Source organism: Pinus tabuliformis, chromosome 4_1, assembly GCF_031772625.1.
Source record: "Pinus tabuliformis cultivar Carrire ecotype Pingquan chromosome 4_1, CPIR1, whole genome shotgun sequence".
In the NCBI taxonomy this organism is placed as follows: Eukaryota; Viridiplantae; Streptophyta; class Pinopsida; order Pinales; family Pinaceae; genus Pinus; species Pinus tabuliformis.
In genome coordinates this window covers 719,294,959-719,367,047 of record NC_142303.1, presented here as the reverse complement: position 1 = coordinate 719,367,047, position 72,089 = coordinate 719,294,959, and the positions used below count along the sequence as shown (strand labels likewise).

Here is a 72,089-nt window from a genome sequence, read left to right as displayed (position 1 = left end):
TCTTTCAATGGCGTGGAAGTTGAGATTGGAGATCTTAAATTTTCAGTCACTGAGGCATCTATCGCAGCAGCAATGGAACTCCCACAGGAGGGGGAATGGTGATTCAAAAACAAAAAATTTGATGAGAGGGCCTGGAGGATTATCTTACGCAATCCAGGTATGGATATAACCATTTTCAAATGTGGAATCCATGTCTCTACTCTAGAGGAAAAGTGGATTAATTTATTATTGATAATCTAGAAGTTTATTACATGTGAAGGATGGTTTGGGTCCATGTACATGTACCACATCCGGTTGCTAATGAATTTTCTAGAAAATCAAACCATCAATTTGCCTTACTTTCTGTTGAATAGCCTGAAAAAGATGTCCATAATTGTACAAAAGAATCTGGATGACATAGAACCCCACCTTTACCATCATGGCCTTGTAAAAATTTTGATTGAAAAACAGTTGAAGGAGAGGAAGGATACTTGGGAATAGTTTTTGATTAGAAATTTCTTTCAGGATCCACCTAAAACACCCGAGAGTAGCTCAGCAAATAAAAGTAGGAGAAGGAAAATGAGTGTGAACATTCAAGATACTCCTACTAACATAGCTAAAGAAACTAATAAGGAAGGAAAGCTATCTCAAAGTAGGAAGGAAAGAATTGAGGTTAGGAAGCAAGGAAAACTAAAGGGGAAAAGAAATATTGAAGTTGTCTATCAAACCCCAGAACCTTCCTCAGAAGAGGATCAAATAATTTCTGAAAGATTAATTTACCTTTAGGAACAATCAACTACAGCAAAGAGAAAAGGGAAAGAAAAATAGAGTGTGGAGAAAGGAGACACTAGCTCACAGAATCTAAGGAGGAGCTCCAGACTTAAAGGAAAACTGAAGAAAGTACAAACTAAAGGGGCACACTTCATTGACTTAGGAGGGGAAACACCAGAGTAGTCTCCAACAATCCCTCCTGGCCGTAGCCCACAACATACTCCTATTTCTCAACCAGATTTTGAGATCATTCCTTCTCAGCCAGACTTTGAGATCAGTCCTTCTCAGCCAGATTTTGGGGACAACCCAAGAAAGGCTATACCTGAGATAGATCCAACCCAACAAGAAATGTATGATTTTATTGAGTCGTTGGAGAAGACTGCCACAGATCAAGACACTTCATCTACCCAGCCTAATACAACCCAGGAAGCTCTAATCCAATCATTAAAACAAGAAGTTTTTGAATTGGAAGTCCTAAATAGACACATCAAAAGAGAAAATGAAACATTGAAAGAACAAAGTAGGTTGGATAAGATTATTCACGACAACACCATGTTGCATCTTGGGCTGTGGCAGAAGAAAAATAGGAAATTGAAGAAAAAGAGCAGGAGGTTGAGCAGAGCTCTTATCAACCTCAAATTTAGATGCCTAATGAGAAAGCCTAGGATGACAGTGGTACCAAGAAAGAAGAAAAGAAGGCTGGATGTGTTAGCAGAGGTCTCAGAACACATGAACTGAAGGGAGGATGGTCACAATTTTGGTTGCATGAGGACATGCAACACCTTCACAGTGGGGGTATGTTGAGCCCTGAAACTACATCTCTTCTACACACTTTTCTAGACTTTTTCCCCTCACCGGTGCCTTATAAGCTATCAAATATCATTACATATTGATTTTGAGAGTGCATTTAAGTGGTTTTCTAACTATATTTTTGTGTTTGCTATTTGACTTAGATTTTTCTCATCAGCTGCGGAATGCAGCCACTTTCCGTAGCTGACTTGAGATTCCGTAGCTGTTTTTATTGATCTCTAGGTTACAGGTGTCGTCAAGCAAAACAAGGCACGTGGGCAATTCAGAAATGATCTGCACATAGACCAGGTCCTATTGGTTCAACCAAATTCGTAGAGGAAAGCCTTGGTCAAACGATGGTCAAACGAGGAATTCTACAGCAAACAGGTCTCTATTTTCAACACGTGAAGGGTCTGAGACCGTTCCTAGATCCATGGATTCATTTTGACAGCTGTAGACTACCTCCATGACGCAAATCCAACAACCATCTTTTGGTAGATTGAATGATCATGGCAACCAACACGCTAAGCTCACGGATGCTGTCTTTTTACGTGTCCTCTGCTAAAGGTGTTCCATAGGAAAAGCAGTTATGTAATTTTCTTTATAAATAACGCATTTGCAAACGCATGTAGTTAGTTCTTTTTTTTGTAATCTTGCTATTAGTTCATGTACTATGCCATGACATTGGTCCTGTTGTTGTAACGAGAGGATCCTTCCTCTGTTTTGCAATATAACAAGACTCTGTTTTATATGATTGTGTGAGTGTAATTTCAGACTGACAACGTGTTAACCAAGGCCGTGCAGAGGGCCCTTGCTGGCTAAGGTTTCGTTTCTTTATTTCTGTAAAGTTTTTATGTGTTGATTGCCTTATTTCCATTGTAGATATTTCATAGTTTGTTCGCCTGCGTATATTTCATATTTTAGTTATGGTGTTAATGTTTCATTCCAATGGTGTACATGATTTTCCAAGCATTGTATATTTTTGCTAACATTGATCAGTGTGTTTTAGGATAGGCTAGGCTCAGGCATTTTCATACAATTTTTGCAATAAAATAGTGACATGAGATTGGCCTCTCTGCTGACTTTGTTTTTCTTAGCTTTCAATTTCGGCTATGCTTTGATTTCAGTCTTATTCATTTGCTGTTGATAATTAGTTTAGATATCAAATTCTTCATGTCATTTAACGTTATCTCTAGAGCCATGGCTTAACCCCGAAAAGCTTCTTGGCGAGCTATCAGATTATGAGTGAGGTGATTTGATTTTACTTTCGTTTCTGCAATTAGATATCATGTTCTTCATGTTATTGACGTTATCTCCAGACCCATGGCTTAACCCCGAAAAGCTACTTGGCGAGCTATCGGACTATAAGTGAAGTGACTTGATTTTATTTTCATTTGCAAGTAGGTAATTTAGATATCAATTCCTCATGTTATTGACATTATCTCCAGAGCCATGGCTTAACCCCGAAAGGCTACTTGGCGATCTATCAGAATATAAGTGAAGTGAATTGGTTTTACTTTTATTAGTTTGCAGTTTTTGATTTGTTTGAGTGCAATAGCTTAACTTTTATTTCTGTATTTAGATGAGCAGCAGAAATAGTGATTTCATGATCAGTAGTTTATCATTTGTTTGATTTGAATAGCTGCACATTTACATTCTTGTTCAAGTACTAATTTCATCACTAGTATGTTTTGAGATCCTCTGAAGTGTTAAGCTCTAGAAGTCATCATAAAGGACATAATTGCCTTAAAATCTATATCCATACTTGCCTTCTAAAGTATTTTTAAAACCTAGGAATAGGATTTGCATTCGCATTAGGAGACAAACCATGATAAAACCCCCCAAAACATAATAAAATTGAAAACAATAAAAAGTAAGAAAGAGATTGTCTTGCACATATAGTGCGCCACACTTCATCAGTTTACGACTCCTGGATTGATAATTAATGTAGCAATTTAGGACATACTAAATTGACTAAACACTATAATTGTATTTTTTTTACTAGACCTGTTTGGTCATAGCGACTGCAATAATTGTTTTGATTTAGTTGTTATAGATGGATATTCTTATAACTATAGTTCATTTGACATTTAATTCTATATTTTCATGTTACTCTTTACACATTATCATTAAATTCGAAAAAGCTACAATAGTTCATCGCTTTGCTTATTGACCCCAATGATCACATTATATTATTTGTGATTAAGCTCATTATGAGCTTAGGACATTGTGTTTTTTTCCTAATCGCTATGTTTACTTGAGAATTATTAAATTTGTATTACTATTCTTGGTTATCATATAAATAGAATGAATGAAATTAATGTCACTTTTAATTGATATATTAGCTATGGAATTAAGTGCATATGATTATATGATTGAAAATGCATCACTTTTGGGATCCATATTAAGTTAGGTCAAATCCTAGGAGTAGCTCAAATGGTATTAAATAATCTTTATGGACTCATACCCTAGGGGAGGGACTCTAGTGCAACTTGGCTAACCTAACTTAAATGCCTTTAGGACTTTGTGAGGAAAAATAAATAGTAATTAATACATCGTTTAGGAAATTATGTGCTCCTAATGTATGCTTAGATTTGTGTCTCAAAAGGGCTAGGATTAGATAAATAAGTACCTATCATATGACTCCTATGAATTTACCCTAAAACTTGAATTTCACTAAAAGACTACTTATGATCTCCAATTACCATTTTGTGAGGGGTTCTCTAATTTGACTAAAATCCTATTTATCATCTCTAATTACCATTTTGTGGGTAGTTAGTTGGATTAAGCTAAGATTCTAGTTGAGAAGGAGTTGTAGATGTTTTTGATATGCTAATGTGAAACAAAGATAATTTGTTGTTAGAGAAAGTCCTAGCTTCTTTGTGGACAAATATGTATGTACTTCGGAAAAGTGACGTTTAATCTTTTGATTGTGGAATTATTGTGACAAAGTAAAGACTATTCAACATCTTTATTTTAGTGGATAGATGTAATTGAGTGTAGTGAAGTTTGCAAGCCATATGTTTCCTATTGTTTCTAACTTGTTATTGAAGAGCTCTAGAACTAGAGTTGTGGTACCATGGTCAGAATGGGTAGAGTTCTTTAGACATTAGGGCTCTATAGGGAAGTGTTATATGTGTCAAAGACATCTCCACCTTACACTAGATTATGGGTAGTTGGAAATTATTGTTGATTTGTTTTAAACATTATGAATACTTTCTTCGTCAGGTTAATCTCTAAGTGAGTGTGACTAGTTGATATTCCCTATTAACCTATGGCCCTTCATAGAGAGGCACTGCCCATGTTCTTAATTTTGTGGAGAAAATGACATCCTTAGAATGTGTTTTCCAAATGGTTACTCCTTGGTATTAAATATTGCTTTACACCGTATTTAAAATATATAAGCAATTCGTTAATCATATGCTTAAACGTTTTTATTTTAAAATATAAATTATAATAAAATATGTTATCATACCATTAGTTAATTCATTAAACTTGTGTTATTTGAATAAAGTTCCTAGGTAACAATCTACCTACCCTCTTGATAATGGGTTGAGTTGTTACCAGATTTATATATTTCATTATTTTTTCATTTTACTAAATTTTAAGAAAGTTACAAAAATAATAAGATAGTATGAGTGCCTCTTATCAAGCTCCTCCGTCTTAATCCTTTTAACACATATGGTTAGTTTTAATGTAAACTAACAATTGTTCTTTCTTGATTAAGGTGATGGTTGGGAAAAGTTTTTTTTCTCATTGGGCATTTGAGTAATGATGTTTGGGAAATTTTGTTTTATTCAAAGTTTTAAAATATTTAATCACACCATTAAGTAAAAATAACAAAGTTTGGAATATTTTTTAATGTATTTTTTAATTTACTTTTTCCATGTAACCTTTAATTCTATTTAAAACTCAACATTAAAACACCAAACACACTGACTTGATAATAAAAAAAACTAATTAAAAATACGATTTAGGTGTCATCTACACGTCCATAGAAATGAGGACAACCCTTATCCATAAGCATCTTTTAACACATCACCCTTATCCAACCCTCAATTCTTTAGAGTTTCATCGAATCATTTGAATATCAAGTCAAAAGAATTCTCTGCGCCTCAATATGAAAAGAATATAAAAGTGCTCTTTATTTTTTAAAGAGTTGTTTAACCAACTCACTTTGACCTTTCAAATTAAAAAAATTTAACAGTCAAGATTCAATAACCTCTTAAAGTTTAAATAAAATATCATGTTAAAAGAGGTGGGTATTTTCCTATGGATATTAAACAAAGTAATTATTTAATATATAAAATTTTAAAGATTCAAGAGATAAATTTGAAACACCTTTAAACTTATTTAAAAAAAATTATTAAGTTAAAAAGATTTGGGTGATTTTCCTCTTCTTTCTTGGATATTTTTTTAATTCATATTTAAATATACAATGTTAAGGATAATGTAAAATTGAGTAAAATCATTTATTTTAACTATTAAATTTTTTTATTATAAAATATAAATCATTTGTATATTATAATTATTGTTTTATTATATTATAATTTTTAACCCCAAGAAATTAAATATTTTTAACTAAATTAGTAAATTTTGTCTATATAAAAAATAATAATTTATAAAAATATAAGTAAAATATTATTTTACAAGTGTTGTGTTTTTATTCATAGTGTTTAATAATTTGCTTTAGTAAAATTAATATATATGCATTGTTATTTTATATTTTTTTTTCCATTAGTAGAAACTTAAATATATACATATGACACAACAATTGTGAAGGCTATTTTGCTATTTTATATCTAGAAAGTAAAATTGGCAAATCAGGAACTAAAAACTAAGTAAATTGTAAGTCTATCTTAAGGGAAATCAGGCTAATAAAAGTTTATCACTATTAGGTTTGGAATTATATAAAATTTGTAGAAAAATAAAGGCAAATGGATCCTTGAATCCACATGCATATATAAAATAACTATGTTATAATACTTAGAAAAGTAAAACCAAATTATCTTCTTAGGCTTGAAGGTTGGAGAGCTAAATATTTGATACTAAATATCTAGAGGAACTAGTTTGGTAGAGTCGTCTACTAAGAGATCGATGGGGTGGTCTTGAGAGTCAACCACTGTTGTTGGGACCAAAACACCACCATGTTTCTTTGTTAACCATGAATAGAGAGTGAGAAGGAGCTTAACCTACTTCTCCGACATATCCAACCTCACTCTAATCTCTAGTTGTTCCTCATCCTAACTTGTGAGTGCATATGATACGAAGGAATATAAGCCCAATATTCTAAAAAAAATTGTGTCCCAAGTGTAACTAAAAGCCACATTTCGGATGAAGTTCTCCATTTGAGCTTTGAACTTCTCAAACTAGAGCAATGCCCTTTCCTTTTGGACCTTAGCTTTCAAAATCCTTAAGCATTTATGACAATATGGTGAGACCTCACAATGGAAGGAGTAGGTAGTGTCGAGAGCAGGAAACTTGACACGAGTATGACACATTGGATAGTGGCCCTAACAACTTGAGTGAGGTGGCATTAAATAATATAAAGACACAATGCTAAGAGTAGTATGGCAATAGGGGAAGGGGAAAACCTGTAGAGTGGAGAACCAAGGAGGCATAGGATAAGCCAATAGTGTGATAAACAAGAATAGAAAAGCTAGATCGTAAACCTAGCAAGCCATGTTCTATGAAGTGAAATTAATGTATTGTAAAGCCTGCATGCTTCCATAATAGTTATTTCCTTTCATAAACATCAATTCCATTGAGAAATGAGGGTTAGCTCAATTGGTCAAGTCCCCGTAGTTAAAGCACCTTTGTTATTGAAAGGTCACAGGTTCAATTCTCTCGACACTCTAAAGGACAAGCTTTGTGGTTAAGTGAATAAGAAGTGATCCCTTTGGGTGGATTTTCTTGGCACAAATATTCTGTGGATATAGAAGTCATTGATCTTCGATTTTTGTGAACCACATAAAAAAAACCATCAATGCCACTAGTATGGGGATCAAACCTCCTCATTAAGTCAAGTGGTAGTGTCTGCATGCAAGAAGGGAGGTTGAGAGTGGCACATGGCCAAGGGGGGAGAGAAAGCCATCTTGTATGCATGTGGACAAACATTTTCATTATTCACCTCATCTAAGGGGTGTGTGTGTGTGTCTATAAGGAGAAAAAAGATACAAATTAACTAAATAAAGGATTTTACTTGAAACCATGGCTCTCTCCTTCATGGTTCGTGATCTTTGAGGCATCTTAGTCTTCTTCCATATTCTAGTGGTTGAACTTTTGAGAGACATCTTTTGAAGAGGAATATTGACATAATGAGTAATATGAATAAGTAGAACTTGAGTGGTTGAGAATCCTGTTGTTTGATTAACAATATTATATTTGAGGATAGCAAGGTAGTTCCAAGATTGTTTCTCCCATTCCTTTAGTATTGAAATTTGGTTTGAAGCTTTCAAGCATAATGATTTCATAGTTTTAATGGTTTTAGAGATTTGACTTAGCTTGAGTCATTCAGAATTTAGTTTGTTCTATAATTCTGAGTAATTTAAACTTCATAACATTGATTTTCATGGAACAACCCTTAACACTATCTCAAATCTCACTAATATTCCCCACCATGGTTAGGTATATTGCACACCTATCCTTGTCAATAACCATAAAATACCAAATCTAAGGGTGATAGAATAAACCCAAAAATCAATCACGAAGAATTCCTCACTTAATCTTTGAAATAAGAAAGATAATGAAGATTCCAAGTTAATTTGAATAGTAAAATTGAACAAGTAACCTAAGCAAAAAGATCGCACTAAATTTGAGAGGCATGCAAAAAGTTGTCTTAGCTGGTTTACAAGACCTTCATACTTACACAATTGGTTTAATTAACTTTTTTTAATTAAAAAATTAATTTTCCAAGGTATATATATATATATATATATATATATATATATATATATATATATATATATATATATATATATATATATATATATATATATATATATATATAATGCTATTTTTTACTGAAAGGTGTGTTATTTAGTGGGGTTACATTAATGAGAAGATTTGGATTCAAAACCTCTAGAGTGAGTGTAGAGGAGGCTATGTAGAAGTATTAGGTGTTTTATATAATAAAAAAATGCCCATCATAATGTAACAACCTAGTAAAAAGAAAATTATAAGTTTTTGTTTTTGTTTGTTTTTTTTTTTTTAAATTAGGTGAAATTTGTAAAATACATCACAACAATATAACCACCTTATTAGAGCTAATGCAAGTGCATTTATTCTATGTAATCTTGCTAGAACAAATGAGTAAGATGAATAAATACACCTTGAGTGGTTGAGAAGCTCATTGTTCGACTAATAATATTATTCCTGAGGATAACAAGTGAGTTCCAAGATTGTTTCTCCCATTTCTATAGTATTGTAATTTGGCTTGAATCTTTCATGCACAATGGTTGCCTAACTTTAGTGTTTTCAAATATTGGACTTATCTTGAATCATCCATAATTTAGTTTGTTCTATAATTTTGAGTAATTTAAACTTCATAACAATGATTTTCATGGAAGAACCCTTGATACGATCTCAAATATCACTAGTATTCCCCACCATGGGTTAGGTATATTGCACACCTATCTTTGTGAATAACAATAAAACACCAAATCCAAGGGTGATGAAATAAACCCAAAAGTCAATCACTCTTTTTATTAGAAGAATTCCTCACTTGATCTTTGAAATAAGAAAGATAATGAAGATTCCAAGTTAATTTGAATGGTAGAAGTGAATGAGTAACCCTAGTGAAAAGCTCGAACTAAAATTTGAGAGGCTTGTAAAAAGTTATCTCAACGGGTTTACATGACCTCAAACTTACACAATTAAATTAATATATATATATATATATATATATATATATATATATATATCTTGATAAAAAATATTTTTTTTGAAAAAAATGTTTAAGAATAGTATTGTTTTTTTACTCAAACGTGTGTTATTTAGTGGGGTTATATTATTGAGAACATTTATATTCAAAACCTCTAAAGTGAGTGTAGATGAGGCTAGGTACAAGTAATAGGTGATTTATATAATACAAAATGGCCATCATAACATAATGGCTTAGTAAAAGGACGATGATAAGTTCCCTTTTTTTCAAAGTAGGTGAAATTTACAAAATGCATCACAACAATATAACCACCTTATTAGACTTTAGTGCAAGTGCATTGATTCTATGTAATTTGTTGGAACAAATGGTAAAGATGTATAAGTAGACCTTGAGTGGTTGTGAAGCTCATTGTTTGATTAATAATATTAGATTTGACGATAATTGATGTTATAAATACAATGATGTTGGTATTATGTTGCTATCATATAAATGCCATGCTATCTCTGTCAAATATAATCATATCATTGCATACTCCACTACGACATCTCCCCCATATTAGGCTGTAGAGCACCTCTCGACTGAATGACATGACATGTAATATGATGTTATATGGTGAATCTAGTGGTACAATTACAATGAAATTATATGGTAAAAATCTAATGATACAATTATGTTGATGTTATGTTGCTATTATCATATCATTGTATAAATGAATTTTCCATACTTATAACTCATTATTCATTCTAGAAAAGAGGGGATGAAGGTTGAAGATGATTAAAGAATAATAACTCTTTAAATATAATAAGGAGCCTTTGGAAATATTAAGGGGATCAAATTTTCCTTTTTAGAATAAATAATTATGGCTAGGCAAGTGACAATTTGTCTCTTTTTCTTCTAACTTAGCAAATTCACATATTCTCCCTTCTCCTTCTAAATCATGATTTGGGATTTGGAATATCCTTTGGTGAAAATCATAAATATTTAAATAGTAGGTTAATGGTGTTTATGTCAAAAATCATTAGGGATTGATGCCCCCATGTTGGAAAGTATGTGAATCATTAGAACTTCAAAGTGTATTGGGATCTACTAGGACTTGAGAATCCAATCACGTATATTAACATATGGGAGAAAGGGATTGAGACTTGAAATAGTTATAAACCAAAAATAGCTCCTCACATCAAATATTATTGTACTTTGGTGTATGGGACATCCTATGCTAGAATGGTTTTACCAAAGTCCCCCATTGAAACTAGGTTTCCATCAAATAATCTTTGTGTAGAATTATTCAAAGAATAAATATTGGTTTATAACGTTGCTAAGCAAGTATTTGGTTTTGAAGAACTATTGGGAGGATTGAAGACCAAGGTTTATGAACAATATGTTGTGAGAGGTTAGATAAATAAGAGAAGGGAATGCATTAGTAAAAGGGTGGGGAGAATAATTGTGATGATTGGTGAAGATCTCCATATGAGTAAAATTAGTTCAATGAAGGAGTTGGATCAAGTGGATAGGTTCTTAAGGTGTTTCGTAAAGGGAAAATCTCTAAAGGAATGGATAAACAAGGTATGCAAAAAATGTCTAAGCTACATTCATACATTTCACATCTTAACACAAGGGTGAATGAAATTTATCTTTAAAAATGCTAATTAGCTTGAGAGGATAATAATTAGAAGTTGTTATTGGGGTAATTATATGCTAATCCTCAAGACACAGACACTATGTTTTGATCCTATGGTAGAGAAATATTAAATCCTTCCTATTTAGGTTAAGCCACTTGTGTTACCACTTTAATTCTAGAATGAATTCAGACTACAAGAGATGGGAAGAAGACTATGAATATTAGGAAATAATGATGTGATTTACTATTGGAATTTATGATGAAAATAATGGTTGAAATGGATATAAGGTTAAGACTTCCCAAGTGCGTTGTGATAGAGGTTGTCTCTTGAGCTTTAACGTAAGCATTAGATTATAAGGGAGTAGCCTTTCTCTATAATCTTTGTCACTAGTATGGACACATCACATATACCTACCTATTTGGAAAATTTCATAATTAGCATTGGAAAAATAAGGTTGCTATAATTAGGAAGAGTGGGTTTCGCCCAAAGAGAGAAAGTCTTCATAAATTTTATGGTGAAAAAATCAGGGCCCAACTACCATGGTAAAGAAGAGAAATTAATGGTTAATTATAGGCCCTCCTTCAACATAATGCAACTTCATTTGGAATCCATCTATGAACTAGAGGTCACTCCATTCAAGATAATAAAATATAAGGAGGAACCAAATTTGAAGAAAGAAAGGGCCACATCTATGGTAAAAAATATGCTAATATAATAGTCTCCCCCTATAACCCCTCTTTCTCCCATAACTTTTAATAGTTATAAAAAATGATAATATAAGAGATTTTGATAAATATATTTAGTAAGGATAAAACTAGAAATGTTTTTAACGAACCTTGCATCATGGCTACCAATTCAATATAAACCCTAAAATTTAATCATAATAGGAAAAAAGAGACTACCACCATTAAACCTTCTTGACTAAGCTGAGTTTAATTATACACCTCTAATATCCATAGAAAATAGGGTGAGGCCTCTGCTATTATTAGAAGGAAATAGGGAAAATGGAAAATAAAAGAAAGAAAAGTATTCCGAGTCCTGAGGTATCTCTAGGTCATTTCCCTTATATCATAAATAACATTTACCTTAGAGGAATCCCAATCATCACAAATATCTTAGCATTTAGAGCTACCTCCAAACCCTTGTACATACTTAGATACCACCTTAGATCCTCTAAATATTGGGAGGTAAGCCTTGGTATATGGGAGATGAAAGGAGGACTAAAATTATATGAAGGGATATAATCACCAAGGGAAGGAAATCCAAGCTTAAATGACTCAAACAAAGGTAAAGTGAAATTAATAGAAAGAAAAAAGCCTATTTTGAGGGCCCTTAGAATGGCCCAAAAGGATTTGGGGAAGGAAAGGTATTTGATGCTATCTCTCCAATAAATATAACTAAGTTGGGTTTCCATCACAAAATCCTATATTTGAAGCACTTATGCAAGCTTCACCAACTAGATCATATTATGATTTAGGAATCACTGTTAGATGTTGTTTGTTTCTAATGTGTTCTTGTTTCTTTCTAAAAGAATTTGTAATTTTTAGGATTAGAATCAAATGATAAATATAGGAGAGTTATTTTTGGATAAAACCCCTCACTCCACTTTATTAACCAATCTATGATCCCTATAGAAATTTGGATAGAGTTAAATTCATTGGAATAGGGTACAAAAAAATTCAATAATCAACATGTATAATTCATATAGTGAGGTGAAAGAATTATGGGGGATTTTTTTCAAAGGATGGTCTTAAAGATGAATACAAAATAACAAAGAGATCAAAGATCTAGGTACAAGTGGCTAGATTGGGCCCTCAATGAGAATAATTTCTTCATAATATCGAGGAAGCAAGATCATGTGATGTTGAATCTATAAGCATAGTGCCAACTTGGAGGAATCAAAGGGCAAGAAGAGGAGTTTCAAGAGGAATAATATATTTTTGGTTTTAGAAAATATAATAGAAGATTCATATATAATCAAAATATGAGTAGGAAATCAATGATTTTTATACCATTGATCTATATTTCAGAAGGTCAAGAAGGATCCACACAAGTTAACTAGTCTCTCTAATGTCAACCTAGAATGGATGGACAATGAATAATTTAAAACAAATAGTCCATTAGGAATTGAGACATATCTTAAACAATATTCAAGATTTAATATTCTTTGGATTTGAAGAGAATCTATAAAATGTGAAAATAGAAATAGTGGCATGGGAAAAAGGGAAAAAATGTTCTTTAATAGCTTAAAGGTTTGACAAAAATAATAGAGGTTTTTTTTTTTTTTTTTTTAACGAAGAAAAATCACAACCCAAGATTTATGAAGATAGGAAAATGAATTATTATTGGAGTGGGAAAGTTGTAAACAAAAACTAAAAATTAAATCATTGTGGTTGGCGTAAGGGGATGAGAACACTAATTTCTTCCAATCCTATGCCAAACAAAGAAAAAATACAAACATGATTTATAAATTACAGTTAGAGAATTGGGAAAAATAAGGTATTCAATGAGATATTATTTATAGGGGTGTCACATTTAAAAATATTGTATAAGGAACACAATAGAGAAAACGTTATAAAGGTAATAAAGCTTACCTCTTTCTTTTCAAGGTTTATAGATGAGGAGACAAACAAGGATTCTCATGGATACAATATCTAAGGAAAAGTTAAAAGTAGTAGTGGACTCTTTCAAAATGAAAAAAAATCCTTGGATGGAATGCCTGGTCAATATATTTTTATCTGGTATTTATGGAATATTAGAGGAATATTTAATCAAACTAGTTGAATAGTCTAAGCTATCAAGATAGGTACTGGGAGTTGTAAACTCTACATTCATTGTTTTGATTTCCAAGAAATAACTCTAAATATTTTGAGGAATTCATAACTATTTCTTTATGTAATGCACTTTAAAAAAATCATTTCAAAAGTCATAAATACAAGGCTACAAGGAATATTATCAAATAATATATTAGAAGAGAAATTTGGCTTTCTAACGAATGAATAGATTCATGATGTTATAGGGATATCTTAGGAAGACTTACACATTGTGAATTGTATGAAATATCAAGCCATCGTGATTAAGTTCAATATTTCCAAAGCCAATGCTAGGGTAAGTTGGTTGCATATAATGTTAATCCTCATTTACATTGGATGTAATATTCCTTTTGTGAATTGGATAACAATCTATCTAAATTTTTTATCCTTGTTAGCGTTGATCAATAAGTTAGTCTTTGGCTTCTTTAAAGCCACCAAAAGCATGAGATAATGTTTCCCTCTCTCTCTTATATTGTTCCTCACAGTAGTAGAAGGCATGAGTAGGATGTATATGAGTAATGACTTAGTTAAAGTCATAACTATTGAAAGTTAGTTGGATTTATCATGACATTGCATATCCATTTCAATGGATGATGTGCCCTTATTAAGAAATGGTACTTCAAGGGAAGCCCTAAAATTCAAGGAAAATTTGGATCTATGTAATAAACCCACTAGAATGAAAATCAATAACTATAAATTTGTTGCCCACTAGAATGAAAATCAATACCTAAAAATTTATTATTTATTTCAATAGAGTCCAGTAGGACAATTTTTTATTTTTATTTTTATTTTTTCAAATAATTGAATGTAATGAAGGGCTCACATATATAAGGTTTATGTTTACACCCAATGATTACAATTATTTAGACTAGATATGGCTAGACTTGAAAGTGGAAAAGTTTTAATGACTTGGTGCAATAATTGAATGTCCATTGGAGGTAGTTTGGCTTTCCTCAAATTGGTCCTTGAAGCTAATCCTCTTTATTGGATCTTGATGGCATATGTCACAATACATATGATCCAAAATTAGTGCTGAAGGACTTATTTTACTAATATAAAAACTAGCATTGAAATAACACAAGTAATATTCAATTAATCGATAACATAATTCACCCACATGGGCTACGTTTCTAAGTTTCATTCAATTAATGAACCCATCCATTCAAAAGGATGCAAAGTAAATATTTTTCATTTCTTGAAATCAAATAATGGAATTCAACATATTTTACCAATAAAAGGGATTCTCTCTAAAAGACATGGTTGATATGAAAGAAATGAATAGTAGTAGGAACCCAACACAAAAAGCAATATTCAACCTATTTTTGTCATGTTTACAACACCATTGCTATGCGTAACACACCCAATGTAGCATAGAAGTTGATTGTCTTATATTTTCTCTCACTCTGCCTTGATAATCATCAACATTGTCCTCACTTTGAGAGTCCATGATGGAATTCCAGATGAGAATGTTGATATTGGACTAGAAATTGTTGCTATAACTCTTAAGAGTAATGGTTTTAATGAAGGGGTTCTCATTTAATGCTAACAAAAGTTAAGAGAACTAGGTAAGGAAGTGAATGTTGATCACATTTCTTAGGATAAGGTGAATGAATATTCTTATATTAGAAAACTCCACATTCAAGCTTTTTATTTCCAACAACATTAGTATAACACTTTCTACTAGTTGGAAGCTTGTTTCTCAACACCCTCCATGTTGGAAAGGTGATAGAAGGCATACAAGCCATGCATCCAATTTGGTAGTTTATTTTTCCATTGATGTCCATGCCAACCTAACATTATGATAAGTAGTGCCAAAATAGATTAACTACAATATTTCGAAATTGATGGCTTATATGAGTTTTGACAACGGATCCTCCATGTAACCTATGAAGTCATCATTTGGTTAAATGGTTAGTGAGGGATTCAGTCCCTTGAGTTTTATTTTGTTGGAAATCAAGTCTCATGTGGAGGATAGAGGAATGGTGTTGTTGAGTGGAAAACTTTTACAATATTGCCAAATTTAGCTAAGGAATGATATATTCCAAACATTGAAGTAGCGGGGGACTTAAATTTAGTTATTGAGTGGGTAAAAGGATCCATTGGGATACAATTTTTTCTACCATGTCCTTTATTCAATGAATTCATAAATGGAATTTTATCACACTTGCTTCACCAACACACATTATATGTGGAATTTAACTTTTCGACTTTGTTTGAAGTCTTATATAGAGAGATTTATATTTAGACAAGGTACTAGGACTCTGTCCTCTTCTTGTACAAGGATCTCTATTCATCTCCTAGCTGCAAGGCCATGTATGCAAATAACCAATTGCAAACCCTACCGTGCTATATCCTTTAATGAACATGTGATGATGGAATTATTGTTGGCTTAAAAGATCTGTTTTGTTGCTAAGGTTCCAAGGCCAATGCTTAAGGATAAATTCAAATGGACTATGCTTAAATTTCCATCAATAAAATATGTGCATTGTGATTGCTTTCATAGCTTATCTTTAGAAGATTTAAATTATGATCTTGAATTTTAGTCCAATCCTAGAGATTAACTACATTTCGTAAGAAACTGAATAATCGAAATATAGATTATCCCTAAAACTAGGTAGACAAGAAAACTAATTATCTTGTCTACTTGTCATACAAAACCACATTAGAAGGATATTAAAGTTTAACCTACATTTTCTTGGTGTGCAATTTTGTTCTTGTCATTGAAATGAGAAATAAACTCAACTTACTTGATCAGGGTTCTTTATGAGCTTTCATGCTAATGACATGGACTCCAACGTCAACCATGTCTATAAAATATATACATTGAAAAATGTTGTGTCTCTGTTGGCCCAAGTGTTGTTACAAACCCAACATCTTTAGTGACAAGAAATTTTAAAAACTTCATAGCAAGTTTGTGTGTTAAGGATAAAGAAGAAGACATTGGTATATGGTGGCTATTTTTTTTGAACTAATGATTTCATTTGATGAGGTTCTTCTTGACCATGGACACGAATGGAAATATTAATGATCACATTTGAAGGATAGTATAAGTTGTTGATACCAAATTTGTTGATTGAGACATTGTCAATGAGATTTACAAGCTATGTTAATCATATTGATGTTGTAGTTAGGCAATCCATGTTTAGAATAATGGCTTCGATTGGAGGTACATCAAAGTATTAAATCATCTACAATATTCCATGTCAATGCAAATAACATTTACGAGAATAAAGAATGAAATGATGCATCTCTAGTAGGAAATATCCCACTGTTAAATATGCCTTAAGTTCATGTTCATGTAGCTTGGCAGAATTGGAAACACATGTCGATTTTTGAAACATTTATTGGTTATCTACTTAAAGGGACAATGTTGCTATTTGTTATTTTTTATGGATCAAAATACCCATGTGATGGAATGAAGAATTTTATCATCATCTTTTCTCATTGTTAGTTGAAATGATGACAGGTGTACAATTGGAGGTCACCAAGATAATTAATTGGCCTAAGTGCTCTCATTTTTTATCAACCTAAAAAGGAAAACTGTGTCCACATATTTCTCACAACACCCAACGCCTTCAAAATAGGTGATTTACTAAATTTCAAGGTTGAGAGTGGAAACTAGAGAAACAACTCTTTCATTATGGCCCTCGATCTCCAAAATTAGAGAAAATCATACAATGGACAATACATAGTTGTTAGTGTTCTTTAATTGCACATAGAGGATGAAATTATAAAGGAAATCCACTAAAAACTAAAATAGAGATTGAATTCTTACACCCATAAAATAACCATAAAGTAATTTAGTATAAATAAGAATAGTACCAAAAACTACTGCTATATTCTTGGAACAATAAACACAACAATAATTCACAATAAAATCATAAATTTAACCCTAAATACTCCTATGAGAAACTCTTAAATCTTAATGCATCTTTCACTCTTAGCCAAAGCATCTTTTGAAAGTGATATCTCAAAAAAAAAAAATAGAGAAAGCAAAGATAATAAGAAAACCAACAAAGTAACCTTTTGTTTTCCATTCCTCATCATATTTATTTTTTTATTTTCTATTTTTTAATAATCATTTTTTATCTTTTTCTTACTCCACTTTTTATATTATCATTTTTCCAATTTCATTTAACATTTATAAATTATCAATTTAACTTATACATAATCTTATAATCTATATTAATTATCAAATTAACTTATACATAATCTTATAAATCTATGTTAATTCGATTTGATTTCAAATCATCAATATAAGGAATCTGGATAATTTCTTTATTTTTAATCTAATTTTTTCATAGAGCTCAATATGAACGTTGACATTCAATCTAGAAAAACATTAGAAATACCGAAGGCACATGGGATATGGCTTCTTACCATTATTTTAGTGGGTTATACATTTGTGGTAACATGATACTTTTGGCTCGTGTTTTTGGATAACTTGGATTGGATTCTTATGCGTGAACATAAACCACCAACCTAGAGTGTATTTCGTTTGTGTTCACACGTAATAGATACAGGTAAAAAATTAAAAATAATCTAGGAAATGAAATGTGTGACTCTAACAATATTAGATTAAGTTAAGCAAGCCATGTTCAGAATAATGGCTTCGATTAGAGGTATATCAAAGTACTAAATCATCTACAATCTTCCATATAACCAAAATATGATAATAAAAGACGAGAACCAAATTTGAAAAACACAAAGGCTACATTTATGGTTAAAAAGTATGCTAGTATAATGGTCTTTCCCTAGTCTTTCTCCCATAGTTATTAATAGTTATAAAAAAGAGAAATATAAGAGGTTTTGATGAATATATTTAGTAAGAATAAAACTATAAAATTTGTTACTAGCCCCAAATCATTGTTATCAATTCAATATAAATCTTAAAATCCCTAAAATTTAACTTTAATAGGAAAAAAAGGAATACCACCCAAAACTTTCTTGACTAAGTTGGGTTTAATTATATGCCTCTAATATCCATAGAAAATAGGGTGAGGTCTCTACTATGATTAGAAGGAAATAAGGAAAATGGAAAATAAAATAAAGAAAAGTATCCGCAACCCTCAGGTCTCTCTAGGTCATTTCCCTTATATCTTAAATAACATTTACCTTAGACGAATCCCAATCTTCACAAATATCCTAGCATTTAGAGGCTAACTCCAAAACCTTGTTGTGGTGAAGTAAAATTATGAGTGCAGACACAAACAAATCCTCTAGCCCGATAATGGGCTATCCACAACTAATACATTCTATGGAAGATTTCCTTAGGTTAGAACCAATTAAGAGGGCCTACCTCTTAGTACGCTTATCCCATTTGATGATGTCCTTGCTTGCTCGTTCTAGTTATCTCTTATTTCCTTCTTCAAACACCTGAAACAAGTAAACAATAGCAAACAACAACTGTGATAATAAACAAATTGTAATTCAACCTACTTAACAAGTCAAGAAACATTAAGCCTTGAACATGTAAGATGACACATCATGTAGGAAATCAATCGATAGTTGCATATATATTGAATCAAGAAGAGATTACAACTATTGTCTTAACATTGCCGTTATCCTCTGACAAAACCAGGTTCCCACACACTTCTGCTAGCATTCCATGATGGCTTCAACAATAATAGTTTTAAGGCTCTTCCCTTTAAGCTTCACACTAAACCAAATTCACACTTCTCCCTCACACAACTGGATAGCTACAACTATGAATAGCTTGTTGTTTACTCCAAACTTAATTAGCACTAGCGCACCAACATTAACGCTACAACACTAGCTTGTGCTTGGGAAAAAGGGAGGTTTATATAACATGAATGGATGGGAGATGGATCCTCTTCTCATGGGAGAAGGTCTTATCTCTTGAGGTAGTTCCATCCTTATAGGGAAAAGGAGCCCAAACTGACATCCTCGACCCCATTCGTCCAAACCATTTACCAGACTCCCGTTACGAAGCTTCTAGAGCTGGAAGCTTCGGCTCTTTATTTAAAAAAATTTCCATAAGAGGACTGGCGTGACTGGAACAAAGCTCAGTCGCTCTAGTCGGTGCTAGGGACAGTGTTAATCCCTACATATTGGCACGAGGAGGACAAGGGCTATTAGCGCCAGTCTTATAAACTGGGAAAAATAGAAGATTTTGGGGAAATGGTGAAAAAGGAAATTGTTCTGCTCATGAAGATGGACACAATGAGAGTTTCTTCATGAAGGTAAAACATGTAAGGTTCACTGTAAAGGTCCTCCAAGATCAAGGAACGGGGAGTATAGGGACAATGACAAAATTTTGTGTAACACTTGTAGATACTTAGATACCACCTTAGATCTTCTAAATATTGGGAGGTAAGCCTTGATATATGGGAGATGAAAGAAGGATTAAAATTATATGAAGGGATATAATCACCAAGGGAAGGAAATCCAAGCTTAAATGACTCAAAAGAAGGTAAAGTGAAATTAATAGAAATAAAAAATCCTATTTTGAGGGTCCTTAGAGTGGCCCAAAAGCCCTTGGTGAAGGAAAGGGTATTTGATGCTAGCTCTGTCAATAAATATAACTAAGATGGGCTTCCATCAAAAAATCCTATACTTGAAGCACTTATGCAAGCTTCACTAAATATATCATATTATGATTTAGGAAACAATGTTAGATGTTGTTTGTTTATAACTTATTCTTATTTCTTTCTAAAAGAATTTGTAATTCTTAGGAGTAGACTCAAATGATAAATATAGGGGAGTTATTTTTAGAGAAGACCCCTCACTCCATTTGATTAACCAATCTATGATCCCTATAGAAATTTTGGATAGACTTAAATTCATTGGAATAGAGTAAAATTTTTCATTAATCAACATGTATAGATTATATAGTGAGGTGAAATAATTATGGGGGGAGTTCTTTTTCAAAGGATGGTCTTAAAGATGAATACACAATAACAAACAGAGCAAAGATCTAGGTAGAAGTGGCTATATTGGACCCTCAATGAGAATACTTTCTTCATAATATTGAGGAAAGACGATCATGTGATGTTGAATCTATAAGCCCAGTGCCAACTTGGAGGAATCAAAGGGAAAGAAGAGGAGTTTCAAGAGGATTAATATATTTTTGGTTTTAGAAAATATAGTAGAATATTCATATAGAATCAGAAGATGAGTAGGAAATTGATGATTTGTAGACCATTGACCTATATTTCAAAAGGTGAAGAAGGATGAGCACAATTTAGCTAGACTCTTCAATGTCAACCTAGTATGGATGGACAATGAATAATTTAAAACAAATAGTCCATGAGGAATCGAGACATATCTTAAACAATATTCAAGAGTCAATATTGTCTGAATTTGAAGAGAATATATAAAAATTGAAAATAGAAATAGTGGCATGGGAAAAAGGAAAGAAATGTTCTTTAATAGCTTAGAGGTTTGACCAAAATAGTAGAGGTTTTTTTAATGAAGAAAAATCAAAACCCAAGATCTATGAAGATAGGAAAATTAATTATTATTGGAATGGGAAAGTTGTAAACAAAGACTAAAATAATTGTGGTTGGCGTAAGGGTATGAGAACATTGATTTCTTTTCTAGGTTTATAGATAAGGAGGCAAACAAGGATTATCATGGCTAAAATATCTAAGGCAAAGTTAAAAGTAGTGGTTGTGTCTTTCAAAATGAAAAAAAAATCCTTGGATGGAATGCGTGGTCAATATATTTTTATATGATATTTATGGAATATTATAGGAATATTTAATCAAACTAGTTGAATAGTCTAAGCTATCAATATATGTACTGGGGGTTGTCAACTTTACATTAATTGTTTTGACATCCAAGAAAGAACTCTAAATCCTTTGAGGAGTTCATAATTATTTATTTATGTAATGCACTTTACAAAATAATTTCAAAAGTCATAAATACAAGTCTACAAATAATATTATAAAATAATACATTAGAAGAGAAATTTGGTTTTCTAAGGAATGAATAGATTCACGATGCTATAGGGATAGCTTAGGAATATTTACACGTGGTGAATTCTATGAAATCCCAAGACATAGTGATTAAGTTCAATCTTTCCAAAGCCAATGCTAGGGTAAGTGGGTTGTATATAATGTTGATTATCATTTACATTGGATGTAATATTCCTTTTGTCAATTGGATAACAGGCTATCTAAATTTTGTATCCTTGTTAGCATTGATCAATAAGTTAGTCTTTAGCTTCTTTAAAGCCACCAAAAGCATGAGATAATTTCCCCCCCTCTCTCTTATATTGTTCCTTATAGTAGTAGAAGGCATAAGTAAGATGTATATGAGTAATGACTTAGTTAAAGTCATAACTATTGAAATTTAGTTGTCTTTAAGGTGGATATTGAATATCCATTGTTCATGGATGATATGCCCTTATTAAGAAATGGTACTTCAAGGGAAGCCCTAAAATTCAAGGAAATTTTGGATTTATGTAATAAATCCACTAGAATGAAAATCAATAACTAGAAAATTTTTTCCCACTAGAATGAAAATCAAAACCTAAAAAAATGATATTTATTTCAATGGAGTCTAGTAGGACAAAAAAAAATAAAATCAAATAATTGAATTTAATGAAGGGCTCACATATATAGGGTTTGTGTTTACACCCAATTATTACAATTATTTAGACTAGATATGGCTAGCCTTGAAAGTGGAAAAATTAGAATGACTTGGTGTAATCATTAAATTCCCATTGGAGGTAGTTTTCTTTCCTCAAATTGGTCCTTGAAGCTAATCATCTTTATTGGATCTTGATGGCATATGTCGTAGTATGTATGATCCAAAATTAGTGCTAAAGGAATTATTTTACTAATTTAAAACCTATCATTGAAATAATGCAAGTAATATTCAATAAATCAATAATAGAGTTCACCCACATGGGCTGTGTCTCTGATTTTCCTTCAATTGATGAACCCATCCATTCAAAAAGATGCAAAGTAAATATTTTTCATTTCTTTAAATCAAATAATGGAATTCAACATATTTTCCTAATAAAAGGGATTCTAGGCTAAAATTCATGGTTGAGATGAAAGAAATTAATAATAGTAGGAACCTAACACACAAAGAAATCTTCAACATATTGTTGTCATGGTAACAACACCACTGCTATGTGTAATGCACCCAATGTGGCATAGAATTTGGTTGTCTTATATTTTCTTTTGCTCTGCATTGATCATCATCAACATGATCCTCAATTTGAGAGTCCTTGATGGAATTCGAGATGGAGAGGTTGATATTGGACTAGAAATTGTTGCTACAACTCTTAAGAGTAATAGTTTTAATGAAGGAGTTATCATTCAATGCTAACAAAAGTTGAGGAAACTAGGTAAGGAAGTGGATGTTGACCGCATTTCTTAGGATAAGGTGAATGACTATTCTTATATTTGGAAATTCCACCTTCAAGGTTTTTATTTCCAACAACATTAGTCTAACACTTTCTACTAGTTGGAAGCTTGTTTCTCAACACCCTCCATGTTGGAAAGGTGATAGAAGGCATACAACCCATGCATCCAATTCAATAGTTTCTTTTTCCATTGATGTCCATGCCAACCTAGCATGATGATATGTAGTGCCGAAATGGATTAACTACAATATTTCCAAATTGATGACTTATATGAGTTTTGAAAACAAATCCTCTATGTAATCTATGAAGTCACCATTAGGTTAAATGGTTAGTAAGGGATTCAGTCCCTTGATTTTTATTTTGTGGGGAATCAAGTCGCATGTGGAGGATAGAGAGATGATGTTGTCTTTGGTGGTTCTACAGGAGGGTATGTATGTACAACTTTCAAATATTTTTAAAATCATCCTTATGAAATTATCCTACATTGCTTTGGATTTGGATAGACAGTTCCAAAAGAATTTAAGACCATTGAATGGGTTGTAGGGATACTCCTAGATTAAAGCTTGCTAAGAAAATATAAGATAAACATATTTTACTTTGCCGAAAGCATAAAAAGGAAAATGATAGAATAACTGTAGGAAAATGGAAACTAGTAGCTAAGTATATGTCTCCAAGGGGCCAGGTATGAATAACTATACTATTACAGGAAGGATTTGGCTGCAAAATTTTTATGGAGGCTATTTATTAGCAAGGTCCTATGTACAACGTGGTTATTCAGAAATACTTCCATTCTCGAATATTAAAGAATATATTATAAACCTAGTAAAAAATATCAATCAATGCCTTAATACATGTTGAAGATTTGGTTTAGTCCCTCACTTTTATAAGATTGGCTTACATGGAGGATAATGGGTGGAAAAAAGGTAAGGATAGGCTTGGACCTTTGGGCAAGGAGTGCTAAATGTTGTCTTATCTCATAGGGCCTAATTTTAGAACTAAGAAATTTGGTTATCAATGTACTCATTAATGCAACTAACTCTATAATTACAAATGTATGGCTACAAGGATGGTTGAAGAGAAAGGCACTAGGACTGGAAGGTATATTGGAAATTTGGTTGAAATTGACCAAGGAAAATAATAATAGAGGGAAAGGGAAGGTTGAATGAAGCCTCATTATTACAATGCATGAAGAATTTTTTTGAGATGAAATCCCTCAAGTTGTACAAACCATTACTTTTGATAGTATGCTAGGCTATATGGATAGTTATGAATTCTAGTATCGTTGAAGGAAAGGAATACATTGCCTTTCAATAGCATCAACAAATAAAGTTGACTTCAAAGGGATTCAACAAATCCCAAAATTTGAAAGGACAAAGATGGTATTAGAGCTAAAGATAGACATGTCCAAACCATGGATTTATTTCATGATGTATGCCAAGGAAGACTTGGATTTTGTGTTGTCGAAGGAGTGATGTTTCTTTCAAAATATCACAAAATATATTTTAGAATAGGATTAGGGAAATCAAATGATAACATTATTGAGTGGACAACTTTTAAAATATTTCCAAATTTGGCTAAGGAATGGGATATTCTAAACCTGCAAGTAATGGGGGACTTAAAGTTAGTTATTGAGTGGGTAAAGGATCCATTAGGATACAACTTTTTCTACCATGTCCTTTATTCAATTAATTCATAAATGGACTTTTATCACACTTGCTTCACTAACACACATTATATGTGCAATTTAACTTTTAAGTTTTGTTTGCAGTCTTATATAGAGAGATTTATCTTTATAAAGGGTACTAAGACTTCGTCCTTTGCTTGTACAAGGATCTTTATTCATCTCCTAGCTGCAAGGCCACGTATGCAAATAACCAATTGCAAAACCTATTTTTCTATATCCTTCAATGAACATGTGATGATAGAATTCTTGTTGGCTTCAAAGCTTGGTTTTGTTGCTAAGGTTCCAAGGGCAATGCTTAAAGATAAATTCAAATTGACTATGCTTATATTTCCATCAAGAAAATATGTACACTGTGATTTCTTCCATAGCTTAGTTTTAGAATATTTAAACTATGATCTTGAATTTTAGTCCAATCCCAGAGATTACCTACATTTTGTAAGAAATCAAATAATCTAAATAGAGATTATCCCTAAAACTAGGTAGACAAGAAACATAATTCTCTTGGGTACCTGTCATACAAAACCACATTAGAAGGATATTAAAGGTTAACCTACATTTTCTTGTTTTGCAATTTAGTTCTTGTCATTGAAATGAGAAATAAACTCAGCTTATTTGATCAGTGTTCTTTATGAGCTTTCATGTTGATGGCATGGACTCCAACGTCACCCATGTTAATTATGTTGTGTCCCTGTTGGCCCAAGTGTTGTTACAAACCCAACACCTTTAGTGACAAGAAATTTTGAATAATTTGTAGCAAGTTGACATGATAAGGATCAAGAAGAAGACATTGGTATATGTTGACTAATTTTTTCTTTCTTTTTGAACTAATGATTTCATTTGATGAGGTTCTTCTTGACCATGAACACAAATTGAAATATTAATAATCACATTTGAAGGATAGTATAAATTGTTGATACCAAATTTGTTGATTGAGACATTGTCAATGAGATTTACAAGCTATGTTAATCATATTGATGTTGTAGTTAGGCAATCCATGTTTAGAATAATGGCTTCGATTGGAGGTACATCAAAGTATTAAATCATCTACAATATTCCATACAAATAATATTCCATGTCAATGCAAATAACATTTACGAGAATAAAGAATGAAATGATGCATCTCCAGTAGGAAATATCCCACTGTTAAATGTGCCTTAAGTTCATGTTCATGTAGTTTGGCAGAATTGGAAACACATGTCAATTTTTGAAACATTTATTGGTTATCTACTTAAAGGGAGAATGTTGCTATTTGTTATTTTGTATGGATCAAAATACCCATGTGATTGAATGGAGAGTTTTAGCATCATCTTTTCTCATTGTTAGTTGAAATGATGATAGGTGTACAATTGGAGGTCACCAAGATAATTAATTGGCCTAAGTGCTCTCATTTTTTATCAACCTAAAAAGGAAAACCGTGCCCACATCTTTCTCACAACACCCAACACCTTCAAAATAGGTGATTCATTAAATTTCAAGGTTGAGAGTGGAAACTAGAGAAACAACTCTTTCATTATGGCCCTCAATCTCCAAAATTAGAGAAAATCATAGAATGGACAATATAAAGTTGTTAGTGTTCTTTAATTGCACATAGAGAATGAAATTATAAAAAAAATCCACTAAAAACTCAAATAGAAGTTAAATTCTTTCACCCATAAAATAACCATAAAGTAATTTAGTATAAATAAGAGCACTCCCAAAAAAAAATGCTAGATTCTTGAAACAATAAACACAACAATAATTCACAATAAAATTATAAATTTTACCCCAAAAATCCATATGAGAAACTCTTAAATCTTTGTGCATCTTTCTCTCTTAATCCAAACATTTTTTGAAAGAAAAATTTCAGAAAAATTTAAAAAAAAACCAAAGTAATAAAAAAAACCAACCAACCTTTTTTTTTCCATTCCTCATCGTATTTATTTTTTATTTTTTTAATAATTCATTTTTTTATCATTTTTCTTACTCCACTTTTTATATCATCATTTTCCCAATTCCATTTAACTTTTAAAAATTATCAAATTAACTTATACATAATCTTATAAATCTATGTTAATTCGATTTCATTTCAAATCATCAATTTAATGAACATAGATAACTTCTTATTAGTCCCTGCCTGGGACTCTTAGCAATCGATCGTGCGTTGACTACCTATTAATTTCTTGTTTGACCAAAAAATATTGCTATACATCACAATTTTAACCAAAGTTTTCATATTAAAAAATAATATAAAATTTATTATGTAATTGCTGATTGGCCAACAAAATTGAGGGTCTTATTGCGGGCTTCGCAGGTTTCAAGACAGGTAAAAGTAAGATATCCTAAGTTTTTGGTACCTCTTCTGCATGTCCTTGCGGCAAACTTTTCTGATATCCAAAGTTTTCAGGTGGAAAAGATATTCAACTTTTCTGCTATCCAAAGTTTTCTCGTGCAATTGTTTTTTTATATCCAAACTAAATATAACTTTATTAACATGTACTATACCATATTTTCATGGGTCGAAGGGGCAAGCCACGGGAGAGAGCATCGCCTTGGCGACCAACTAGTGATCTCTGCTCAGGCATCCAACCAGCGAGCCTCATACACTTTGAAATGGGTGATATGTCTGTGCAAAACCTTAGCCGATTATACGTGTCTTCAGGGAGTCTACACTTCTCTGTATATGGCACCTGTGCTTCACTTAGCATTCTGTCAGCTTATAGTAGGTTTCTATGGCTACATGCATGAGGCTCCACCTGTCAGCTCCTGGTGCATTAGCTTGCATGTAAGGCGCTTCGAACCATTTGTCATCTCCCCATGTACTCGCTATATTAGCTTACTGATACTTCTTTGGTTTTGGTTCTTTTCTCCTCTGCACGAGGAGTCCTGAGTGCTCCCTCCGTGTCTTGGCTCACATTTGTTTCAGGGAAGGCTTTCTTCCTTTCGTTTTCTAGTATTCTACCTAAATTTTTTAGCTTTTCGGCTCTTTGTAGACAAGTTTTCGGTCTTATCAAGAGGGATGACAGGAGTTGTAAGGTCTCTTTATATAGGCAATGGCAGGAGCAGGTTCTAGCATTGATCGATTTTTCAGTTCATTATTTTCAGCTTCTAGAAGCAGGAATGTCTCTTATTTCCGCTGTGCCGTTGGCTTCCTCCTGCGTGTCCAAATCTTACAGAGCATAAGGCTCTCCGTAGAGAAATCGCAACAATGCAAATGTCTAGCCGAGGAAAATCTGTGGCGGCTTCCAACAGGATGAGTTTGGCCACTGCCATATCTGATGATGGCGTAAAAAGGCGCATAGGCGATTATCATTCTAACCTCTGGGACGACAATTTCATACGATCTCTTTCATAACCTTATGGGGTAATTACATTCATTTAAGTTTACCCTACATATTCCTCCATTCAATTCTTCGAAATTGATGGAACTGTTTTCTCTTTCTCTGTAATTTGATTGTGTTCGAGTTTGTCATGATTTTCCCTTGGTCTCTTGAAGAGAACTGAATTGAACGGCGATTAACTTTAGTTGTATATTGTTTAGGTATCTTCGTACGGTGAAGTGAAGGAGATTTTCAACTCATTTTCTATTGCAGATGGAGAATTAATCAGTCTTGTCAATGATCTCCTTCAACATCTTTGGATGGTCGATAATGTTGAACGTTTGGGGATCGACGGGCATTTCCAAACTGAAATAGAAGTTGCTCTTGACTATGTTTACAGGTCAGTCCCAACCGCCTTCAAACTTTTTGTTTATGTTTTGAGGACGAATGCACAATCAAACCAGAATAATTTTGGCCGCAGATATTGGACTGAAAAAGGGATTGGATGTGGGAGAGAGAGTGCTTTTACCGATCTCAACACAACTGCCCTGGGCTTTCGAATTTTTCGACTGCATGGATATACTGTGTCTTCGGGTATCCACGTTTTACTAATTCATCTCTTGTTTAATACTTTAATGATATAACCAAACGAGTCTCTGCCGGTAAATATGAATAGCTACCTTCATTGCATTGAATGTAGATGTGTTTGAACACTTTAAAGACCAAATGGGATAGTTTACCGCTTCCGCCAATGATACAGAGTTGCAGACAAGAAGCTTTTTTAATTTATTTCGAGCTTCTCTCATTGCTTTTCCCGAGGAAAAAGTTCTGGAAGAGGCTGGAAAATTCGCTGCTGCATATTTAAAAGCAGCACTACAAACGCTTCCAGTCTCGGGACTTTCACGAGAACTGAGGCAGCAGTACTTATATTCTCACATTTGCTTATTTACATCATATAATCTTTGTTTCTATCTGAATTCATCCCATCATGATTGTTTCAATCTGTCTTATAATTTCAATATTGTGGTATCGGATACAATACGTTTTCGATTATCGCTGGCACTCAAATTTGCCTGGACTGGAAGCTAGGAGTTACATCGACATCCTTGCAGATAATACGATCAGTGGGTAAGGCTCATTATATGACCTTTTATATGTGTTTATGGTTGTGTTAGTATATGTGTTTATGGTTGTGTTGCCATTGACTAGTGGGACTTGCAGATATCATGCTTTTCCAGCCTTTATCGATAAAATCTGCTGCTTAGTACCTTCTATTTAAAATTATGATTTGACTCTTAGTCCATTTGCTTTCAGAACGCCAGATGCGAACACTAAAAAACTTTTAGAACGTGCGAAATTGGAGTTCAATATTTTCCATTCTCTACAACAGAAAGAGTTACAATGTCCATGGAGGTGATGAGCCTATCTTTTTTTATATTTTTCATAGTCGAAATGGATTTGAGTAATGAATAAAGTAAAAATAACATGTCATTTGTATGTGTAGATGGTGGAAAGAATGGGGTTGCCCAGAACTAACCTTCATTCGACATCGTTACGTGAAATTCTACACTTTGGTCTCCGGCATTGACATGGTGCTTGAACATGCTACATTCAGACTGAGCTGTGTTAAAACGTGTCATCTTATCATCAACTCTTTGGGAGCTGCTATGATGGTTTCGGGCTAGTGGTGGTTTTCAAGCTATTCGGTGCTCTGCTCTCCTCGGCTACGCATTTGGTAAATTTACCCAAAAATAATTATGAATTTAAGTTCTTAATTACTCAGCAATTATTTCCTTTCCACATTGTATAGAGTTTAGATTGGTATTTATCCAAAAATAAATTATTTGTTTTACATAGGTTAAAATAATGTAATCACCGGGTTTACATTGTTATTCACTTTATAATTTTTGAGTTCAATCTTTAATTATTTTTACCTATAACATTGTTGTCTTTATTTTAGATAGCAACCATTTTTCTATGTATAGTAAATAAGTTAATTTTACTCTTGTATAGGTGGAAGAAGCCATCAAAATTTTGTAACTTATTTTCAAGTTATTTTTATAACCTTCTTCACATTTGTTCCTGCTAAATTTTCTTTGTGTTATTTATCCAGTTCTTGTTTACTAATTATTAATTTCGTATTTTTCTTATTTCAGGTACCGATTTCTCTTTTGAACATAGCTTTTTCCTTTAACTTTTCCAAATTTGGCATGGCTTGATTTCAACTTATTCAACTCTTCCGCCACGTCTAAGGTACCCAAATTTTGGTTTCTCATTCTACATGGGTGTGATTTCTCTTGTTCCAAGAGGAATCTCCCGACTGTTAACCTCCGAAATGTTTGTTAATTGTTTTCTTTCACGTCTTTTGGGACATGTAGTTCCTCCCAAACATAATTATTTATAAAATGATATGAGCCTTTCATGTATTGAGTATTGTTTTCGATTATGAAGAAAACATTTAAGTTATATAATTATTTTTCTAATTACATGTTTCTTGAGGTCGGTTAGAGATCTTCCAAATCTTGTCTCCATGTAATGATATTTTTAGATCATAAATGAAACTTTGTATAATTTTGGAAAACAATACTATTGTGTTTTCTTGTGAAAGCAATAGTAAATATTGATACTTTTGTATTTTCGATCATTGTGTATCTAGGCTAGTTTATTATATTCGCAAAGTGAAGATTAAGAGTTATTACGTTAATCAAAATTTATTATATACATATTTTATTATTGTTTTGTATACATATTTACTCTTCAAATTCGAACAAGGTTTTCCAATCCTGTATTACTAGGTGCGGTGTGTGTTGAAATAACACATATAGATAGACTTGTATACATAACCAATACCTATCTAGTTTCAACAAATACCTTCATGTTTAGTTTCTCAATTAACACATTAAATGTCTACTATGTATGCGATTGTTTTCTTTAGCATAATTTCTAGTTTTCTTCCTTTAATAGTCCTCCACACAATATTTATGAATAAAAATATAACCATAAGTTTTCTACTATATAAAATTTATAAAATAAAACAAAACAATTAGCCCTTTTCTCTTTACAGTTCAAAATTCTCTAATAAAATTATAACTAGCTCTTTTCCTTTTCTTTTACTATGGAAAATGAGTAAGTAAAATGTAACTAAATTATTTTCTTTCTTCTCCATAAAATTTGCTAATGAAAAACATAATTATTTACTTTTTCCAAAGAAAAGAACAATAGGTAAGGACACTGACTTCAAAATCAGTAGTTTGGGAAAACTAGTAGTTGAGTACTTGCCTCCTCTCAACATTGATATTGCATCCAACCATTATCCCCTCAAGGATATTGCTTCTCTTTAGCATTTTTTCTCACAATGAGCCAAAAGAAATCAAACACAAGATTTTTATCAATTTCCAATCTACCACTCTTTTGTGGTTAGTAACTATCTCCACCTCACCAAAAAGTGGCAGGTAGTTGCTAGATCATTAATGAGATTTTGTTTCCCACTCCCAAATACAACCTCCTATTTTTTAGGGAAACAATTAATTGGTCAATTTCATAACTTCTGGATAAACAGTTTGCTAAATTTTTAGTTTGCTAAATTTTAATTTAAACATTTTATAAGCATATTTATTATATAAAATAATGTTTTAATTTAAATATCTTAATAAATTAATGTAATAGTTTACGGAAGTTCGATTTTTTGTAAAATTAGAAGTTCTATTCTTAACAAATATTTAGACAGTAAATTATATTACAGTAGAAATATAATATTCGTATCACAAAGCACAAAACTGAGTTTTATGTTGGATGGAATGTGATTGCCACACCCACCAAACTCTTCATTAATCACATTTGCTCATCCAAAGGCAAAGTTAAATATGATTTCTGCAAAGTTGGCACATTCTCTAAGTTCCCTGCAGACCTTCCGCAGACCCCGGCAGGGAGTACCGCCACGGCAATGGCTCCTTGTTTTTAATCTAATTTTTTCATAGAACTCAATATGAACGCTGACATTCAGTCTAGAAAAACATTAGAAATACCAAAGGTACATGGGACATGGACTCTTGCCATTATTTTAGTGGGTTATACATTTGTGGTCACATGATACCTTTGGCTCGTGCTATTAGATTGGATTCTTATGCATGAACATAAACCACCAACCCACAGTGTATGTCGTTTATGTTCACACGTAATAGATAACGGTTAAAATTTAAAAATAATGAAATGTGTGATTGTGAAAGTGATTAGATTATTGGGGTTGGTAAGCCATAAGATAAAATATTGTATATTGTATATTTCTTTTTAGTTTTTGAATTTTTCAGATTTTCTTATTATTATTTAAAAATAATGAAATGTGTGATTGTGAAAATGATTAGATTATTGGGGTTGGTAATTTATAAGTTAAAATATTGTATAGTGAATATTTCTTTTTAGTTTCTGAATTTTTCAGATTTTTTTATTATTTTTTGTTGTAGGTAAAAGATATTGCATTAAGTTTATGGTCAAAGTTAGTTGATTTAAAAAAAATTATGAAATTTTCATAGTTTAATTTTGGATATTGAATTTTTTGTTTGTGATAATATTTTAATTTATTTTTATGCAATCTAATTGGTTATAAGAATGAACATGTTATTGATCAATAGGAAAGTTTGAATGAACCAAAAATATAAAGGTCTTATCATAAATTGTGATCGCTTGGACACTTTGCATCAGGACTTTATATGAGATTTACAGAGTATAATATTATCTCGTCTTTTCTATTTTGCTTTATTTAACATCTTTAATTTTACATCCTATAAAAAAATGTTGTCGTTTAAGATGTTATCAACTACATTATATTTTGATTTTTGTAATATTTAACTTATCCTAAAATATTTTTCTATCTTAACTCACTTGTTATAAATTGATCTTATGATTTTTTAAATTTTATTTTCATGATCCTGCTCCTACTTACTCAATATATGAATTAGGTCTTACTATTTCATGGTAAATTGTTGCCTAGTCTTACTATTTCTATTTCTTCCCACTTCGCAACTCATAGTCATTCGGATGCTCCCTTCATCATCACAACCTATCTTTTGACCTTTCCTTCACTCAGTTCTTTGGTGCTCACCTCTCTAAGGTCCACTTTTCCCACATCTTTGTGTTTGAATTAACAACGTGATTTAACATTGAAAACTTCGTCAAAACTTAGACTTTGGTTTTGCGGATTGATTGTTTGAGAAGTTAATGCCAAAGATGATTAGGTTACACATCATCTTTGTGGATAATGATGCCAGCCGTACCAACTCCAACATAAAAATCAACAATATCTTCACATGGAATCCAAATGCGAACCCGACGAGTCGGTTTATTCATCCATTGGGAAGAGATTATTATATAATGTTGTATTTATCTTTTTATAATCCCTCAAAGCTTAGCTTCTGATTATCTTTTTATTCATCTATAATGTTATATTTCTTTCTCATTAAACTAATTAATGAGGGATATGGAGATCATTTACTCTGTTTTAAATTTCATATATATATATATTTTTTTTACGTTAAAAGAATTATTATATTTAATTATTAATAAATAATGAAAATAGTTATTTGTAAATTTTGATCAATAGAATTATTATTATTATTAAGGGAAATTTTGTTATTTGAAATAACTTATTAATAATTTACAAAGTTTTTTTCATTTGAAGAAGATGAATTTTTAGGTAATCAAAAGTAATTTTAGATCTTACTTCAAGATCAAATGTGGTTTTGGCTTAATAATATTTTCAACAAAACTAATCTCCCTTTACTTTTTATAAAATGATGTATTTTCTAAAATAGAATCCAAGTAAAATGAGAATTAAATTCACTAGCTATCACTCAAATTATTATCTCTAAACCAATTTCATAATATATAACTTATATGTCTTACATTCTTGTCTTGGTTAACTTTTCATTTAAAAATTGCCAAATATATTATCATATGTGATCTTCATAATTTTAGATAAATACAAATTTTCAACTTTTTAATACACACTTATTCTAAAATTAATAAATAAACTTCATAACCAGTAAACAAATATATAGTACAAATTAATAATAAAAATAACATATTTAATAATATATATTTTAATTTAATTATATTTAAACTAAATGACAAAGAGTAATTATTATATAATTACTATTTGGTCTCAGCGGATGTTAACCACCATCATCATCAATACTTGTTTAAAGTATTATATTTTATTTTTTCAATCCAAAAACACTAAAACTAAAAAAAAAAAAATAATATAATGACCTATATTTAATATATATATATATATATAAATGCAATGCAATGTGGCCCAAAGCAAAGTGGGCTTTTGCATGTTTATAAAGATGAATGGTCCTTCTCAAAACTTTATTGCCCATTTGTGAATTTAAGGGAAAATGGAGTACGTGATAGGAGTTGATATCCAAAAGCATTATTTTGAATTTAAAAGCAAAAGAAGTGTAATAGTAATTGACAACAAAACACATTTTCCATAGGGAAATATTTAAAAATTATATGAAAGGCCTGCAAACAATTTTGTAAACACAATTAAAAAAAACAAAAGAACCAGAGGTACGAGGTGAACACATATTCAATTCATATAAAATAAGCTTTATGGAAATGGCTATTAGTTGCTTTTTAAAAATGCACACCTCAAAGTTAACCTTTCTTTTGAGTAGATGGAGTTCCAATTAGACTTTGAACCACTTCTCCTTTAAAGAAAGGTACTTCCAACCAATCCACTTAGATTAAGATCACCTTCCTTTTGCAAAAATGTTTCCATCAAATTTTTAATAGTGGTTGAATGTTTCTCGAAATAATTTGATAGAAGGAGATTTGGCTAAGTAATAAAAACTTAGCGGCGAAGGTTTTCTAATTTAATATAGCTTTTATGTTTATTTACACATTCTTTATCTATTTCATATATATATATATATATATATTTTTTTTTAATTTATAATTTTGTTTATTTTTTTAAAGTTTATTTATATATTATTTTAGATCCATTTTAATTTTGGATTTAAGTGTTAAAAGGGACAAAATTTCTTTTCACTTTAAAAAAAGTTTGTATCTCAAGTGATTTGATCCCTCTCGGTGATAGATTTAGGGTTAAAATAGATTTAGGCTAGTTTTTATATACATATATATCATATCTAGGCTGGATCCCTCTTTCCCTCTCTCTTTTTCCTCATGATCTACTCTCTCCCTCCCTCTCTCCTTATCTTTCTCAATTCCTCTCTCTCTTCCTTTCTCTCTGTCCCACCTCCCTTTGTCTCTCCCCCCATCCCTCTGTCTCCACCCTCCAACTCTGTCACTCGCTCGCTCCCTCTCTGCTTCTCTCTCTCCCCCTCTCTCCCCCCTCTATCTCTATGTCTCCCTCTCTCTCTTCCCTTTCTCAACCTCCCTCTCTCCTCTCTCCCTCTCTCTCCATATCTCCCTTCTCTCTCTCTCTCTCTCTCTCTCTCTCTCTCTCTCTCTCTTTGTTCTTCCCTCCCTCTTCCCCCCCACTCCATCTCTCTCTCCCTCCTCTCTCCTCCCCATCACTGTCTCTCTTCACCCTCCAACTCTATCACTATCTCCCTCTCCCCCCCCCACTCCATCTCTCTCCCTCCTCTCTCCTCCCCATCACTCTCTCTCTTCACCCTCCAACTATATCACTATCGCCCCCCTCTTCTCCTTGCCCCTCCCCCCTCCCCTCTCCTCCTTGTCCCCTCCTCTCCCCGCGGCTCTCCCTCCATCCATCCATACTATGGAGAATCTATGTAATCATTGCTATGCATGTGGCATTGATAAACCATGGTATTAGCCAATGGTATTGTAACAAAACCTATTTACAAGTTAATTATATCCATGGTAAAGTGGGGGTGGATATCCATGGCTAAGAAAATTGTTATATTGTAAGTTTATCATAAGTACTATTTTTTTAAGTGCTCATTAATTAAATTAAAATATGGTTATGTTATCATTATTGGTCCCTACCTTGGCAAGACTCTAACAATAAATTTGTCTATTGATCATTATTAGTTTACCATTGATCAATGCAAATTATAATGTTTAACTTTGAAAAATAAATATTTGTTTTTCAATATTATTAAAAAGATAAATTTCAAATATTTGATTGGACCATAACTTGAAGGTCTTATTTCAGCCTTTGCACAATATGATGTCATGCAAATAAATGCCTTACATATTTTATGCCATAATTTATGGATATGATTGCAATTTTCATGCATTATTTTATATATTTTTGTAGTGATTTTTTATTATTAAGATTTGCCAAAAAACCACCCAAAAATAACTTATATTCAAGTAAATAACATAGCTACCATAAATTACTACCCACCATAATGTAAGCAAGTCTTTGCATAAAAAATGGATATGAATAACTTGTAAGGTGTTACTTCACACCATTATTTATGTTTTCTTCAACAGTAGGAGTAAATTTGTAAATGTGTAGACTTAATAGTGGTTATTATACACCAAAATTTATGCAAGTTCTTCTTCTTGAGCAAGCAGTTTAGTTATCCACTTCACATCTCAATTTATTAGTTATTGTGAAAGTAAGACTATATGATAATTTTTCTATCAACCATTATTAATTTGGGATTTGACCAATGCAGCTTTTAACAAATTACAATATAACAACTTGAATTTTATTATTTTTAATTTTTTATTATTAATTGAGCCAAGATTTAAATGTTTACACTACAATATCTCCACCATATATTACTTTTAACCTTTTATTATTATTTAATTGAGTTGACATATAAATTATGTTAAATGTTAAACATTTATGCCTACACATCTACCCCTATAGTGGATGTAGAGCACTTCTTGGTGCAATATTTTCTTTATCTCTTTTCTAAGGTTTGTGAATTTTCTTTATCTCTTTTCTAAGGTTTGTGAATTCTTTTTTATTATGTTAATTAGTCATCTTCATAATTAGTAACAAGGCTGAGAAGTGAATGCATTTATTTCCATATAATGAAGTACTCTTATGTTTCCCATAGTGATTGTAATTCTTCACTTTCTATATGCAGTTAATAACTGGATTTTTTAGTCAAAGGAAATTAATGGCTTCATTTAATCCATATGATGAAAAATGATAACATCCTAAGGTATATGATGGAAAAAGATTAGATTTAGGCTAATACTTGACAATATAAGATTATTTTGTGAGCATCTTTTCATCATCTCCTTTATTGAAATCATAACCCTTCTTGTACTCTCTACATCCGTCTTAGACAATTTATATTATATTCTATTTCATCATGGAACACCAATCATGTAGTTGGTAGAAGTATCCTTACAACATGTACATATTTAGTTTTTCATTATTTAAACATTGGCTTTGAGCTTCATATTAAAAGAGATTTGATCCTTCTGGGGGTTTGAGTTAAGATAGATCTAAGCTGGTTTAATTATTAGTAATTAATTATTATTATTATTATTTTTAATTAAATTTCTATTTTTAAGTAACTTCATTGAGTCAAAATATTTTAATTAATAATTTTATTTTTTATGTTTTTTTAATGTAATTTGACCGACTTAGAATGTTTATATAACACAACATAATATGACATTACAACATCTCTTCCATAGCAGCCTCAAGCATGTTCTACGCAAAAGTGTAATAAAATAAAATTATTCGCGCATGTGGTATTGATATGTCATGGTATTGGCCCATGATATGTAACAAAGCCCATTCACAAGTTAATAATATCTATGGTAAAGTGAGGGTGAATATCTATGGTTTAAATCTTGTTATGTTGTAAGTGTTAAGTGTTTATGTGCTCATTAATGAAATTTAAATATGGTTACAAAATTATTATTTTAACTTATATGGTAAAATGGATATTAATTTATAGCTACTATTTATATCTTATATATTTTAATGTGACAGGGGGTTTAGATATAGGTGAAAAGTAATTATATATTTTTTTCCTTTTAGATTTAATTAAAAAATGTTATAAAATTAGATTCAAATTAAATATTTAGATTGTGAGATGAGAAATGGTTTTTGGGCTTGTTGTATTGATGAGTCATAGTATTAGCCCATGGTATTATAGTAAATACTATTTACAAGTTAAGTGGGCATGAATATCCACAATTAATTTTTTTTTTAAATTGTAAGCTTTTTATAAGTATTAAAGCTTTTAAGTGCTTATTAATTAAATTTAAATATGATTATATAATCATTATTTTAATTTATAAAATAAAATCGATCTTAACTTATAATTGAATTTTATTATTTTATTACTTTCATTTTTTTACAAACACCACAACATCTCTAAATTATGCTCTATAATACTTTTAATATTTTATTATTATTTAATTAAATCAACATATAAATTATTTAGATTGTGAAATGAGAAATGGTTCTTGGGCTTGTTGTATTGATGAGTCATAGTATTAGCCCAGGGTATTATAGTAAATACTATTTACAAGTTAAGTGGGCATGAATATCCACAATTAATTTTTTTTTGTAAGCTTTTTATAAATATTAAAGTTTTTAAGTGCTTATTAATTAAATTTAAATATGATTATAGAATCATTATTTTAATTTATAAAATAAAATCAATCTTAACTTATAATTAAATTTTATTATTTTACTACTTTCAATTTTTTACAAACACCACAACATCTCTAAATTATGCTCTATATTACTTTTAATATTTTATTATTATTTAATTAAATCAACCTATAAAATTTTACAAATATTTTACCTCTTATAAATTAAATAACATTTAAAAATATTTAAATTCGTACATTATATCTATATATATCTCTTCTCGACCATAATCAACACAAACATATTTACATCATTTATAATAAATATTATAACCACACATTTACCATTTATACATAAATTCATCCAATATATCTCACGATCAAAACTAAGATATTACCACCATTAATTTTTCCTACGAAATGGGATGAGGTCTTTAAGCTTATGGTGAAATTTTATTGGATCATACTATGGTGATCACCCATTTTAATTATATGTAAATATTCCATAAAATTTTAATGGAGGCTTTGATGGACTATCAAATCTTTCAAAATGGATCAAATTAACTGTGAGTTTGCAATAGTATTAGTTAGCTTATTTTTCTCAATAATTCTAAATTTTTAATTATTCTATTTGTCAAAACCATCCTAATTAAGCTAATCTTATTTTTTTACTTCCTTAAATTACCTTAATTTGACGAATTGATCCAATAATCGTTAATTGTATCAATTTCTAAATTATAATGATATTCCTTATTTTTTTTAATTATTTTAATTTTATTTATTTAATTTATTTTAAAATAATATACTTCTTATTATTGGAAGAAATGTAATTTCTTCACTATTTAATAAGAAGATCACAAGAAATAGTACTATTTTTTTTGGTGTTATTCATAATAGCTTTCATTAGATTTTCAAAATAGCATAGCGTACAAAAATGATCTCAACAGTTCCCGCTCTCTCATTCCGACCAAAATTCTTGAGATTGCGGGTTGAAGAATACGAGAGAAGACAATTTGCATACATTATTTCCGGAGGGCGTTGTGGCCTTACCATACTAGGAGTAACACAAAAAGAGACCTGAATTGAGAACACCATATAAGGAGGGTGATGAGGAGTCATTACAAGGGGAGTTGCAAAGTAATCAATATGATCATGAATATGGAAGCCAATGTGTTCCACCCGCGCTTCCAAGCTGCGAAGGTGGCCATTGTGCGGCAATGATTGCACCAGAGGTTGTCCAAATGCTCCAGAATTGCATTTTGACTATATTGGATATCAGTACGATATGTCTCTATCTCATTACAGTATTCATACATGTGGTCTTTGAGAATGTCAATGTCGAGTTGCATGTGTCGCAGTTGCTCTACAATGGATTCCATGGAAGCGGGGGCCACAAGGTTTCCTAGCGATTTGGTTGGAGAGATAGCCTCAACATCCACTGTTTCCTGGCTGACCGAGTTGGTAGAGGACAAAATGTGACCTGGCTCGGGATGCCCAGCCTAGGCATGTTGGCCCCTCCTGTGGCGAGAATGACCCCGTTGGCGGGGCATGCTGAAAGTGACAGAAGTTGACAACCAACTACAGGGAGGGTCCACAGAGAGACCTTTGTTTAACCTACAAAAAACACAACACTACCCAATAGCACGAAACCACTGCCTCGAACAAATATGAATCACTAAACCGACACCACAACCAGGGGGGCAAGACGAGAAAGAGTTCACCTAGACCAGAGAGTGAAGCAGAGCAACCCTCGTATACAACCCTTAATCTTGACGCTAATAAAGAACGCGATCCCAATTCCAAAAGAGGAGAGTATTGCTAACTTCAGACCAGAGAGGAGACCCAAGCCAATAACACAATTTACTAGAGACCAAAATGATACCCACACACCTATGAAGACCAGAAAGAGCCCTCACAGACTGGACTGGAACTAGACGCTACTGCAGGTGCAAAGAGGGAATATAACCAACGAAGGTGCCAAAACTATACCAAACCATGACTGGTGGGGTGCCTAGATTCCAAGGGCAGACCAAGAGACATATCCCAACCCACACTCGAAAACTGCAATCATCGTCTACACTCCTCACCCAATGCTGAAACCTGAGTGAGGAGCCATAAACCCAGACCTAGACACCTCCACTCACTGTCCAACCCAAATTAATTGTCCAGACTAGCAAACTAAAGCAGAATGCTTGCTAGGCTCCGATTTCAACCGTAGATTGTGTGAGGGAGATCATTGCACAGAGGAAATGAATGCAGAGACAATGCATGAGGGGGAGTTAATACTCGCGTGGAGGAGGAGCAGGCCTTGACGGCCTCAAATGAGACACCTGCACGTCTGCATGATTACCCCCATCGGGGGACATGAAATAGTAATATTGATGTTACATGATGTGTAATTTATTCAAGTTCGGTTTACATGTGATATTTAAAATAAAAATATATTAATAACAAAAAAGATTTTACTAGCAACCATAAGTAAAATATTTCAATGTCCATATTAAATACAATAATTTTATATCTACTTTATATTCAGAGGAAAATAAAGTAATTTAAATTAAATGATTTCTTATATTTTCACTTTCCATAACTAGGAACATGTGTAATTTATTTTATTTCTAATATGGAGTTGATATATACTATTTTTTTTAAAAGTAATAAAGAAAACTTTATTGTAGGTTATAAATAAAATATTTCAATAAGCAGGTTGAGTAAAAGATTTTAACATAAAACATATGTAGAGAGAAATATTGAGAGAATTCTTATTCCATTAATAGTTGCTTTCCAATGTACGAGAGATATTTCTAATTCTTTCCATACTTAATATGGATTTGATATGTAATATTTTAGAAAATATTAATAATAAAAATAATTAAATGTATACATATAGAAAAACAAATATAAGATGTATTTTTAACATTTTAATGTGGGGAACATGAATTATAAATAAAATATTCCAATATTGACTACTAAAATCTTGAAATAATCGAATATTTTTTAACTCCAAAAAATATTTACGAAAATTTGATCCTTTTTCACACTTGATATATCCAAAATTAAAATAAATTTAAACTAATCAATATTTATTCTATTTATTAAATAGATAATAATATAATTTAAATTCAATAAGAAATAAATAAAAAACCCACCATAACAATCATAAGCATTAAAGGGGAACAGATCAAGCTTCAAGAAAATGAACTGAAATACTTACCTTCCTAAAGCCATAAAATTTTCTTTCATATTTCCGAATTGAAGCGCCCACCTCCTTAGGCCTTTTCTTTAAATTTCGAAATTGAAATACCCACCTCCTATGGTTATAAAATTTCCGGATAATTCTATTTTATGCCTATGACACATTGTATATATATATATATATATATATATATATATATATAACCATTTTTATTTATAAAAATATTTATTAAATTTTGCAACATTTATATATTAAAACAATTTTTTTATTTATATATTAAAACTAGAATTAATGTTGTTGGCACAATGCTACCATGTTGGTTTGAAAGGCGCTGGCAAAAGAATTTTGATGTGATTATCACTCAAAATCTGTTTCAAAAATTTTTAATTTACAAAACATAAATATTAATTAAATACGAATGCTAAAAGAGCTTATATTTTAATGAAAGATTCATAAACCAATTGCATCTATATAACATTCCACCCAAATGTAAGCTGTATTTCAAATTCACTCTCTACAATAGACCACCCTTGAGCTAAGGCTGTGATATCACAAGGATGGATGCTCAGGCCAACTCAACCTCTCACAGACAGTTAGCTCCCAAACATTCTTTGTTCACATAATTTACACAATAGTCATATATAACAATGATACCCAACTAATTCCAAAGGAAATATCAAATTCTATCTCTCTTGCCCTTCATCCTACACAACCAAAGGAAATGAATTCCTTTCCTTGCATTGCAATCCCTCAGGCTATTCCATTTCCCTCTAGGGTTCTAGTGTTATTGGTCATAAAATATCAATCTTAGAAGATCTTGAGACTCTTAGCCTGTGGGCAGGTTCATCAACAATACCAATGCATTCAACTACTCATGTATTTCTTAATTGAAACATAACAACCACAACATAGGCTCATTTCCATAAAATTAATTTTCTCTCCAAGAAACAAGAACATTACAATGAAAGTGAAGAATGAGTGAGGTAAAGTCCCAAATAACAAAAAAATGTATGGTTAAATATACATATTTTTAAATTTCCACATGGCCTCACCCATGAGGCTCACATGACCATAATTTCCCATAATTTACCATAATGGATATAATATTAAATATAAATTGAAAAGGTATGCCTTTTTAGTTGCCCCTCTATAATGGGATTACAGTCCCTTATACACTTGGCCTTGTCCATTTGTAGTTAGTGATGATTTTATTATTAATATTCAAAACCATTAGAATATTTAGTCCTTTATCATTCATTTATATATATATATATATATATATATATATATATATATAAAACTATGGATCAAAATTCAGGGTATTGCATTCCCAACCCCCTTATTTTAGCAGTTTCCTTAGTGCGCAACTGATGCACCTGGAGCATTTAGACCTAGTCAGCGATGTGATGGTATGATCACATGTTGTGGCTAACAAAGGGTTGGAATGAGTGAGAGATTTAGATTCAGATGGAAAGATATGATGGATGAGCGAGGGGAGAATTGAAAGAGTCGAGTGTGACTGTTTCTTCTGTAAATAGTTATCAATATGAATAGTGTGGAATGTGTATCTCTTTGTATAATTCAGTATTGAGTGTGTTAGAGTAGGCAGAGTGTGTTACACAAAGGTTAAATAGTGTAGATGGAGCTAAGTGGAAGAAAGAATAGATCAGAGCATGAAATGTTCTGTGCATTATGTAAAGACTGTTATGAATAAAAGGAGTTTGTGTACAAAGCTTGTTTAGCGTGGTCCATTGTTATGTGATTGGCTTCTTAGATCGTAGGCTGAATCCTCTGTAATTACAGTGAACAGTTAAGGGCCTAGATATGTTTTAAGAAACCAGAGTATATAGTTTAGATACTGACTAAATTGGCAGAAGCGCTAAGTCTTGGCGGAACTTGTTAAATTTGTGAAGAAAACCCAGAATAAATCAGGACCGTCCGTTGTCTGGCAGATCCAACAGTGATCAGCAATTGTGGGGGCAAGAGTGTACAGATTTCTTGATCGTGGTTGAAGCCCCACACTCACTCCTAGCTGTCAATCTCATAGTCAACTCTTAGGTCACAGTCAACTGCGGGAGTTAAGCCCATTTTTAAACCGTGTGCTAATTGAAGTCCCACCGGTCGTAGATTTGATGGCCTCTTATATCCAATGGATATTGGATCATAAAGTGATCGAAAGTTAATTTCAAAACTCGACTCGAACATTTATAGATCAAGGATTTATTCCTTATCGGCCCCGTAAGGGTGGGTAATCTCGTGCAAGTGCCTCACTCGATATCAATGTTAACCATTGGATCAAGTGTGCTTTGATCAACGGTGGAGGATCACCGATTAGTTTCGCATCACAATATTTCATGAGTGGATGAACCTTGGCCTTAAGAAAATGTGATTTGCGATGTGTGATGCTTGAGTGTATCATCAACCGTCGGATTGAAGGGTGAGATCAACAGTGGAGATTGAAGCTGATAAGGCTTGGGCCTGAGTAGACCCGAGAAGTTTATGGACGTGGGTTTATTTTATTTGGGGTCCGATCTTTCTCGTTCGGAGTGGGACCAGCTCGTTGACAGGTGATATCTTTGTTTTTCATTGGCGGTGTATAATCAAGTTTTTTTATTATTTTGGCCTCTGATAATTTGATGGGGTTTATTAAGTTAAGTGAACAGGGATTAATTAAGTTTAATTTTGAATTTATGAAAGGGTGTAACCTTGCTTCACTTTGGAGGTTATGTGGGAATAACTCATAGGTCCACATGGGATTTTAAAGGATGCTAGTTACCAGACATCATTTTTGGTATCAGAGCTAGACCAATGCTCTGTGGAGTTTGGTTGAAGGGCTAAATTTTATTCTCAGCAAGTAGTCGTGACAAAGAAGTGAATGAAGCAATTTCAATAGAGAGACTATAAGAAAAGTCTTGGAATAATCAAAAGAACATTGGGGATACCTTCCAGAATTCTTAATTAGAGGCAGTTTGATATTCTGTTCGAATTGTTGAAATATGGGAATTACTACAATATATTGCAGATTTGGTATGAAGATTTATTTTGCGATTTTATAGAGATTTGTTTTGAATGTCTAAAAAACAACAAGGGAGTGAAATTTCAGAGGAGAAGATGTTTTCCTTTCAGGAAAATGAAATTTCCATGTAAGTTGATTGAATGATTGGTTTGATTTAAAAGGTAAATTGAAGTAGAAGGTTTTGAATTTAAAGTCAAATAGAAGAGTGGATTTATATGACTGAAATCATTTAAATGATTTGAATAATTTTAATGATTAATCATTACTTAAAGTATTGTTGAAGACAATGATATTGATGGTTGAAAGAACAGAGATTGGGTTTAATAGGATTGAAAGAAGAACCACTACAAGGAATGAATTTTGGAATTTGTAGAAGCAAGACAGGATTTTCTTACAACAGATTATCAGAAGGAATTTGTAGTGTGTCATGAATTTGTAAATATAGGTGAATTTCAAATTAAATCTTAACCGTAAGATGAAGAATAGTTATTGACTGTATGGAGTCTTTTAAATGGAGAAGTTTAAATGAAATATTGAACAGATGGATCATTTGGCAAAGATTTAATTGATGGAATGGGAATTAGTTTTAAGACATCTTTGAAGGAAAATTGGCAGGTTTGAAAGGTGCTTTGATGTATCTTGAGATAAGATTTTACAGTCAATGGAAGCAACGAAATTGTTGTAAGGACGAATGAATTGTATCAACATCATAGCACATGAGCTATGTTAAAGAAGATGAAGCAAGAAGAACTCTCAGATGAGTAAAGGTGACAGTACCCAACAGTAAATGAAATTACTGAATGAAAGAAGGAAGTGAGCAATTGAAGATGCAGCAGCCTAGAGCAAGGAGTGTTCAAGAGAAGCTGAGAACAACTTCCAACTGCGGTTGGGTAGAAGTTGTTGAGGTAGCTCCACAATTGTGATTGTGGGTAGAGTTGTCTTAAAGATAACAATTCCAGCAAGAGGAGTGCTGGGTAGAATTGCTAGTTAGTGAAAGGTTCGAGGAAAGAACCAATAGATGCCAAAAGGCTAAACTCATAAAAGTTTGGTGAGGCATGAAGGAGACTTATTACAGATGAAATAAAGGGCTAGTTGTAGCTCACTAGTGACCAAGAAAAGTTCACCAGAGGAAGAAATGGAATTGACTATTGATAGTCATAACAAGGGTATAGAGGAAAGTCACAGACAGAGGAAAAAGAGTGCCAAAGCAGTTGGACTCAAAAGAATGAGTAAAGAAGAAATGGACATAGAGTTGGTTGAGATGAAGGAAGAACTCAGTCATTTGAAGAAGTTGGTACAAAAAGGAATCAAAGAAGATTTGGAACAAGGAATTTATGTGGGGAAAAGAGTTAAGTGGCCTGTCAGAGAATTGTTTGCTGAGAAATTAATTCTTCGAAAAGTTGAGGATGAAGGAGTAGAATACATTTGTGAACTAGAGAAAGGATCTCTCCTTGGGGAAGGAGATAGTGATGACAGTGATGATAATGACGAAGAGATGATCTATACAGATTAGCATGAGAGAAAGGTGCTGGTAGCATCTTCACAGGCAAGAGAATCTCATAATTTTGGGATTAATTATTTGTGTGAATGTAAAGTTGTAGGTATGCAGCCAAATGAAATTGACTCTGTGAAAGAGGAAGAGACAAGAAAAACAGAAAAGGAGGTGCAGGAAGACTTTCAAGACTTCAATTGGTGGAGAAAATTAAAAGGTATGAGTAAATGGTTGTGTCTTCTCTTAGTGAAAACTTATTGGATCATGTTAGAAGGAATATTAACATGGATAGAAAACCAATGGAAAATGGACAGAGGGAGAGAAGCTAATGCATTGTAGGGTTGTGAAGAGAAGAGAAGCGAAGCTGACACAGAGAACTCAGCTGAAGAAGTTAAGTCAAGGAAATCTTTGAAAGATCAAAGTCTTATCATAGAAGATAAGGAGACATTGTTGTCTAATTTGGATAAACTGAGTGCTGGAGAAAATCGTGAAGGATACGGGGATGTTATACAGACTTATGATGAAATTGTCAAGCAAATTCAAGAAGCTGCAGTCCCAAAAGTTTTCTTTGATGGAAAGGAAATCAGAGATGTCGAGGAAGAATTTCTCAATAACTTAGTGAACTATCCAAATAGTTCAAAGGAGCATGAAGGTCTGGTCAATGAGAGTTCAGATGAAGAGCCTTGTATTTTTGAAACTGACATGATGTGTATATTTTCAGGTTTTACAAGTGATGAACAACAATTGGACAATGTGCTCATGCATGCTGATTAAGAAGTGAAACTGTTTGAGGAAATAGTTAAAATAGAAGCATATTTTGAGCATGTATTTAATTCTTTTGAGAATGATGGTATTGACAGGGAAATTGTCATGATTAAGGAAGTTGAAGACAAACAAATGGAAATTTGTGATGATAACCAGAATGAAGTATCTTTAGTAGAAAATATAGACAATGTGGAAAATGTGAAGGAATGTATGATGATGTTGACAAATACAGAAGTTCAGGAATTCTGTGATTTTAAAGTGGATTATTTTTATGAATCTGTAAACCATGAAGAAGCTTTAGAAAACCAGAATTTTGTTTCTGTTGTAGGTGAAGATGAAACAACATTAATTAGTTGTACAGAAGGTGAAAGGATACTTCACAATGATATATTTCAAGAGAATTTAATTCTTGAATTGTGATGACATTTTTGTGTCAAAACAAGTAATATTCTGTAATGAACAGGAAAATGCTCAAATGAAATTTATTGACAGTTTTATGAATTTTACAGAGGATCAGTATAAGGACTTGATGGAAAAGTTATCTGTGGAGACAAAATTCCATAGTAACTTTAAATCTGATAATTGTGGCAGAAATTCGGTTTTATACAAGAAAGAAGAGTCATATGCAAATGATATGCTTATTGGAGATGAGGAAAGATTCCAATTACTAGAAAAGTTATTAAATGAACTTGATAAGATAAAGGGAAATATTATCTTTAATGATAATGAAAGGGAAGTTGTAGAGTACAAGCAACAATTTGTAAATGACAGAGGTGAAGAAGAATTGGACAAAAAATTCATAATTTCTATGGTAAGGGAGAATGTAAAACAGACATATGTCAGTGGAGTTCAACTAAGAACAAATTGTAAAGAGGAAGTTGAGAAAGTGTGGAAGATGAAGTCAGTTAAGAAGAGGGACAAAAAGGAAGAGAAATTAACAAAATAAATTTGTATCAGCAAGGAAAGTGGACAACAACAACATAAGATTTGGAATCCTCGAAGAACAGAAGTGACAGTGGCAGAAGAATTGAATCAGCAACATGATGAAAGTGATGACCAGTTACAAAGTAAAGTTTGGGATACTGGATGATCAACAGAAGAAACACATGACTAGGAGGTCATGAAAACTTTCAACTTTTGGAGTCTGGTGCAAGATCATTTAGACCTAGTTAGCAATGTGATGGTATGATCACATTTTGTGGCTAACAAAGGGTTGGAAGACAAGAGATTAGTTAATTTTATTAATTTAAATGTATGAGAGTGTTTTATTTATTGTCAAAATCTGAGCAGGAAAGGGTATAAGTAGCTGATTGATACTCCCTGCTTGGATATCATGCCAAACAGTTAGATTATCTAGTTTGAATAGGATATGAGGGATTTGAAAGCTTAAATTAGCATTTTTTTGAGAAAAGAGTGGAGTGAAGAGATTCTTTAGGGAAGAATGAGAGATTTTCGGATCTGAACTAAATGGGTTCATGAATATGCATTTTGTATAAATTGTAATATTTTGGAATGAGTGAGAGATTTAGATTTAGATGGAAAGATAAGATGGATGAGCGAGGGGAGAACTGAAAGAGTCGAGTGTGACTGTTTCTTCTGTAAATAGTTATCAATATGAATACAGTGTGGATTGTGTATCTCTTTGTATAATTCAGTATTGAGTGTGTCAGAGTAGGCAGAGTGTGTTACATAGAGGTTAGATAGTGTAGAGAGTGTTAAGTGGAAGAGAGAACATATTAGAGAACGAGATGTTCTATGCATTATGTAAAGATTATTAGGAATAAAACGAGTTTGTGTACAAAGCTTGTTTTGCGTGGTCTTTTGTTATGTGATTGGCTTCTTAGATCGTAGGTTGAATCCTCTGTAATTACAGTGAAAAGTTAAGAGTATGTATATGTTTTAAGAATCTGAAGTATATAGTTTAGATACTGACTAACTTGGTAGAAGCGCTAAGTCTGTGCGGAAGTTGTTAAATTTGTGAAGAAAACCCAGAATAAATCAGGACCGTCCATTAGCTGGCAGATTTGACGGTGATCAACAATTGCGGGACCAAGAGTGTATAGATTTATTGATCGTGGCTGAAGCCCCACACTAACTCCTAGCCGTCAATCTCATAGTCAACTCTTAGGTCACAGTCAACTGCGGGAGTTGAGCCCGTTTTTAAACCGTGTGCTAGTTGAAGTCTCACCGGTCATAGATTTGATGGCCACTTATATCCAACAGATATCGGGTCATAAAGTGATCGGATGTTAATTTAAAAACCAGGCCCGAACATTTATAGATCAAGGATTTATATTCCTTATCGGCTTTGTAAGGGCGAGTAATCCTCGTGCAAGTGCCTCACACGATATTGCTGTTAACCGTTGGATGAAGTGTGCTTTGATCAACGGCGGAGGATCGCCGATTAGTTTTGCATCGCAATATTTCATGAGTGGATGAACCTTGGCCTTAAGAAAATGCGATTTGCGATGTGCAATGCTCGAGTGTATCATCAACCATCATATTGAAGGGTGAGATCAACGACAGAGATTGAAGCCGATAAGGCTTGGGCCTGAGAAGACCCGAGAAGTTTATGGACGTGGGTTTATTTTATTTGGGGTCCGATCTTACGCGTTCGGAGTGGGACCGACTCGTTGATAGGTGATATATTTTCTTTTCATTGGCGGTGTATAATCAGGCTTTTTTTGTTATTTTGGTCTCCGATAATTTGATGGGGTTTATTAAGTTAAGTGAACAGGGATTAATTAAGTTTAATTCCGAATTTATGAAAGGGTGTAACCTTGCTTCACTTTGGAGGTTATGTGGGCATAACTCATAGGTCCACATGGGATTTTAAAGGATGTCAGTTACCTGGCATCATCAACACCATACAATTGAACATATATACAAATTTACATAAAAAATTCAAAATAAATCTGATTATGAATTCTGCATAACATGTTCAAGCTCCCATGTTGCTTCTTTAGGGCTATATCTATTCCACTGGACCTTTACCTATGCGATGCATTTTCTTCATAACACCATGACCTTCCTATCCAATATACACACTAGGTATACATGGAAGTGTCATTTTGGATCCACTTGAATAAAAACCAAATCAATGACATGGTTAGGATCATGTACATATTTTTTCAAAAAAATGCATGAAATAAATTATGCACTTTCATGGAAGTAGGTAATGAAATCATATATGCAACTAGTCTTGTCCTAACCAATATCTCAAATGGGCCACATAATATAGCTGCCAACTTAGTATAATTTCCCAACTTCAATGATATTTTATTTGTTTCACTTTTAAAAATACATGACATCTTACTTTAAATTCTCTAGCTATATTATTCTTATTGACATACTCTTCTGTTTGTCTTGGGATTCTTTGAAGTTTAGCTTAATTTTAATCATCTACTCTTCCATTTCCTTAAGAAACATTGGCCCAACCACTACTTTATCTGTTGTTGATGTTTTGGAATGAAAGTTTCCCTTTGGCACTACACCAACACCAACATATCAGACGTCTCGATGATTGACGAGAAGTAACAAGAATGTTATACCATAGTTTAAATTTTCTCGAGTTGGAGTTGAATCCACACCAATAATAGTGCAACTCAACCATCTCGATTGTCAAGGAGTTGTAGTCGATGAGGAATAATCCTGTTGCTAAAAACCATGAAAAACAAAACAAAGGAAAACAAAATAAATAGCTTTTCTAATCCTAAACAAAAAATTATATACAGAGTAACAAACTAATCAATACTCTAGGTTTTTGGCCCTAGAGTAATGTAGAGCTTCAACTGGACTAAAAATTACAAAATAAAAATAAAATTGGCTACAGTATCCTTTTTGTAAGAACAAATAAATAGATATTGCCTCCACCTATTTATTTCAAGCCTTAAACACTTACATGATATGTTAAATGAGGGAAGGCACCTTTAAATATTAGTGGTTATTATATGATTTGAATAGTTTCATGGAATATTTATATTATAGAATAGAAATAATAATCAATCATAAACAAAATGTGATTAGATTATATTGTATAAGATTTCATTAGAAACAATCAAACATTATGGAAAAGGTATTAATAATTTGGGTTCAAGAAAGAGGCTTTAACAAGATTTGAAATTGTCATCTCCAAAGTGCATGCCAAATGATTTCATCATTAGACCACATGTACAACTTGTGTAATTGATTCTTTTATTTTATAGTTTAATTGCTATATATATATATATATATATATAGAAAATGTAGCCTTAGTTCATTTAATAAAATGTATAATTAGGTTATAAATGTACACACTTTTTTTTAGTTGACAACAATTACATGATAAGAGAACATATAACCAATAGAAAAAAGTTTTAAAAATTAAACTTAAATAAAATATATTAGGGTTAGTGTATGAAACATTAAAACATTAAAAAGAGCAGAATTTACATATTGTGAAAAGAAATGTACAAAGATTTACAAAGAAATTAGCATGTTTATACAAAGGAAAGTAAAAGTAAATATTGAAAATTAATGAGAAAACAAATGCCCCAGAAACCATTGAAGGGAGATTTGACTAGCAAAGTAATTTTTTTATTGCATTTTTTTAGTCAAAGTACATTTTTGCATAGTGATATATGAAAAAAAAAAAAAGTGATGCATAGTTGTTTTAAACTAATCAACAATGAACAAAAATATATAATCTTGCACAATAGTCACAACCTCAATACCAACTTAAATGATAAAACAATGAAACAAATACAATAACGATTCTTAACATTTTCTTAACTATAAACCAGTGGAGCTATGTAGTCACGTTACGGGACAAAATTGAAGGATGCAACCTGCAAACAAACAGATATTGACATCACCTAGGAATAAAAAAAAGAAACCTTACTACGGGTAGCCCCCCTAACTCACACATGGGAAACATCTTGGTATGCAAAGAGAGAATCCCTTGTTTTGAGGAGTTGATTTCTTTAATTGATGGTTTTGATCCTCTTTAATCAGTTGATGAAGACTTTGGTGGTTTCATTCGGAGCAATTGTTTGGAAATTGTCTCTCACTTAATCAAAAACTTTGTGTAAGGCTTCATTATCTGGTGAATAAGTATTAAACCCGTCCATGTATTTGTTTTGTTTACTTTTTTAAACAAAATGCATTTTATTTATTATAATTTTTAAAACTAAGTGCTGCCCTTGTTCATGTTAACTATGAGTTGGTACTCTATGCGTAACATTAAGAAATCCATTGCAGAGGTGCAAAGCAAGGAGGTTAACATCATGAGATTTAGTCATAGTTGTGTTTACGATGAGTACAGTTTGTCTTCCTTTGTTCTATACACAAGGCTTACTCCAACTAATGGATGAAAACATGTTATATTAACCTCATCTTCTGCACTAGAAAGCATTGTCACTAAATCCTTATTTGGAACTTTATAAATCTCCAACATTGTGTAGATAGGAATTGTGAGTGTTCTGTCAACCACAATACTTCTTAAGAGAGAATTGTGGCGGCGTCAATAAGGTAGTAGGATGTGTGCAGATGTTGGTAAAAACTGGATTGAAGCAAGAAAATATGTAACCATAATGGCTCTTGATGCAAGTACGTCCCCAAAGGTTTCCTCCTCAAATATGGTAACCATACAAAGCTCATAGACAATTTGATGCAGAGATATTGGATGTTTTGTTGGAGATTTTTGGCACATCCTTTCGATATAAAATCTCCATGATCATCATAAAGACCAAGAAAAATGGGCAATTATAAATAGTTACAACAGTTGCATATTAGGTGTTGTACTGCAGTGGCAACATAATATAATATAGTATACAATATTGAGCTTTTCAATGAAATGTCTCTATGAGGAGAAGCAACTCCTTTGTTTTCCAGACTCTATGGAATTTTAACTTGTTTTCCAGACTTCTCGCATTGATAAGATGGGGGAACTCCGCCCTTGGAATGCAATCATTGTACATGGAAATTCCACTATGTAATGCCCTTGAGCAGCACGTCGTCTATGTCTTGGCCATTCACTTTTTATTGGCAATCTCATTACCTGTTACAGTTGGTTGTCGAATGGCCGAGACAGGCTCTCTCGCCGCCATAATGAACGCAAAGGGCACACTGTGTGATTTTTTGAAGAGGAATTCATGATTATATAGAAATTTGACTTCGAGGTAGCAGAGCTAACATCTTCCTCTTTTGCCTCGGAACTGGAACGGTCCTCGAATATATCTCGTTCTTCATGCAAAGCATAAAATTATATATATTCTTTGTTAGATAAAAACTATTTCCCGCATGCATCGTCGGTTCCTACGGCAGCGCCTAACCAGTTATATATCGTGTATTCAATGCATCCGGAGATGCACGCGAGATAATCCGTTAATACACGAATTTGAAAACTCGTCACTAAATAAAAAAAGACAATTTGTGTGTTAAAGGACTATGTCGCGTGCATCTCCAGATGCATTGAATACGCCGTATATGGCTAGTTAGGCGCTGTTGATACAACAATCGGGATATATTTCGTCGTCATTATCAATCAGTTGATAGTGGGGTTGTCGTTGGTGGTGTGGAGATGTAACGTGCTACACATAAATGGTATTATATGATTGGATAAGTTGCTCTAGTTCTGGACAGTATGTGGGTGCTCGACGTTGGTGTGAACATACAAGATATTCTCCCATGGTCCATGACAAGGCCGAAAGGTCTCATTTTTTTGGATTCATATATAAAGTCCATATAAAATGATTAAAAAAATGCCACAATCATAAAATATGGTTGATAAATGAACCTAACGAATTCATATACAAAAAATGAACATAATGAATTCATATACAAAGTCCATATAGAATGATTAAAAAAGTGGCACAATCATATTTTGATAAATGAACATAGAGGACATAATTAATTTTGTGGGATTTCATATAACATGTAAAATAAAGGTGAGAAGGATTTATATACAAAGGCCATATAGAATGATTAAAAAAATGCCACAATCATAAGATATGATTTATAAATGAACATAAGGGATATAATTAATTTTGTGGGATTTCATATAACAAGTAAAACAAAGGTGTAAAATGCCTTTTTCAATAGGAGTTGTGGGATTTTATATAACAAGTAAAACAAAGGTGTAAAATTCATTTCTCAATAGGAGTTGTAGGATTTCATATAACAAGTAAGACAAAGGTGTAAAATGTGTTTCTCAATAGGAGCCATGGAGATGCTTTTGCTTTAAAGGTAGGAAGGGAGCCTTTCATTTTATTTCAATTTTGCTGAAGGCTCAAGATGGATCATTCAGGTGGTAAAGATGGAGCTGCAGATGGGAATACCGACACCCATAATGGCTTGTGGAACCTTTAAAATTATTCACATGCATCGACATCTGCTAGGTTGTCCTAAAACACTAGAGTATTGCACTTTCTTCCATATAAAGTTTCAAATGGAATCATATTCAATGAATATTGATACCCACTATTATACGAAAACTTAATCACATGCAAATAATTTTCCACTTGGATGGCTTATCTATCACATACATTCTCAAAAAATCTTCAATTATTTGATTAACTCTCTTTATTTTCCCATTTGGTTTTGGAAAATAGTTATGCTAAAGTTCAATTTGTACTAATTACTTTAAAAAATCCTCTCCAAAATGTTGATGTAAACTTTGGCTCTTGATTTGAACAAATTGCTCTAGGTACTCCATGCAATATAGGAATTTTCGTCATCTAGATTTCTACAATTTTAGTTTCCTTATAACTGAATTTCAATGGAATAAAATAAAAATTCTTTGTTATTTTATCCACTATAATCATTATTGGTTCATGTTTCATTTTTGTCTTGACAAATTTGGTTATAAAATCAATAGTTACAACATCTCATTTCCACTCCAAAATTGGTAATGGCTATGGAAAACTAGTTGGGTATCCATGCTCAACTTCCACGCTTTGACTTTCCATGCATTTGTAAATATAATCAGCTATCCTTGTTCATTAATGGTAAAAAATATTCACTTCTCATTGTTGTAATTATTTTCTAATAACTAGGGTATCTTGCATATGGAACATTATGCATTTCTTTAATAATCAAATTCCGCAATTCATGATAATTAGGAGCATACATTTTACGTTTAAACAAAAGGCTTGTACTCTTAAAAATTTTGTGGTGCTTCCTCTTGTTGTAGATTTTCTTTCACCTATATGGAATGTCGATCCGTAGAAACAACCTTTAAGATTCTAATTTTCAAATTTTATGTATGCATATTAATGGCTATAGCATGTACCCTTATTCTAAGATCATGAAAAAAATTGTTCTCCTTCCATTTGATGTGCTTGATGTTAAAATCATACTCACTCAAAAATTCCAACCATCTTGTTTGTTTGACATTTAATGTTGGTTGCTCAAATAGATATATTAGACCACTATCATTTGTTTTCAATTCAAAATTGTTGGGTCCCTATAATACTAGTAATTACCCCATTACTATTGTAGTTGCATCCCTTATTAATATTGTTGTGCCCCTATTATCCCCATATTGTTATTACTGTGCCCCATAGAATCCCTCTATTGTTATTTTTGTGGCTTTATATTATTATTATTAGGTCGGCTGGGTTATATTGTGACTCCTTAGACTCCTATATATAGAAAGGAGGTTTTTTCTTTTGAATCATCCAAGAATTGTTCATTTATGTAATGTAAAGGAGGTTGCCCCCTCGAAGAGGCTGAATTCTAAGGCGTTGATCTATCTTTTCTATCTTTTCTTGAGCTAGTTTCATAACAAAAATTTCTCCCCATTAAATAATGTCTCAACATCTTAGTGTATGTAGTGCGAAAAGAACTTCCAAAACACACGTGGCATAATTTATTTCATGCTATTTCAATATTCTTCACTCATAACTAATGACATATCCATTTTGAGTAAGTATTCCACCAAGTCCTTCTTTACATGCATATGTACATGATCTGAAATGGAACAGATTAGTAATACAGTGTTAATTCTACATTCTAAATTAAACCCAAGATGCTTATCATTTTCTTATCAAGTGCTTAAAAATTCAATAATTTTTCTTAATCACGTGATTCCCATGAGAGTTTTAATGTAAATGTTATAAAACAATTTAACATAAAAATATATGATGAACAACAATAAAATAACATCAAAATACAACACACAACAAACACATGATAAAGGAGTTCACTCCTCCTAGGTTACATCTCCTTGGTCGAGCTTCTAATGGCTTGGGTCTCTCTTTTATGCTAAAATTAAAACAAAAGTGTGTTTGCATTGCTCAAATGCCTCTGAAACATGTCTTAATGAATTCAGAATACTAAAAAATGGCCATCTAGCCTTTTTTTTCATCCAATTTGGATAAGAACTAAAGAAGTTATGACTTCTCTCAGTTCCTCCACTATTTGTACCAAATTTTTTTCTAAAACCGACCAAAAACCCCATTTCCGCTCCAAAAGCCGCTAATGGAGCAAGAAATTCGACATTTGGTGGGCTATATCATGTTGGCCTTATCAGAATCGCAATTGGCAAGTTTTGCAGGTTCTCGACAGAACAAAATGTTGTGATTGCAGTATTGCGGACCCGTTGGGGCATTAAACTGCAACATATAAGAGTATCGTGTCCAAAACCTCCTGCTCATTGCAATCGGTGAATTTCAATGGTTGAAGGTTTTGTTAACACAGAAACATTATGATTGCAGTATTGAGGACTTGTCGGGGTAATAAACTGTGATATATAAAGTTCCCACATCCAGGTCTTATCACAATAGATTGCGGGAACATAACCAATGCGATATGACAGACCCAATGGTACATTAAACTGTAGCATAAAAACCATCACGTCCAGGGTCTATCACATTTTGGATACCAAACTGTGTCGGGGCCGATACTTGTTGCCATTGCGATCATGATATGTGATCATATCATATCACAACTCCTAACCTTGCCGAGGCTGAGACTGATTCTAACCTACATCCTTGGTTTTTCCCCGATATGCGATATGCGGGACCCAGTGGCAACCTGCCACTTGGTGCTTCCCCATTCGTTGGGACCCTTGCCATGTCATCCAACCCTGCCACACAAACACGTCAAGCTTGAACTTTGACTTGCTCTATGCTCGAGATATGAACTCGGATTTGAGTGTTGTTCATACCATTAGATTCAAAATGAAGAGCTCTTCAATCTTAAGCTGAGTTTGACAAGATTCTGACACTTTGATTTATTAGCATAATTCTGAGCCCCTGATCACTCCTCCCCATTGGAAGTCTTTTGGACCCAAAACGATTTATATTCAATTATTGAACAGATGAGGGTATTGTTCCCTCACCTTCCCCACTTCAATCCATTTGGCCTTTGATGGATGTGTACCTTTGAAACCCACCTGAAGATAATCAATACTTCCCCTTTTAGTTGTCCTTGTCCTTCTGTCAAGTATAGTGTGTTGCTGAAGCACAACAAGGAATTTTGGAGAAATGTCTTCAATAGATGGAATTTGAACATTCTCTCCTTGATCTTTAATCAAAGGAGGTTCATACAATCTCAAATTTTCAACACTAACAACAGAATAGATTTGCATATATGAAGGCAAATCAAGCTTGAAAGCATTATTATCAATCTTTTCCATAATTGTAAATGGACCATAACGAATTGGTTTCAGCTTTTTACCTTCACCTTGAAGCCTTTCCTTACTAATGTATATCAAAACATCATCACCTACTTGAAACTAATGATCCACACGATGTTTATCATGCCTTGCCTTAAACTTGCCTTGACTCTTTTCTAGTTGTTCTTGAACTATTTGGTGAATCAACTAAATTTTCTTAATGAATTTCTTTGCTCTGTCTATGTCACTATGTCCATATACAACTACATCTTTCTAAAAGATGAAATCCAAAGGTGATTTAGGCAAATAACCAAGACATGATTCAAAAGTCGAAGTTAGAGTAGAAGAGTGTTTTTCTCGGTTGTAAGCATGATGAATATAACACAATTGTTCATCCCAAAAATTAGGATGTTTGCTGCAATATCCTCTTAGAAAATGAATAATTTTCATGTTAACCACTTTATTTTGACCATCTGTTTGCAGATGAAAGGCTGTACTTTTCTTCAACTTGGTTTCCATCAAGTTCCATAAACTTGACCAAAAATTCTGAACAAATCGAGAATAACGATCACTTACAATAGAAGTAGGCAATACAAAATGAACCCATACATTTTGAAAGAAAATTTGAGTTGTTTATTCAGCTATAATTTTCTTTTTACAGGGCATTAATATGCACATCTTGCTGAAACTATCCACAACTACATACAAATAATCTTGAATTTTCCTTGATAAAGGAAGACCTCCTACAAAATCCATAGAAACACTTTCCCATTGTCGTGAAGGCATTGGAAGTGGTGTGTACAATCGTAGTTTCCTATTACTAGGCATACTGACTACACACAATGAACAACCTCTGATAAAACGTGACACACTTTCAAGAATACAAGGCCAATAAAAATAACTCTGAAGATTTGCCATTATTTTATTTATACTGAAATGTCCAGCAATAAGAGAAGTGTGTGCTTTCCTTGCGAAATTTACTCTCTCTCCCTTGGAACACAAAGTTTTCCCAAATGATACAATAGATTATCATGTACATGATAGTTTAATTCCTCAACTTGGTGGCCTTGACCCAAGTTTAAATATACCTCTTGAAAGTCAGCATCCTGTGCATATTGTTCAACATAACTTTCAGGGATAACATAATGGTTCTTGAGTAGAATGATGATTGATGTGAATAATGGTTTCTTTTCCCATCAAGTGATGCGTCCATTTCTTCACACATTGTACCAATGGATAAAGCTTTTTATCATATGTAGGATAATTAATAACAATACCATTAAAAATCTCAGAATGAAATGAAATGGGCTTACCATGCTATAAAAGAACTGCACCCATGGCATAGTGACTTGCATCTATTTGTATTTCAAAGGGTTGTTTCAAGTCTGACAATGCTAAAAATGGAGCTGAACTAATCTTTTGTTTCAAAGAATTGAATGCTTTTTGCTATTTTCCTCCCCACTGGAAGACAACGTTCACACTGGTCAAAGCATGTAGTGGAGCTGCTATGGAAGAGAAGTTAGCAATAAACTTCCTCCAGTACTACGCTTCTCCCATAAAAATCCTTACTTTTGTGACTGATTTGGGTATTGGCAAATTCACAATGACTGAAAATTTAGAGGGGTCAATCTTCAGCTCACCTCCTCCAACTATGTGGCCCAAATACACTAAAGAAGTTTTCCTTAATTCACATTTATACATCTTCAGAAATAACTATTCTTTTCTCATGATATCCAAAAATTTCCTCACATGCTTGAAATTCTCTTCTCATGATTTGTTGAATATCAAAATATCATCTAAATATACAATTACAAAATCATCAATAAATGATCTTAAAACATCATTTATAACTCTCATGATTGTAGTTGGATCATTGAAAAAACCGAAAGGCATAACTAGAAACTCAAAGAATCCTTGTTTGGTTTTAAAAGAAATCTTCCAAATATCCTCCTCAACTATTCTTACGTGATGATATCCACTTCTCAAGTCTAATTTAGTGAAATATTTTGCATTTTTAAACTGATCTAGCAAATCATCTATTCTGGGCAGTGGGTATTGATTCTTTATTGTAATCTTATTCAAAGGTTGATAGTCTACACACATGCGCCAGGTTCCATCTTTCTTGGGTACCAATACAATTGGTGAACCACATGGTGAAGTTGAGGGACAAATTACACCTTTATCCAACAATTCCTGGACTTATTTCTTAATTTCTAAACTTTCCAGAATTGACATTTGATACATACTGATGTTTTGGAGTGGACAGTCCCGCTGTAGCTAAATTTCATACTGAATTCCTCTTTTTGGTGGCAACCCTTTTGGTTCTTGAAACATGTCTCCATATTGATTGACCACATCAACCAATTCAGCTTTCAACTTCATATCACAACCTATAAATGATTTTTGCTCTGAGTCATTCTTCTGCTTAATTATAAGGAGCACGTGACTCTTGTTAGAGTTGACCAGTTGCTTCATTTCCCTTGCACTTGCTAAAGAAACACTAAGCTTTCTGCGATGGGCTCTCGCAATATACTCCACTCCATCTTTGAACAAATGATATTTTTTCTCAAATTGATGGAAAACGGATTTCCTGTCATACAGATACGGGCTTCCCAACACAATCTTAGAAACATCCAATGACACAACATCTAATTTGACTACATCAATGAAATTGGCAGTGGTTGCAAACCTGAAAATGCATTTCCGTGTCACTTGAAATTTGGCATCCTTGGTTATCCAACCCAATGGATACGACTTATGATGAGGCACAGTTTCCAGATTCAATTTCTTCACCAAATCCACATAAATTAAATTTGCTTGAGATCCACTGTCAAACAACGTATCAATCTTGGTGTGTTTGGAAATAACTCTGATAAGGAAAAACACAATTGTGTTTTCCTCATTTGAAGCGTTAGTGGAGTTATTTGTTGCATTGGTGCTTGCCATGGTGTCCTCTTTGCTTGCTTTTTCCACGGATTTTCCCTTAGTGACAATGGATGCAATCTTGGTTTCATCTCATGAGTCGGAACCCAAGTCTTGTTGTGCAGCAATGTTTGTCCTCCGTTTCCCTTTATTGTTAAATTTCTTCGGTCTTAATTCTGGATGAAGCTTCCAACAATGCGCTTCATCATGACCCTCCTTGGAACAATTCTTGCACATGGGTTTCTACCCTTCTTTCTTAACATAAGCTTTTTTCTTCTTCTTTCCTTCAAATTTCTTCCCTTTTTCACCACTCTCAAATGGATTCTTCTTACCTTCTTCTTGTACATTTTTCCTTCTTTATTCGAGGTGTGTATCTTGAACATAAACCTCATCAAGATTCGTGGGACTAAACATAAGAATGGTATGTCGAAGATAGCTATGCAACCCTCCTATGTATTTCATCAAAATATCTTCTGACTGTAAGTCTACTCCTAGCATATGAGCTCTTTTCCTAAACTCCTAAGCATACTCTTGCACATTTTGACCTTTTAACTGTCTAAATTTTTTCCAATTCATGATAGCTTTTTGCATATGAGCTAAAGGGTAGAACTGTCTTTTTATAGAAGCAATGAAATCATTCCAAGAAATAGAGATCTTACCATGTCTTTTGATCTCATCTTGAGTCCTTGATTCCCACCATACAAGTGTTTCTCCCTCCATTCTCAATGAAGCCATCTGAATTTTGATATCATCCTCTTGAAGGTTTTGAATTCTAAAATACAGCTCCAACTGATGAATCTAGTTATCAAGCTTCTCTTCATTAACTTCACCATTGTACATAGGAAACTTGAATTTAACATCAAGCTTTAGAATAGGTGATTTACCAGTTCCTTTCGAAGAATGATGATGAGTATGAGTAGCAGTGGTATTAGTGGAAGAGGGTGAAGATGCTTTCAAAGAAGAAGATGAAGAAGATGGTGGAGGTGGTGGAGGTTTGTCTCCATTCCCATTACTTCCTTTTCCTTTATATTCTTTTCCCATTAACTCTCTTTATTTTCCCATTTTATTTTGGATAGTAGTTGTACTAAAGTTCAATTTGTACCAATTCCTTTAAAAATCATCTCCGTTGATGTAAACTTTGGCTCTTGACCCGAACAAATTTCTTTCAGTAGTCCATGCAATTTACCAATTTCCTTCATCTAGATTTCTATAATTTTAGCTTCCTTATGACTGAATTTCAAAGGAATAAAATGAAAATCCTTTGTTATTTTATCCACAAAAATCATTACTAGATCATGTTTCATTTTTGTCTTGGGAAATTTGGTTATAAAATCAATAGTTACAGCATCCCATTTTCACTCCAAAATTGGTAATAGCTATAGAAAACTAGTTGGGCATCTATGCTCAACCTTCACTCTTTGACATTCCATGCATTTGTAAATATAAGCAGTTACATCCTTCTTCATTCATTGTAAAAAATGTTCACTTATCATTGTTGTAATTATTTTCTAATAAATAGGGTATCTTGCATATGGAACATTATGCATTTCTTTAATAATCAAATTCCTCAATTCATGAGAATTAGGAGCATACAATTTAATTTTTAACAAAAGGATTTTAATTTTCAAATTTTTGTGGTGCTTCCTCCTATTGTAGATTTGATTTCACCTATATTGAATGTCAATCCATAGAAACAACCTTTAAGATTCTGAATTTTTAATTTTATGTATGCATATTAATTTTTATAACATGCATAACATGTACCCTTATTCTAAGTTCATGAAAAAAATTCTCCTTCCATTTGATGTGCTTGATGTTAAAACCTTACCCACTCAAACATTCCAACCATCTTGTTTGTTTGATATTTAATGTTGGTTGCTCAAATATATATTTTAGACGACTATCATTTGTTTTCAATTCAAAATTTCCCCCCATTAAATAATGTCTCAACATCTTAGTGTATGTGGTGTGACAAGAAGTTCCAAAACACATGTGGCATAATTTATTTCATGCTATTTAAATATTCTTAACTCATAACTAATGACATATCCATTTTGAGTAAGTACTCCACCAAGTCCTTCTTTGCATGCATCTGTACACAACACAAAAACTTCACTTAGATGTGCAATATTTAGGATTGGTGCACTTGTAAGTAAATCCTTCATTACCTAAAGAATCTCTTATCCATGCAAATTTATTTCCATTTTTTTGTAAAGAAGTGATGATGATATGCGATCTTTGAAAAGTATACAGCTTGAGTGGGTCAAGTGGTTAAGAGCATGTGTTTCCTCCTAAGAGGTCATGGGTTCAAAACCAAAGGGGAGTAGAGTATGTATGCCTTCATAGACTTAGCAGTCAAATCACTGCATGGAGGTGGGTCCCTTGTCCCACAAGCAAGGGGGTCTCATACACCAATTTGGTGTTTGGCTTGGCCATGACCTTAAAATCAGATGATAATAATAATAATAATAATAATAATAATAATAATAATAATAACCTTCCATAACATCCATTTAATCCCGTAAAAGATATAACTTTTGGAATATTATTGGTATTATCTTATAATGCCTTCAATCTTCTCTAAATCTACTGATATTCCTTCTTTTCAAATTATGTGCCTCAAATAGTCAAATTTCTTTTGGTAAAAAGTTTTGTTTTTTATTTTGTTTCTCTCTCTCTCTCTCTCTCTCTCTCTAATGCCTTCAATCTTCTCTAAATCTACTGATATTCCTTCTTTTCAAATTATGTGCCTCAAATAGTCAAATTTCTTTTGGTAAAAAGTTTTGTTTTTTATTTTGTCTCTCTCTCTCTCTCTCTCTCTCTCTCGCTCGTACCAACCTCAAATGTTTTTTATGCTCTTCCTTTGTATTAGAGTAAATGAGTATGTCATCCAAGAATAAAATAAGAAGCTTGTCCAAATAATTTCTAAACATACCATTCATTAAGCACATAAAGATAGTTCATGCCTTTATTAATCCAAAGGGCCCCACTACAAACTCATAATTCCCATACCATGTTCTAGAATCTATCTTATTTATGTCTTCTTCCATAAGCTTCACTTGGTGATATCATGATATCATGTCTATCTCAGAAAATATATTTGCTTCTCTTAGTTGATCAAAGAGGTTATAAGTTCTAGGTAGAGGTTATGTATTGTTCACTATGGCTTTGTTCAATTGTCTAAAGTCAATACATAACCTCAATCTTCCATCCTTATTTTTCACAATAAGAATGAGTGCTTTCAAAGGTGAAAACTTGGGCATATGTACCCTTTCTTCAACAATTCTTCTAGCTACATTTGAAACTCTTTTACTTTAGGTGTATTCATTCTTTAAAGAATATTTGGTACTGGAGTAATTCCTAGCAACAAATTAGTGGAGAAATATATATATCTCTTTGGTGGAAAATATCATATATATCCAAATGCATCTTCAATCTCATGTAACAACGAATAATATTCAAGTATTGGTTTTTTTTGTTTTTGTTTTTTTTTTCTCCCTATCTCCTCTATATGAGCTACATACAATTAACATCCCTTCCTAAAACATCATTTGTAAGGCTACAATATCTCCTGTATAAATAAGGCTTGTAATTCCTTGCATAATGCTTTTCTTTATTTGTTCATCAAAACACGTAAAAGTCTTGTTATGACAATCTAGGATAGCATGATGTTTTTCCAACCAATCCATTCCAATTAGGATTTCATAAGATCCCATGGAATGATATTGAAATATGCAATTTGTATCTACTCCATTTAGATTTATGAGATAGTTCTTAAATAACTCATTGATCCTTCTTTTGGTTCCAATAGTTAGCTAAACCAACCAAGAATTTTCAAGATTTATTTTCATCAAATAAAATCTATGCACTACTGTAGGATCAATGTAACAATGGATTTCTCATAAATCAATTAAAATAGTGACTGAATGGTTTATAATCTTCCATTACACCTCAATTATGTGGGATTGATACTTTTCCTATCAATCCTACAACGTTGTATATATTCTCAAAACATTTATACCCATGTTTCCCATTATTACATCGTCTTGAATGATATGAAACATCCTCATTTTCTCATATTCATGAGGGAAATCTCTAAATATAAGATCCCAATTACATCCCCAAAGTTTAATTGGTTGTATTCCTCATTTTTCTAAAGAATATTCCATTGAGCACACTGATTTTGTTGATATGCTTAGGACTATTTATCTTGAAATCTAGCCCAAACTCCTATTTTCTCTAGTTTTATTTTTCCTTCTTGTTATCTCTCCAAGGTTCCACAAAAGCCTCTTTTCCCTTGTTTTGTTAATACAATTACTTGGGATTTTCTAATGGTTTGAACCAAAATTCTAGGCCAATCAAATTAAATATTTCTTTTGTAAAAAGGTGGAAGTTCACTTAAAAACATTTGAATTTTCACTTTCTCCTCCTTGATGAAACCCAGATACCTCAATAGCTCCAAGAAATTTCTCTCATGTTACTCCATGGATATGATTCCCTTATTTTCATAGCAGTTCTATGAAAGATATTGTTGTTGTAAATATTTTTTGAACTGGTTCCAAGAAATTATTTTCTCATCAATGTGCTTGACTTACTTCAATTAGTTCCACCACATAGAATATTTTCCTTGTAAATGCTATATGGATACTCTAGCTTCTAACTTGGATCAGTAAGTGTGTAATTGGACATACTTTCTAATTCCATGTAATCAAGTTTCAACATCATCTCCCCTCCTAATTTCACCTCCAAAGGTAGGTATCTTAAGCTTCTTAAGCTCATCTTACAAATTCTCCAACTCATGTCTTCTTGTTTGATGTCTAATAGCATCCATTTCTAGTCTACTCCTAGAATCATCACATACATACCCATTCCTAGATGAATGAGTGGGTGAATGACAACATATTTTGGATTTTCTATAACTTGTTGAGTGTTTGGACCCTTTGTAGTAATTTCATCTTACATGATTTCTTCCTTCTTCATCATATCTTGAGCGTAACCCATTCTTTATTTTTCCTTGCAATTGGTTTAGACTCTACACCAATTGAGTGCCTATTTGATTATTTCCCTCTTGCGCTCTTATTATTCTTCCATTATCATCCTTGTGGCTCTACACTTCCGTGACTCTTAAACTCCTAATAGTCTCTACCAATTTAACTCGTTCCACTCCATTTCTATACCCATTATATTTTGTCTCTACATTACCTAAACTAATGTTTAGGCCTTTAGCTTCCATCTCATGACTCTAAACTCTTTTTTCATGCTCCATATCTCTAATTGAAATTATATGTTGATCTTACTATACCTATACCCAAAATAATGCAAAATGTGCATGCAATGATGTTTTGTTCTAATTGAAATTAGTAGCTTTCTTTTGACATGTTAAGATTTTTTGCTACTCAAACGAAAATTATAAGATGATCATTGTATTTTATTCTTTATTAGATTTCAATTACACTATTAATATGCCTCATTCTAAGTTCTAAGATGAAATTTATATCTATGTAAAGTTTTGTTCATTTTTCCCAATTACCCCTGTAATGCAACACACAACGTTTTGTTAGTTCATTACTAATAAGTATGCACAAATTTTAAATTTGATTCTACAAGTGAATTCTATAGCTCAATAAATTTTTAATGACTATTCCATGCCCAATTTTGAACTCTAAGAAAGGATTTATGGCTCCTGGAAGTAAATTGGTATCTTATTTTTCTCTCTACTTGTTTCATGCATATCTTCCTCAAACTAACTCTATTTTACATTTATAGTATCTCATTGGAAACCTCTCTTTGAGTTGTTTCATTTAAGTTATATAATTTATCTAACAATACACATAGGTGGTATTCATAGTCTCATCAATATTCAACATCTAACAGGTTGTTTAGGATTAAAAATTTCCCACGAAGTTAATGAATTGAAAAACATAAGGAAAATATAATATTTTCACCATTTAATTGTTGATGTTCCTTTCCTATGTGGCCTTAACATGAAATTTGAGTTTATGTTACATCCAAGGGTCATGGTAGGTCCTCTTGTCAAACATTAGACTTATTTTGTCATCACCCAATCCTTCTTATCTTTCCTTTTCCTTCACCTTCCTTCTTTTCTTACCTTTCTCCATTATTTCCATTTTCTTTCTCATCTTCTTCCTCTTCCTCTTTTCTTTATTTTAGTTTCCTTTACATTTTTAAGCCTTATATAATCCCCATGTTAACCATAAAACCCCTTATTAATCCCTAGATATTGTGTGATTACATACCTATTGTTATTGTTATGTAGACTAGAACCTTTCATGGTCCCATTTTATTATAACTGTACCCTTTGTCTCCCATATCTATACTAAGGAGACCTACCCTTAGTATAACCAAATATTGTATTATCCATTGTAAAAATAAATCCCCCCATAAGAGGACTATAATTATTGATTTCTTTTCATTTTAAGTTGACAGTTCCATAGCATTTGATATGAGAGAATACAAACCTAGCATTTTATTACTTCAAACAGGTCATATTGACATTTTCACTATGATTTTTTTTTTCTTGGGAGGTTTTAGATGATGAAATTTGGAACATATCAAAGGGATATCCATAATAACATCTATTCAAAATTTCGTATATTGTCTCATTATACTTTCAGAGATATGCTATTCGAAATTTAGGGTTCTTGAATGCTTCTTAAATCAGTTTCAAATAGGTTAGTTTGGATTTTTTTATATAACTTTTTTCTATGATGTTTTATATGGGAAATTTTGGATTATAATGAGGAAATATTCCAAAGAACATTTGGTTAAAATTTTAGATCTTGAATCTCTATACTATTGGAGATATGCTCTGAGGAAGTTAGTGTTCTTGAATGTTCCTTAAATTAGTTTCAAACATAATGTGAAATATTTAGAGATATTAGGATATATATAGTTGTATCTCAGGTAAAAATATCATAATTATATTTGAAGAACTGGACATGTGTATGCTATATAAGTTTTCTGATGGGAAGAGGCAAAAAAACAACAAGTTTTGGGAACGTTAACATAACTTTCACTTGGAAAATCAAGTTATGGTCAAAACTATGGAATTGCAAATAAGACATATCATAGCATTAAAAACCAAATCTTCAGATTCAAAAGGGATCTAAAATCAAAAGTATATCAAGAAAAAGTTATCCATTCAGATGTTCTACAAATTAAGGTCTTAAAAGTACATAAATTACAACTGACATAATTCTTTTTCAGAAGATCATTTTTTTTTGTGATTGAAAGTTGTGATAAAGTAATATTATTATTTTCCAACATGCCTAGAAATAAAAGCTACCTCACCAATTAAACCTATTGAAGGCTCATGTATGACTTATGAAGAAACAAAAGACCTTGAATATCAATTATCCATGTTAGAAAGCGAATTTAAGAAAATAAGTGATAGTATGAGTGTTGAATATCCATTGTTGAAAGGATTAGTTGGAAATATGGAAAAAAAGATGATGGATGAAATCGAAAAGAAGATGAATGAAAATAAGTAAGAAATAATAAAAAGATCATGAATGAAAATATTGAAGAAATAAAAAACATTCTATTACAAAATTTCATAGGAAATCATAAAAATAAGGAGAAGAATGGTATTGGCACTTAATCACATATGATGAGTATTTTATCACAATTGGAGAGAAAAAATATTGAATAAAAAAAACATAATAAGTATATTTCAATCCAAGATCCACATCATTATGGATTCAAGTCAACACCAAGGAGATACTACATTCTAAATATTGATATCAAGAAGTTTAATGGTAATGATCCCATAACATGGATATTCTAGATAGAGCAATACTTTGATCTACACCAAGTGGAAGTTGTACAAAAGGTGAATATTACATCCATGTTTTTAGAAAAAGAACAAGATGTATAGCATAAATGTATTGTTGAAAGAAAAAATGATTATATTATATTTTGGTCCATTTTTACAAAGGAATCGATAGAACAATATGGGAATATTAAGAATAATACATTCTTTAGTCAATTGGTAAATCTTCAACAACAAGGTCTAGTTATAGATTACATTCAACATTCCAAAAGTTGAGTCTCAGAGTAAAAAACATTTCAAAGGATAATTCGTTAGAACTATTTATGAGAACATTAAAGGAAAGGCTCATCCAACATGAGGTGCATCTATTTGAACCTAAATCTCTAGAATATGCTATAAATTTAGCAAGAAATTTTGAAACTAAAAATATGGCCACTGTAAAATAGGTCATTAATAACTATAGAAAAAATCATGTTCGCTCTCTTAAAATGACAAGGTTTACTCCTCAACAAATGGATGAAAGAAGAGAAAATGTAATATGTTTCAAATATGACAACAACTAGGGCAAGGGGCATAAATTCCATGAGAAGAAATCATTCTACATAGACTGTGGAGATGAATAAGTTTGTGAAGTGGAAATATTAAAAGATATAGATCTAGAAGGGAATATTCCAATAATATCTTGTCATGAATTGGTTGGAATCATTACTCATATTATCGTTGTAAAAAATAGCCCTCCAACATTTTTATTACACTTGAATTTTGGAGTCTACTTGTGATCCTATGAACTGTGATTCGCTGATTTCTTGTAGTCACTTCATGGCCAGTTGATGTTTCTTAACTATTAGAGTCACTTTCTTACACATACCTAGTTTTCGATGCATTCAAAAGTACCTTTATTATAATAATCCCTAATAACTTATGTGTATATTAGAGAGGCAAATCTTGCACAAACCTAGCTGACAGTGACTATGCAAAGGCAGGAAACAGTGATTACGTAGTGCTTTTTGATTGATGATTGCATAGTCCCAAAAGGTTGTGCTTGTGAAATATTTAAGGACAATGATAACACAATTACTTGAGACAAAAACTATGAAGTCCTTGTTGAAAGTTAGTTCATAATACTGAGATTGATAGTTCACTCATTTTTGGTTGCGATTGTATCAACTCTCGTGTGAGTTTTCTCAATTGTCACTTTTATGAGTTTTGATTTTCATTAGTGTCGTTTTTAATTTTGCGACCGTTATTTTCACTTGATTTAAATTCTACATGTGGTTGTTTTGTGTCCTATTTCCTACGGAATGTGTCACTTTTACTTTATTTAGCTCTTGCAAGTGTCATTTTCATGTTTTTCTTATTGCCGCAAGTGTTGTCTTTTGGTTAGGGAAGTGTCACATCTGGTCAGAGGGAGTCGTTTGTACACTCTTGAAGGGAATTTATGATGCATTTTCCTACACTACTATGTTCTATCCATCATGAAGACATGCATTAGACACATTCCCTAAGTCTTGAGCATTGTTTCACTAGTGTCATCACTTGCATCACAGAGTGGATCTGAAGTGTCACACATTGTGAAACAAGATTTTTGGTTTAATTTCAAGAGGAAAATTTGGTACCAATGGATCATATTTATCATATATACATGTATTATACTCATTCCAAAAGTTTCATGCATTGTCGTACTAGCGTCTTCACTATTGTCACAAAGTATATCTTAAGTGTCGCATTTGGAGGAGAATGTTGTTTCGTCATCACATTAAGGGGACCATGTTGTTGGAATTATGATGCATGTGTTGTACTTGATGGCAAACAACTCATAGAAGATCAACTCACTTATATATATCTAGATGAATCTACATAAGAGATATCAGATGACAATTCTCAATATGACAAGTCCAAAGGGGGAGATTGTTGGCATTATGAGACAAGTGTTGTCCTTGATGGCAAATCACACAAATGATAAATTATAGTGCAACAAATTTATTTGATAAATTATAGTGCAACAAAGTTTCCTTCATGTAGAGAAAAGTTCACGGACTTTTATGAAAAGAAAAGTTTATTCCATGTAGAGAAAAGTTCACGCACTTTTATGCAGAGAAAAGTTTATTCCATGTAGAGAAAGGTTCACGCACTTTTATGCAGAGAAAAGTTTATTCCATGTAGAGAAAAGTTCACGCACTTTTATGCAGAGAAAAGTTTATTTCATGTAGAGAAACGTTCATGCACTTTTATGCAGAGAAGAGTTTATTTCATGTAGAGAAATGTTCATGCACTTTTATGCAGAGAAAAGTTTATTTCATGTCGAGAAAAGTTTACGCACTTTCATGCAGAGAAAAATTCCCTTCATGCAAGAGAAAAATTCACACACTTTCATGGTTGGTTCATGGTATTAGTCCGACAGTTTTTGATCCTATGGTTTTGGTCCGTGGTATTGCATCCAAAAGTGTTGATCTCACGCACTTTCATGGTTGGTTCATGGTATTAGTCCGACAGTTTTTGATCCTATGGTTTTGGTCCGTGGTATTGCATCCAAAAGTGTTGATCTGACGCACTTTCATGGTTGGTTCATGGTATTAATCCAACAATTTTTTGATCCTATGGTTTTGGACCGTGGTATTGAGAAAGGACTAAGGCTATAAAAGAGGAAGGAGATCATTTGGCAAAGCATCATCTGAATTAGTGAATATTTGATAAAGTGCTAGATTTGGAATACTGTGATTGGGTTATGGTGCAGATCTGGATCTGAGCTAAAGAGGGATCTCACCGGTTGATGGAAAACAAGATCTAAGGATAGATCGGGATCAAATGGTTTGAAATGAACTATCTCTATATATTTGATTATGCTTATTCTAGATCTGTATACTGACGCTTGTAATGATCTGAACTGGGTATAACTTGAGTTTGAAATCGCTGCAAGTCATGTTTGAATATTTATAGATCTGTACGCGGGTTGGCTTTGGTGTAAGCACGTATGTATGCAGGTTTGGTTCATTGTAGTAGCGTATACAATTTGAGCTATGATATTTGAAGTCACAGGTGGTTCTGGTTGTTGATGGGTTCTGATGACAGTTTGAAGGTGTCAGTATTCTGCATATCCTATTTGGTTGATTGTGTTTAGCTTCAGTATTGATGGATGAGAACTAATATTGGATGAGGATCATAATGGCTCATATTTATGTGATATGATGGACTAGATCTGGGTGCTAACACATATATTATCCTTGTATATGTATTGATCTAGTGTTTGGGTGATTCAGAAGATTGATTGATTATGTGCTTCAATGATATTAATGGGTCCAGTATGAAAATTGGATGAAACGTGGCCTTTCAGATTATGTTTTGTGCTTCAGGAGTATCCAGTATGAAAATGTATGAAACGTGGTACCTGGAGGAGAGAAGATTGTAGGCCGGCTCCTACGTACTAGTATCTTAGCTAGTACAAGAGCTAAGGGGGTTGTAGCTCCCTTCCAGGAAAGACTGGAGAACGAGAGAGGGTTGTAGCTCTCTGCAGGTAGAAGCCTGCGTACTGGTATAAGACTGCACCAGTACAGAAATATTGTAAAAGGATTTTCTTATTAAGAAGAATATTGAGATGACTTGCAGCAGATGGTTTTCTCCCACATTGGG

General features: G+C 32.5%; 1 pseudogene across 1 annotated transcript; it reads left to right on the top strand.

Moving 5' to 3' along the window:
- The first annotated feature begins 27,744 nt into the window (after positions 1-27,744).
- On the top strand, positions 27,745-30,535 carry LOC149178148 ((+)-3-carene synthase 2, chloroplastic-like; annotated as a pseudogene). Its single transcript, XR_016258826.1, has 8 exons — positions 27,745-28,217; positions 28,395-28,573; positions 28,655-28,767; positions 28,874-29,086; positions 29,211-29,301; positions 29,488-29,586; positions 29,678-29,908; positions 30,330-30,535. The product of XR_016258826.1 is annotated as a (+)-3-carene synthase 2, chloroplastic-like (transcript).
- Positions 30,536-72,089: the final 41,554 nt, after the last annotated feature.